Source organism: Solea senegalensis, linkage group LG12 (genome assembly GCF_019176455.1).
Source record: "Solea senegalensis isolate Sse05_10M linkage group LG12, IFAPA_SoseM_1, whole genome shotgun sequence".
NCBI lineage: Eukaryota > Metazoa > Chordata > Actinopteri > Pleuronectiformes > Soleidae > Solea > Solea senegalensis.
In genome coordinates, this window is record NC_058032.1 from 5438459 (window position 1) to 5510547 (window position 72089).

The 72089-nt window shown below is 40.3% G+C and overlaps 2 protein-coding genes across 3 annotated transcripts in view; both read right to left on the reverse strand.

The window, feature by feature from the left end:
* LOC122778548 (sodium bicarbonate transporter-like protein 11) overlaps positions 1-9767 on the reverse strand; it is a 22926-nt gene extending 13159 nt beyond the window's left edge. The window contains exon 1 of one of the 2 annotated variants that reach the window (XM_044040550.1): positions 9585-9767. In XM_044040550.1, coding sequence (XP_043896485.1) covers positions 9585-9645 — 61 coding nt within the window. In that variant the 5' untranslated portion in view covers positions 9646-9767. Of the gene's footprint in view, positions 1-5414; positions 5639-9584 lie in introns of those variants that run through there. The other variant, XM_044040551.1, reaches the window with a different exon arrangement.
* A 17530-nt stretch (positions 9768-27297) lies between these two features.
* gfra4b (GDNF family receptor alpha 4b) lies at positions 27298-59668 on the reverse strand. Its single transcript, XM_044039532.1, has 8 exons — positions 59260-59668; positions 35295-35570; positions 34966-35046; positions 32620-32965; positions 31711-31820; positions 30895-31029; positions 29198-29364; positions 27298-28459 (listed from the first exon to the last, which is right to left on the reverse strand). Exons 1-8 carry the CDS (start codon positions 59300-59302, stop codon positions 28319-28321), a joined length of 1299 nt encoding a protein of 432 aa, XP_043895467.1. The 5' UTR covers positions 59303-59668; the 3' UTR covers positions 27298-28318.
* Positions 59669-72089: the final 12421 nt, after the last annotated feature.

The following is a 72089-nucleotide window of genomic DNA, read 5'->3' on the forward strand; positions in this document are numbered from 1 at the left end:
GTACATTTTTTGTATACCTCTCACTCACTCACATCCTGGTCACATGACAGCAGTGGTGCACGTGGCCTATGCTTGGTGAAGCATTGATGTGATATCATCTTGTCGCCAGTATTTTTTTGACTCTATGTCAATGGAGACTTCAGTTGATGAACACGGATCAATCATGAACATCACACGGATGTTGGTCCTTTGTCTGCAAATATGAAAATGACTGCTTCTAACCTGATTTATAACATTTCCTGCAGAGTTGTTTTTGGTGTTAGTGGCACAGTGGTAGACCGTCTTGAATACAGCACGATGGATATTTTACAATTACGTTCCGATTTGGAGTAAAACAGTTGATAAAGCCAGGAATGCGTTAGAGTCCAATACGAATCATGTTGTGGGCTTTTTATTTCTTCCTCATGGGAGAAGAATATTTGGAGAATGATGTCTTTAAAATGGTACAAATGTGTTGTTAACAGCACTTTATTGGACTGATATCAGTATCGGTTCCATAAGTACCATCCAGTAGGTGTACCGTTGCCGGTGTAGGTGGATACGCGGTGGAAAAGCTCTCATTTTAGGCCCACTTATCCAACTCCATGTTTATTCTGTCTTCATAAAATCAGCATGGCACTCACCGTAGCACTTAACCCGAACAGCAGTTCACAAACCAACGAGTAACATCACAGTGTGTTGCCACTTCATCATCATCAGTGTCTAAACCGCGGCACGCCGACGCTATAAAATATTGAATATGACAACACAAATTAAAGCAATAACGGCCTTTTATTGCAGATTTGCTCTTAAATGTACTGCAGAATACACTTGGTTTGATTAAACCGACAAACACGCGGTGCTAAAACTGTGTGAAACTGGAGGCCGCGGAGATCAATACGTGACTTCCCCAGCAACAGAAACATCACAGCCTGCAGGACAAACGTCTACTTCACGCAGGTTTTGTCAAGAAAATGCCCGCTAATTATCTATAACATGAAGTTATTTCTCATTTACTCAAACCTCAAAGGTCTTAGCAGTTACATGAATCATTGTACTGATTGTGGGGAAAAAAAAACAAAAAAGTGAATGTCATACCGAGATAATTGCTTGTGAAGACAATAACCAGGCACACGCTGTGAGAAACTCGGTTACAATGAAAATGTGGTCCCAGCTGTGTCTGATGTTTGCTCACGTAGTCATGTGTCTGTGAGCCTCTGCTGTAACCATGCACTCACGCCTTCCCCTTGCCTCAGGCAGGGTTTGGCTCTAGGGGCTCCTGAGCGAGGCTTATATCTCAACGCAGATTAGACAGAACATTCCCAGGCCTCCTCCTCTTCAGGAGTCACAAACAACAGGGCGCCTCACAGCTAAGGCAACGAGAGCCGGAGAGAGTGATTTAAGTCTGCTTAATGAAGACCTTTTCAGCGTCGCCTCATACAGACAAAGGTCAAGTCTAATGCAAATTCCCCTGACTTTATCTAATCGGCAACACGGTGGACAACAGTCAGTGCCCCACACTTTTTTTATTTTTTTCCTTCTTATCCATTCCAGCAGTAAAACTGGTGTGAGGCTAAATGACATTTACGCCTCAGAAGGAGAGACCGACAGGAGAGTCGATAAGAACTTTCACCTTTCTGTCTCTCCTACGCTCGACTGTTCCCCCCGGTTCACTAAAATCTAACCGACGTGACGTTTTGGTCTTTCTGCAGAGCTGTGGTTTACTGTGGCTCATGCCTGTGGGTTTCCTGCTGGCAGGCCGGCTCTATTTCCTCATGCTTACGCTGCAAATGTGGAAGCAGTGACAGTCACTGAAGTGTAAGTCAAACCTTTAGGTTTTCAACAAGTTGCAACGTTGACATGGACACTGCTCCTCGAAATAGACCCTGTTGAAGAACTCTATGAACAGGTTCTGGTGAAATTTTTGATGATTTTACGTTAAAAACAAAAAAAAATTCTGATATAGATCAATTCTTTTTAATTGAATTACAATATAGCATTACAATGCTGCAATTTTCCAGGGCTTTAATTTACTAATTTCACCTTTATCATTCTTCATTTCAGCTGACTTAAAGGGAGGTTTCACGAAATCAGTGTCATCCTCCTGTCTGGGGGCAGAGGATGTCCTTGAGCAATAGGAAACAGAGGGTTTGTTGTTGGGTCTTTGGAGTTACAAAACAAAAGAATTGTGATGAACCGCGCAAGGTCAGACCGGCATGAAAGAGACATAAAAGTGTCACGTTTAAGGTTTATTTTTAATATACATGTCTGCCTTTCAATAATGTGATTTCCAGTAAACGTGGCATATAATATAACTTCCATACAGGATGCTACTAAATTCACGTCAGTCTTATCAAGATCTAAACAGCTGCGCCTTGAGCAGTGTTTACTCTGTGAGCCTCAGTCAGGAAGAAGGAAGCACAGCTCAGTCCACTTCAACACCTCAAATGCTGCCTGGTCTTTGCTCATCAATCATGCTTAATATAACCAGCTAGTTTACTTACTTTACTAGTTGTAACTTTATTTTCAGTTGAACTCTGGTGGACATACAGCACTGATGCGGTATGAGAGACAATAGCAAAGTCTTATTTCATGCGGCAGACACCCAGAAATAAGCCAGAAGACCTTAACCGACCATCACCGGGTGATCTTCACCCACACATTGATGAATATGTGATTTTGGGTTGCATGGGTCCTTGGGTACCTTCATGTTGTTTACTGACAATGTCGAAGGTAGGAGTGTTTCCCTGAGCCCATCACTGTTTTGTTGTTGTTTTTTTCAATAGGCACGTGTTCGAGGTCAGGCCGTGCCTTCACCAGACAAGGCTCACATGTCTCAGGCATAGGTCGACCAAATAACAAGTTATATAACTCCATTATATTTTTTTGGCGAGGGTATCGTTCGTTAACGATTGGCTAATTTTTCTCCGATTTTAGAGGCTTTGTATCAGGTCCCCCAATGATGCCTTTATTGTTTTATGAGATGTTGTATCTTTGGAAATACAAGAAAACTTCAACTTGCCATGTATTGTTTTACCTTAATATATTCTGATGAGAAGTATTTTTTTTCCTTGTATATTATATCGGGTTTTATACAGTAATTATCACCAACATTACAAAACAGTGGTGTAAATAGACCCGACTTTTTCACAGCTGGCAGAACATTTACTCTGTCATCATCCTCATCTTTCTCACATGTGCTTCACACACTGGTATAGTGACATTAGATCAAGATAGAGGGCAGGATAAGGTGACTGTAATTATTATTATTTAATTAATTTATGTATTTTTTTAAGTCCACTCCACTCCAATCACACACCATGATACAGTATATTCAGAGTGGAACAATTATTTTTTTACCACTGGAGGAAGCTCGCGTACCACTGGTGCTACACGTACCACAGTTTGAGAACCGTGGCTCCAGAATAAGGATATCTTTATTATCCCCGCGCGACAATGTGATGTGTAATCAGCATTGTACACCCAACGGCAATCACTTGACAACAAACAAATAAAAACACAGAAGTACAACACAGCACAATCCGGCGTCAAGCGACAAGCCCATAAAGAGATTGCACACACATATACTAGTTTAAAGGCCACTGGAAATATTGCTTTATAAGTGTAATCATTTCAATAGCTGGGGCCAAAAGATTGTTTTGTATCTGTTTCTTTTGTGTGTTGACACGCTGTCTCTATGCACAGGTGGGGGCAGGGTGATCGCCTTATTGATGTGCCACACTTTGGATTTATTTCTGAGGTTTAATGAGCCATCGCTGCAGATAAAAGAAAATGTGACGACTGATTCAATAAAAACAGGAAACATTCAGTCAAAGTGGCTGCACTGATTGACTTTCCTGGATCCAGCATCGACCCGGGGCTCAAAACCCAGTTTGCCGTCGATTACAGTGCCAGGGTGTTTGTCCTGTTGCACCTGCTCGACAGCCCGACCATTGATCACCGGCGAAGACGGGACAGTAGGGTAGTCGACTCTTATTTCTGTCTTTGGCACATTAAAGTAATAGTTGAAGTGTGGCTGTGTTAGTTGCTGACACTATTAATGCTGACTTCACCATAAGCTTGTACAATCTGGCACTTTCCTGCACCTACGTCCATAGAGAAAATCTGCTTCTGCTCGACTGCTGTCTCACAAAATACCACATTCACACTTACTCATGGAAGCAGCAGTGAATGCCGTGATGCAAAAAAATCACTCATTTTCTCTGTAGACTTCAGTGCAGAGACTGAACTGTTTACAAACCAAAACAAACTTCAGCTTCCAGTTGCCTAATGGCACACACATCTGGCACACACACACACACACACACACACACACACACACACACCCATGAGGCAAAGAAATCATTCAGTCTCCTACATTGTGACCTTCTATTCGATCAACTAACAAAACAAACCCGCGTCAATACTGTGGATTCTCCCTTGCTTTCCTGCTAAATGTCAGGATCCTCTTGTGTGCCACAGTCGTGTTGTAAAAGTGCATCATCATCATCATCATCATTGCCCCTACTAGACCTACAGTGAACACCCAATGGCTATTGGGGTGTACACTATCAACTCACACTGATCCACTTTGCTGGCAGAGCTCAACAGATTTCTAAAAGGCCCACTTCAAAGATGCTGTGGCTTTGTGTTTAGTCACAATTACGGAATTCACAGAAGAAAACCAAAATGGGAAACGCTGAAATTTGCCAGATTAGAAGATTGGACATTTTTGCTCCCAGTTAATCTTCTTAATCCTTGACCTGAGGAAAAGTAAAGCAGGACTGTTTAACCCTCTAAAGGCGCTGGATGGAAGAATACATGTATTCTTTCATTATCAATTCATCTGACACTCAAGTCAGTTGGACGTACAATAAGACAAACGGTGAATGTTCAGATTGATTGATCAGTCACTGACTATGGTTTCTGTTCATTTGCTTTTCAAAGTGGATAAAAAAAATAAATAAAAAAAAAAAGACAGTGAGAGTGGATTAAACATGGCACAGTCATTGCGTTGGCTCATCCAGAGCCTTCATCAAAGATGCTGAAACTTATTTGCACGTCTGTTGTAAAAACCTGCCCTGACAGAGAAGTGCCATTTATTGCCATATTGCAAATATTGACGCACATCCTTTGCTCTCTTGACAATAAAAGCATCTTCCTCCTTCACCCTATTTATAGAAAGACTTTAAACACGTTATCAAAACCAACCAAAGATGCAGAGCAGTTAAAGGAAGTGGTTGTAGTTTAAATAAATAATTGCATTTGTAAAGATTACGGTCTGTACCACATGCTGACACCCCCCATTTTAAACTACTTTACAAGTCCTTGGAGCACACACTCAGTCCCACTTCTGTGGAGAGGGGCCTGACACAGTTGGCTCATGTTGCACCATCAAAGACCTTCTCACCCCAGTCCTCCCCTGTAAGACTTACCAGATGGCACAAAATGGAGGACCTTTGTGGCTTCCATTTCCAGGTTCTCCAGGTTTCTTTCGAGGTGAGATGTTTTCCCAAAGGTCAACCCATCGTCATTCTGTGCGCTTCTCTAACACCCTGCATGTACTGTGATCCCTTTCTCAATATCTCTCATTCACACATACACACACACACACACACTCTCTCTCTCTCTCACACACATGTTGGAGTGGAAACACCTCCTCCAGCAGCACATGGGTTTAGGAGGGGGGAGGGGGGAGGAGGGAGGGAGGGAGGGAGGGCAGGAAGAGAGGGCATGGAGGGTGATTGTTTTCCGCTGGGTCCTTGTGCCGACACACTGCATAATATACTGTTACTAACTGTTGAATAGGGTTTCAGGACTCTATGGCGCATGCTCTCTTCGTGTTGCTTTGTACTAAGTCGACGAAATAAAAAGCCGCTGAGCTTGAAACTAAAAGTTTTATTTTGCTTTATCTTTTTGACAGTTTTATGATGTTTGGTTTGCTTGTTGCTACACACACGCAAACATGACATTAACCCTTTTAAACACAATGGCTTTAACATTGTTATTATTAAGGATACTATTTAATAAGGGGCTGCAATTAAATTGCTCTATTGTTTATTATTTATTATTAAAAATTATTTATGTTTTCATCCTTGCATTGCATTTTATATATACACATATGTATATATATATGTGCATATATATATATATATATATATATATATATATATCATCCAATAATGTTCCATCATGTTTAAAATCATATCACAGCAATACTGACCTGAAACAAATTGCAATTGCTACGTCTTCAAACAGCAATAAAGGAAGATCTGTGGAAGAGTTTGAACATTGTACTCGTCCTCATCGTTCTTTCGTTTTGTGTTTCTGGATTTCTTACTTCACATTTTACTCTTTAACGAACTGTCACTCAGTGGATCAGCATGAAAGCATAACATTGCGTCAAAAACAACAGCAAATCTCCCCTAAAACATTGCTTCATTCCACGCCACACACAAAACTCCACAGGATATCTTTAACTACAGAGACCAGTTCAGTGATATGAAAGATACAGTAGACTCTGTGGAGGGCAAAGGTTCCTCCTTCCTTCATGTCTGTGCATATAAATATCTTCGGTATAGTATTCATATTTCCCTTTGATATCATCTTTTGCACAGATCTGTCAGAAACCTCACAAGTGCTGAAGCCGCCATGCACACCGCGCGAGGAACACAACGCCGCTCTGCTCTGTCAGACATATTTAAGGTTAGAAGATAAGGAAGTAACCTGATGCAAGCCCGATGCAATAACACACAAACAGCAACAAAGAAAAAAAGCAGTGAAGAAGAGGCTTGGTGCAAGGATCACAGTGTGAAGACACACTGCCCCCAAGAGTTCCACTGTTAGACACACACACACACACACACACACACAGTCAGACCTGCTGCTCAGGACCATTTTTAAAAATGGTTTAAATGTGAGTATGAAATAGGATATTCATGTATGACCAAATGCCATGCAACGTAATTCTTATTTTACACAAAGAGAAAAGAAATTGTCAATATTGATGAGTAGTTATTGGTTATCCATCCTCCACATGAGGGTCGCGTGGAGTGCCGGTGCCAATCCCAGGTGACAGTTGGACAGGTTGCCAGTCCATCCCGGGACCACTTATGGCCCTTTTCCACTATGGTCCTGGCTCGTTTCGGCACGGCACAGTTAAGGTTGCGTTTCCACTACAAAATAGTATGATGACAAATGACCCAAGTGACTAGTGACTTTAAAGCAGTTGTTTTCAGTGTAACTGAATCATTAGAATCAGTTAGACCATAAACTCTGTCTGACACAGTACCCGGTGGAAATACACCAATAATAGAGACTATTTAAAGTGTCCAATTCCCCAATCTGCATGTTTTTGGATGGTGGGAGAAATCATTCATTAAAAGTAATTGCTCATTATGCAGGTTTTCAGCGATGACCAAATAATTATTAAACACTGCACTATAATGTTTAGCCATCCATTTCCAAGTGTCTTATCATTTTCTTTTTCTATATAGTAATTTATACAGTTACACAAAAACTACTCAGCTACTGTTTAACAGGCTGTTACTTCCTGATCTATTCTTCTCTCAGTCATTGTGCAAGTGTGTCCATCATATAGCCAAACATAAAACAGGTGCGATCATATGGTTAGTATGTTCAGATGCAGAGAATAGACACGCGAAGAACAACAGCAATGTGTGTTTGTCGCTTTGTAAACAAAGACATTAAACTTCATATGAGACACAGTGAAGAAGAGGTGACGTGGTCGCTGCAAAGCTTTCGCTTGTTAACAAAGACGTGATTGAGTTTAAACTCGAGAAGAGAAGTTGGTTCACTTTAGCCCGAGGGAACAAACTGCACTTATTTCCAGTAAAAGACGAACACTCTGGAAAATGGAGTGTAACTTCTGTCACCACCAAAATAAAACACCGCTGTACTGAGAGACTCGTGTGGAGCTGATAGGCTTAATCAGCGTGGTGTGAACTCCTTTGACAACAGTGTGAATCAATTTAATTGGTTTGAATTTAAAAGACACGCACTGCAGCATTAACACGAGCAACAACAACAAAAATCACTGCGAGGAGGAAGAGATTCTGGTGGATTTCTGCTATTCAGAATCATAATGTAAAATCCTAAGATATAAAAACTGTATACATTTAGGTGCATTGGGTTAAAAGGAAAAATTAATGACTGCATGATGAAAGGGTTAGGATTTACTTAAAATCCTGGAAATGTTCATGTTGTTGTGTGTGTGTGAGAATTGGAACACAGACAATCACGACTTGGACCAAGGGTTAAAAAAATAAAATAAATTGCAGGCATGTTTTGTCCTGTTTCAACCACGAGATGGCAGTAGAGTCAAATATTTAAAGGTTGTTGTTTTTTTAGCCCATTTAATCTTTATGATTATGTTATATGATGATATTTATCTTTATGGGTTTTACTTTATTTTTCCATTAGTCCTCACTCAGGATTTATAACACACAAGAACAGAACATGTTTTGTTTTGATTGTCTTTTGTAGTGTCACACTCTCACTGACAAACCAACACACACACGTTACCTGGCAGGCCCCAAAACAACAACAACAAGTCAACGAGTGACCACACCGTGACTAACAGACGCCAAGAGGGCGAGGAAATGTTGCATTAATAAACTAATGTTCCACGGTCAGAGGGTTTGTTGCCATGAAACATTAATCAAAACTCCAGGAGAACCTGAGGGGCATAAACTGAGGCAAACACAAACCTGAGGACACCCGAGGGGCAACATCAGAGGGAAACACAGAGCGCACAACATGTTTGCACTGCGATATAGAAACGCAAATGACCATACAGTCTCTTTACGACGGATATTTATTTAAATCTGCAGCGAGAACGATGAAGTTGTTAGATTACGTATAAAAAGCTACTGAATGAATTTGAACAATATTTGACTGAGCGGGAGCTATAAATGTGTAACAGCATGCCATACGTCCAGTCAAACATTAAGTATAGAAGGAGCTGCTCATGGTGATTAGTTCATAAAGTTTATTGGTTCTTTCACGGCCTGTTTCAGCAGGTTTAACGGCACGTTACCGTATGTATATACTCGTTTTTATTACAAACCATGACTATGGTGTTGTAAGGTGTTCAGCTTCGTGGCAAAATATTGTAATGATTAGTTTGTTTACGTGTCTTACATTTAAAGTGTTCGAACCCTTAAACCTGTGCACAAAATAATGCCCGTCCACTTCTTGATGCAACAATTAGAAAGTGGCAATTTAGTTTAATCTGCTTCCTATTAGGGTCATACGTTGACCTTTCCTTGTGAAGGTCATCCCATTTTCACACCAAATCTTTTGACTACATTTCATCGTCAACATGTACTGTATAATAAAACAGCACGCAACTGTAGAAACACTCTACACTACAGAGACATTATTTAATCACACGTTTGTCAATCTCATATCTCAAAGGCTTCAAGTGTTATTGTTTATTTTTTGGATATTGGATGTGTACTTTTTGTCAGTCACAAATCAACACACAGTGACAAAGCAATGGACAATGCAAAAACTTTTTCCTGGCATGATTGAATCCAGCCTGGCTGCTTCTAAAGTGTGAATTTAAAGATCACAATGCTTACCTTCAGCAAAGCGGTTAACGGTGACTTCAGACATCGCATCCAATTCCTTTTTGGTCTTCATTTGGATTCTTACGCGTGAGGAACACCTTGATTCAGAGCTGTGAGCGGATGGAGTTGTTCCTGCTTGCGTTGCAGCATGAATGCGGGCAGGCCCACGGGTAGATGGGATGGAGTCGCTGCCAATGAATAACACTTAAATGTCCTCTCTGCCAATCACGGTGAGGTTGACTTCAAGGTGGGATTTGGGTGAAAAGGAGACAATGAGAAGGAATACAGAGTGTGGGGGGAGGAGGAGGAGGAAAAGGAGGAAAAGGAGGAGGAGGAAAGGTGTGAGGAAAGTACTTTTAACTCACGCTGGGGCTCATTGATATTATAATGTTATTCTGCTGTGAGACATTTTACCATTTTAACTCTTTTGCTGAACCACAAAAGCAGGTGGAGAAGTGTTTGCCTGCTCACTGGAGTATTCATGCAATTCTAATGGCTCCCTACAACACAGGCGCACAAGTATTAGCTCAGTTCAAAGGCATCTACGACTGCATGTTCTCCGCCAATGAATAACAGTCGTGCTTTGTTTTACTCACCTTTGTAGGAAACCGTCTGCTCACAAACTGCTGCTGCGTTTGCAGAGAGTTTGGAAAGTAATTAACTACATTTACTCATGTTTCCATAACGGAGGTTTTTGTGTACTTTTTAAAATTTGCAATTTTACTTTTACTGACGTGTGTTTTTTTGGGGAAGTACTTTACTTTGCTACATTTTAAATCACTGCCGTTACTGAGTAAAAGTATCGGTGAATTGGCGCTAATGAATGCCCCAGAGGGAGTGACATTTGTGACCTTTGACCCATTTTGACTGATACATTATGTGTTTTAGATATTTTACTTTGTCAGCACTTTCATTTGTAAAGGTTTGCCTTTAATTAGAAACATTTCATGTGAGAGTTGTGTCCCCTTGTCCTCTTTGCACGACACAAGAAACAAGGCCGACCTTGTTAAAAAGTAACTTTTATTTAAACAAGCTACTTTTTACTTAGTACATTTTTAGACCAGTGCTTTTACTTCTACTTGTACTAGTGTCTCTGTCGCCATCCCACCACAATGTTTGAATATTCTGTCTTCATCCAACTCATCTATAACAACTTAAAACAAGAGCCCACGTCCAACCCCACACACACAACTGTTGAGAAATTGTATTCTGTGTATAGCAGAGAATGTATGCACATAACATGAGATGTCGTGTAGGTGCATATGCCCCTGAAATAACAATGGAATGATGCAATATTTACTTCAGATCAAGCATGTATTAATCAGTCCTTGCAGTTTTGAAAATATGGCTCAGAGATGAAATTATACACTCACTTTACACGTACAGTGACATCGGGATTTATGAAGTTTGTATTTACCTGAATTACTGTGTGATTATTGATGCTCGCTGTTCCAGCTTCTTTGCGGTTGGCGTTATTATACACAGGAGATGCCAGCTGGTGCTTTGTTAATAAATCCTACCACTCAGAAAAAATGCTTCTCGTGTTTCGTTTTTTATTTTTTATTTTTTTTTAGTTTATTGCTTCATTATATTCCAAATTATGATTTGTAATTTCATGCAATGCTGGACTGGAATAACAATTCATGATGTGACCAAGTGTTATAATACCTGTTTAATGTCAGTTTACATATCATCGTATGACTTACTGTGTCACAAAATGATTGAATGATTTCTACATGAATGTATCGGTTCTATACACATGTCTCATTATGAACATACAACTCATAGTTTAAATCTTTACTTTGCTGAATGTTGTCGAGGTTTTCCTAATTTAAAGTATGTACATGTATGACACACATGTTCATTTCAGCTGTCTCTGGGAACTGCCGTGACCTGACTTCATGCATAGTTGAGGGATTAAGTCATTAAAGTTCATTTGAGTTCACTAGTGCAGCACGGCCCGTTTAGTATAGAACACTAAATACACACGTTTCTAATGCAATTTGTCGAATTTGTTCTCATTATTTGGCGATATTCTCAAACGGCTTTTGTTTTTGCTTACGTGGTGAGCAGTTCAAACAGGTCCAGGAATATTTAATCTGAATCTGTTTGTTTGAGGGTAAGCATTGACTTATTGTGCAAACCGCTTCCTTCAACCCGGCATGAATAATTGGAGGCTATTTTCTCCCCTTGCTGTGTTTGAACGTTATTCACAGTACACAAAGTACTGCGAAGTAGATTGACTGCACACTAGCTTTGCATCGTCAATCGCACATTTGTCCATCTGCATCACAGCGGAATCTTTTTATGTATTTGATTTAAAAAAAAAAAATAAATAAATCCAAAGACATCGACTTGCAGGCTTTCATAAATAAGCAAACATAAAAAAGTTGAAATTAAAATAAAATCAACATAATTGTCACTGAATATCTCAGTGGATTATCAGCAAACCAAGCTTTGCATTGATAATACAATTGAAATAGTGGAGGTCAAAATGAGGCCATGAGGCCACTACCCACTTCCGGCCACAGGGGGCAGCAGTGAGAAGAACTGGATTCATGAACAGCAAGCGCCGAAGGAATTACGCGATTATTTGTTGTTTGTTTGACGGCACTTACCTGTCATACAATAATACATGTGTTTTTGTTGCCTGGCATCGACTTAAACTATCTTCAGTTGATGATGTAACGTTCACCTGTTCGTGTTTACATCATTAACAACTTAGAAAACACTAATTGTGTATTGTTAGTGGCACAGGTTGACTAGCTACACTAGCCATGTAGCTAGTCCTTGAGGAGCTAATGCTGTACTTTTTCCTGTCAATGACGGAAGACTTTTTGTTGTCATGGAAACTTTGTCGAGGTGGCTGATGAGTTTGAACACACCAGCTCCAGCGGATGCTCTCACTGAAGGTAAGACGTCTGTGTCTGTGCACCTGTTGGTTACTGTGAACTGATTTACAATGATAACACGCAGTGATGTACGCCAGGAATGATGGTCGTTGTCAGAGCTTTTCCATTAATCCAGCTGTAATTAAGGCCAATCACTGGCCTGTTTTGTAACGCAGTGCATAATTATTTATGATTCATCTGTTATAGTAACATTAGTTAGAGGAGGATTGTCACCTGGCACTTTACAAGTGCATTACACTGGTAAACAAAGCAGTGTTTCCCTTTAAATTTAGTTTCAACAGCTGTTAGGTTGTGCTGGTGTTCATGAGGAAGTCACAACTGTACTGGCCATATTCAATCAAGTCAAAAATAGCTTTGCCTTTTAGCAGATGTTTCTTTGTCTTTAGTGTCTTCATTTGTGTGAGCGATAATAGTCAGGGGCAAGTTGATATTAATGATTGTGTGAAATTATAGCACTGAATAGTCATGATTTCTTTAACTCTATAGGTTAAAAGAAAGGTGCTTATAGACCTAGGGCTGAACAATTCATTGAAATTTTATCGAAATCGCATCACAGCTTACTGCAATTTTCAAATCGCAGGAGGCGCAATATTTGTTCAAGCCAAAGTGTGTGTCAAAATATCATTTTAGATGAATTATTATTACACATCTTATTCTACCGAATAATGTTTTTTTTTTGAATGAAAATGAGAATAATGATGTAAAAATGACCATTCCCTCTGATATCGCAAATCATATCGCAATCGCATTTCCTGTCAAAATAATCGCAATTAGATATTTATTCAAAATTGGTCAGCCCTACTTAGACCTTTTATTTATTTATTTAGTTAGTTAGTTAGTTATTCATCCATCCTTTACAAGGTCTCTTCTTCTGGGGAGTCCTGGTCATGATAGCAGCAAATAAATAGTACAAATAGTTACATAGACAAGACAATTCTCAGGTACTGTATAAAACTCACACAACAGAATATAAACTTTAAAATTAGGTCATTAAAGGAGAGTAAAAAATAGCAATATAATAAAGTACAGCCATTCCAACAAGATCCTTAATCTGAACCCCTCAAAAAGGTTATGTAAAACAACATGTTTCTTTCATGATTCTTTCATGATGGTCCACAAAATGACATTCCATGTCCATGGTGCACAGAAGGTCGAGTGGTAGACCTGCTGCTGTATTTGCTGTGGGTACTGATGCGGTATGGTAAGAGGCTAGAAATATTACATGGGTAGTTTACCTAACAAGGCCTTTGTAGTGAAAAACAGCATTATGCATTTTCCTCCTCTTGTTAAGAGATAACCAACCTACACATTTATATAAAATACAGTGGCGATGCATGACATGAGCGCAGTTTCTGAAGATGAGACGAAGCTGCATGCGTGTAAATCACATCACCATAATAATAATGATCACTGTACAATTCTCTTGCTTGCCTCTAGGGGGAAAGCATGTCTTTAAACATAGAAGAAACCCAGCTTTAGTTTCATTTTTTTCAATAAGTTGTCAATATGTACATTTAAAGCCATCAAGCTATATGAGTAGGTTTTTGCTTATTATTGTTATTGTTATTGTTATTATCATTATTATTGTTATTATTATTATTATTATTATTATTATTATTTTATTATTATGCTGATGAAAGCTGATCCAAACAAGTAAAAAGGGCTGACATTTCAAGACACAAACACAGTTTGTAGAGGCAGGGAAGCAGCAGGGCCTTCATGGGTGGACGGAGAGTTTTCCTTTGAAGCTAAGAACAATATGATCTTTGGACTCTTTTAGGTCGACTTGTGCTCTTGGAATAACTTGCCATTAATTAATTTTCTGTATCGTCACTGTGTAGTTTATGGAGCAAATGTGGCAGTGGGCGCAGGATTGCCATCTACAAACTGTGACTGAATACTTTGTTGTCAAGCTCAAATTACAGTGGAAAAGTTCCCATGAACCATAATGAATCATTTAAACAAAGGATTCTCTTCCCCAGGCTTATATGTGGAAGCGAGTTAGTTTGACACTGTAGCTGTAAAGGAAGAAGAGAAAACACAAAAAGGAAGTGTTGTGAGGTAACAAACAGGCCCTAAAAGTGTTCAAATGGACTCTTAAAGTTATAGTATATGGTACTTTTTTTTTTCAAATTATGAAGTATACTCAGGTTCCAGCTATTCAAATGTCATACTATGACAGTAAAGTCACTATCTTTGGTTTTGGATCATTTATCAGACAAAGGACAATTTGAAGATGTCCTGCTGGTCTTTAGAAAACTGGAGTGTAAATGTTTGACTTCATTTTTAACCAAAGAACCAGTTGATTATACCCGGAAGTGTGTTTGCTCAAGGCAAACGTATTATATTGAACCTTTCTGAGATTGCTATTATGAATGAGTGATTGACTGAATGATTGAGTTATTGCTTTAAGCTGGAATTGAAATGGTGTGTTGTATCAGTGTATATCAGCAGTCAGAGCGCTGGAGAGCCCGGGTGCATCACTTGGTTCACGTCGGCTACGGGCATTCTGATAAGGAATGGTTTTATCAGGAGGTCACAGGTACTTTTGAAGTTAATGAGCAACAATTAGGTAATGAGTGACCCTGGATACTGTTGACCCTGCCAGAGATGGTGATGCGTTGTCTCTTGCCGTCTAGTTTGAACAGGAAAATAGACCCCAGTGAGCCAGTGAGGCACGGACCATGAGCGTCGCAAAAATTGGGACATAATGACACAAATAGATGACATATTTTCTGGTTGAGTGGGTCTGAGGCGGTGAGGCAGCACTAATTAGGAGACGGGGAAAACTTGGATCCACAAAGTTTGGGTGGGACCATTCTGTGGCACGGGAACTTTGATCTCCTTATTTTTGTGTTATCACAAATTATTCTGCTATGTTTTATTATGTAAAAGCTAGAAAAGTAATATAACCATCTAAATGACATCTTTCTTTTAGTACTAAATTAAATGTCTTATTTTGGTTGTTATTTCTGTCTCATTTCCAGAATCTAAAGTCACATAATTAAATCGGCTTATTTTGCCTCAACGTCATTAAAGACCCATTTATAAGAATGACACAAACAAAGATGATTGAATAACCACAGTCTGAGCTTGTCTTATTAATTGTGCTTAAATGAAATACTTAAAAAGTACAATTGAAGCATTGTGAACAGAAAATCTTGCTGAACCCAATATTTCTTTTAATTATTTCTGAGCCACTGCATAATTCCCAAATAGAATAAGTGAGCTTTGTCTTGTTATCTTTTTGACCTTTTAATATTTCATCATGAAAAGAAAGCAGCTTTTCTTCTTTTAGGCATGTGTTTTTTGTGTCTTGCTGTTTGCAGTCTGTATAAAAAGTTAAAGTTTGTTTTAGAAAGCTTAATGAATGACATTTTCCTGTGGCATTCCTCCTTGTTCTGTGTGAAACTGCTTAATTGTATAGAAAGTCTGATTTAGTGCAAGTTTGGCTCTTATTATTTGACCCCCAACATTTAATTGATTTCTCCAAACTCATTTAAAAAAACATTTCAATTTTAGTGACAGTACCAATGTATGGCAAGAATGATTGTAAAGTGTGATGTTATGTTTGTGTGTGATTTTTGGTGCTGTATTGATGACTAAACAAGAGGGGGCAGTATAACCTCAGCTCACAGCCTTTAAAACACCCTGTGTTTAAACACATCCTTAATAATCCTCCCATTATAATTCCTGCTGTTACCCAGAAGACTCACACACAGGCTTTAGGGTTTCTGAATATTTACAATAAAGGCTTTAAGTCATGTTATCAACTGAATAAAGTGAACATGTGCAAATGTAACGACTGTGGTCTGAAGTGGTACTGGACATTTTCATTTGCTAATCACTTAATTTAAGTGTGATTGATGATGTCAGGTCCTCTACTGATTATCATGTTTCAAATTGTGATTGCTAATTGGCCCCCTTTTTATAAACGCTTACATTTTTACTTACCTCCACCTCACTGTTCTTTTGTATAGTCGCTCTGAATTCTAATTTTATTTGTTATAAAGAGACATGAACATTAACAAAGTGAGCAGTGGTTCCGTGAATATTAAAATGAACACTTGGGCTAGAACTCACTAAAATAATCTAAAACTATTTGTGGTTTCTTTGGCAGTAAAATCTGCTTTCATGGCTGCTGCTTGGCATTTTCAATCACAACCCCCCACCTGTTGCAGATATCTTCACATCGCTGTTCTCCTTCCTCCTTGCCTCCGTCAGTCTTGATGCTAAATGAATCCCTTCCTTATGCTCAGTGCGGGAATCTCGCCAGGCAACACAAGATAGAAAAACACTGCTATACTAAGAAATGGGGAGGGTCGCGTGGTGCTGATTTGGCTTATCGTATCATTGAGGGAACTTGTTTGGCAGTGGCTTGAATGAGGTGGACATTCATTTATATTCAAAAGTTTCACACCAGAGCTGTAAGACAAATTGATATCGATATCCCTCTGTGTGTTTGAATAAGTGATAATTCAAGGCGAGTGCTTCAGAATGAAAGAATCACTGTTTGCCTTTGCAGCAGGAAGAAGCGTGTTTGCGACCCGGTTGGAACAAGCATGGAGTTTGCATGTTCTCCCTGTGTGTGCGCGTGGGTTTTCTCTGAGTATTCCAGTTTCTTCCCACAGTCCACAAACATGCCGATTTGGGGATTAAGTAAATTGGGCACTCAGAATTGACTGTAGTTGTGAGAGTGGATGGTTGTTTGTCTTTGTGTGGCCCTGTGATGGACTGGTACACCAGCTTGGATTGGCAGCAGCGCCCCCCCCCGCGCCCCTCATGTCGAAGATAAAGAGGTAGAAGATGGATGGATGTTCTCCATAAGGTTGTTTTTGGCAAAGAGGAAGAAGGTGGTAAAGTCAAGGCTGAGTGGATTAGGCGATGTGCTAATAGAGACGTTAACTTAAACTTAAATGTGGAACTAAAGCTGAAGGAAAGTTAGTGGGTGTGTGTGTGTGGGACAGGCAGAGACAGAGAGACAACATGCCAACCTTTACCAGCCCATATCTTTGTCTGTGCAGAGACTTTGCTCTTGGGCAAATTGCTCCTCGGTCTTGTCTGAAGCGTCTTTTCTCCAGTGATAGTGACTGAGCGAGGGCACAGCTGGTATCGGAGGTAGATGTGAACTGACAGCTCCATACACCCGGCTCGCCAGCCCGTTGCCTTCAGAATGTCTCGTTTAGCAGTAGAGCATAAATACAGAGGGAAATGCTCTTAAAGATTACTGTCAGCAAATTGGTCCAAAGTCAAGATTATGGAATAAGTGCTTTAGGGAAATTTGACTGCTTGTGTGTGGGCTTTTGGTGCATAATCAAGTTGCAGCGTGGCTCTTAAGGGTTGTTTCAAAAAGTGTACCTTGTTTGGTTGATTAATCACACTCCAAAACTTTGTATAATTAATAATAAAGTGTCTTAATATCCGTCAGCCTGAGAATCTAAACTTTTTTTCCACAGCAGAGTGATTTTACTGATGTAAAATTTTATATAAACTCCACCAAATGATATATGTGTCTTTTGCTTTTCAAACTTAGTACCTGCCAATTAAAATCCCATGAGTGAAAAATCCGACTCCGTGACTTAAAACTTGGATTGGCTTTTTTAATTATAGGCCCCTTGTGTTTTCAATTTCATTGAGAGCAAATTGAAATACATGTGCATTATGCGCAACTTCGATTCAGCTCGATTTGTATGGTGCCACATCAAGGCATACATTAGCTCAATGACCTGTTGTTTTCCTTTACTTCTCGTCCAAGGTTGGCACCGAACGTGTGGAACAATTACTGCTGAAAAGGGACTTTGTATTCATTCAAACATGGGAGCACATGTTTGAATGCAGTCCCTTTTGAGCTGGAACATTTGATTATTCTGACCTTGTCCTCAGGGGAATATTATATCTGAGGTCAGTTATTAAAAAGAAAAAGTTTATTTTGAAGTGCTGTATTAGTTCTGTATAGTGTAACCCAACAGAGGGTGTAGATTTCTGTATTTGATAAACATCTGCACATGCTGACTCACTGTAAGCTCTTTTATACTGCTTTTTCTGTATGCTTTTTTATGGTTAAAATATATAATATTTGTATATATGTTTTTTCCTCTTTTGTTTAAAATTCAGCTCTTCGAAAATAATTAACTAACTCGCTCACTCACTCATGTTCTACCGCTTTATCCTCCACATGAGGGCCGGGGGGTGGGGGACGCTGGTGCCAATCCCAGCTGACAGGAAGGCAATTGAGAGTGTCCAATTTGCCTAATCCCCCAAAACACAATACCTATATTAAAAACAGCTGTCCTGTAGTCCTGTAGAAATTAAAGGGCAGCGGTGTCTTGGCGGTGGAACACGAGTCAAGCCAAAGGGTTGAATGTGGATGGCATTTTTCTAAATGTCAAAAACGGTGAGAAGTGCAGAGCTGCCAGCCAGCTTATCTGTATCTCACATCTTTAGTCTTTGCGGTAGTATCACGCGATCAGTAGCTATAGATTTCATTTCATCTACTGGTGTGGCAGAAAAGATGAGTTGAAGTCCCAGTGTCCTCCTGATCCTATGCAACACCTTTTTGTGTGTTATTGACAACCTGCCATATTTACACTGAAGTGAACGCTGAGAGCTCAACATGCTCATGCGATGTGTTGTGTATTGCAAGAGCTGCAGTTTTTTTTGATAAAGGTTAGATGTGACATTCAGTGTGAAAACCCTGACTTACCATACTTATTCTCCAGATGTACAGCAAGGGAACATCGTCTTACAATCATTACATATCTGATATCTGTAAGATAAAATAATATAATACAATAATGTAATTCAACCGTAGTGTCAAGTTATTATCAAGATGTAACTATTTGTACATTTTCAGACTTAATTCCCCACATTTTACTTGGAGGTCTCCAGCTGAGCTCTACAGATTGATATTAATTCAAAATAAGTCACTTATTGTACACATTACCTGTTTAGAAGATACATTGTGCTTTGTATAACTGTTTTAACAATTATTTTAATAATGTGAGTCTTTTATTTGTCATACTGGAGAGTAAACTTTGGGTTTATGCAATATATATATATATATACACATATACATGTACATATATATATATATATATATATATACAGTATATAAAACAAGCTATTTTCATGGAGGTAATAACAGCCCTAATTCTAATGTAACTGTTTTTGCTGACACATTAACCGGCCGCTTTGTAAGGTGATGATACTGTGCCATCCTCACCCTTGAACCGGTGATCCTCCAGTTACAAGCCCAGTTCCCTTTCCACTTGGCCATGGGCTGTACGTTCCTCCTTATACCTTAAGGGCACACTAATTACTAAAATATTGCCACATTTCTTTACTTTGAGGGAGTCCGCGACCTCCGCATTTTACTGTGATTGTGAGTAATGGCACTGTATACAAAGTGCCAACCAAGTCACCGTTAAATACTGCAGCAATAATTGTGAAAGTGCCTTTGGAGGAAGGCCATTTGCTCCGAAAATGGCCACCACGGGGAGAATTTTCAATTTTTGAGCAATCTAGCGAGTTCCCACGAGGCTCTCGTTGGGGCCCACGGGGGTAAAGAAGGCCAGTGAAGGATTTGTTAATCGTGGGTAGTCACTTCTGTTCAGCTGCTCCCCCTCTTACTCTGTCCTTCATGTTCAGGGATTTTGAAGACAACTTCTGCAGTGCAGCTGCTGGCGACTGTATAACAAGGATTTATCCACAGCGCGGGTTAAAGCTACATGCTCACATGCACCTGTAAACACAAAGTTCACGCAAATTACTGTAGGTACACTGAGTCTCCGTCCTGTGAGGAGGCAGTCGGATGAGAAAAGAATTCACCTTTTTGTGAGACGGATTTCTGCATGCACGTTCATGCACAAACACGGCGATATGCCTCGATACACACACCAGATCACAGACGCAGGAGCAGATGTCTGCAGACGTACGCCTACATGCCTACAAACGCTGATGTGCGCAGACAAATGTGAATGTCTGTACATCTGGAGGAGTACGGCTGCAAAAAAAGCATGTTGTAAACACGCAGGGACACTTGTTGAAGAGCGAAAGGTACAGATATTTGCTGCTGTATGCGAGGAAATGGGACATTCCTTTCAATGAGATAGGGGAATAAATGAATAAAAGGATATGTCAAACCAGAAAAATAATCTCCTGAGACGTCTACAAACCATGCCGAGCCCGATGATGTTTGAAAAGAGAGGTTTACATAAATGACCGAGCAACCGCAGCAGCTCTTATTTCTATAGTAATCACCAAGAGAGAAAATTGTGTGGGTCATAAGAGAGGATGAATTTCATCTTTACGATATGGTAATTATTCACCTTAAGGTATTACACTGATTGTAACCTATTGTAATTCTCACAAGCATATTAATTTATTAGCAATAACATGGCATTACTGTTATATTATCTCCTTATTATTACAATTTACAGTGTCATGACAAAGGTGGATGTCAATAAATGTCGTTATAAATGTTGGTACTGTTCTTAAAGAAGTTCTTTATCAGTCTAGAGTTGTTTGTTTTATAACTTTTTTTTTTTTATTATTTTCAAAAACGTGCATTGTGCAATATTTTATGTTTGTGGAAGAGAGAGGTCTTGTTGTTGCTGTTAACCTGGTCCTAAATGTTCTATATTTATTTCTAACTAACATTTATTTGTGTTAATTTATTTACTTTCTTAAATCTTCTTAATAAAACCTGAAACTGAGAAGTGTAAACTTTGTTTTACAACTCTAAGTACCGAAATAGGGTACCGTTTGGGACCGGTACCGAATTCCAGACACAGTTACCGGAAACGTATCCAACCCTAACGGATAAATTTTTTATGAACGTATGAAGCCATTACAACACATTTGTCATTTCAAAGACAAAATTCTCTAACTGTGGAAAAAATTTTGTTCATCCCAAAAAGACGAAATGAACAGCCCAAACATGACTCAGCTGAAAATGCTTTTGCTGATTTGGTTATGGGTCTCAAACTAATATTTCAAATAGTCAATAAAGGGCTGCACATCCTGATTAAATAATTACTGGGTGCTGCACTGTGCATAGAAAAGCCAATAACTGACACTAGTTGAAACTTTTTAATTACCTCTGAAGGTAATCGGACCTTCCTCAAACCATTTTTCACTTGCCTTTTATTGTCATTTTAACTGCAATGTCATGATCCTACCAATAAAAAGCTATAGATATTGACATTTTACTAATATAACTCTCTGCAACCTCAACCCCGTCATCTGATATTTAATCATCATCGTAACTCATTTCCACATTTTTGATTTACACCTCATACTGTTCTCTAGCGATAAGCCCCAAGTAGTTTTTTTTTGTTTTATTGCTGTGAGTTTTAACCACGTTTCTATCCAAAGTAAAATCATGTTGTTGCTACAGACACAGTCTTTATGAAAAACAGGGAGAATAATAATATGTTGACATGCGAGTTCTACGTGGCTGTACTTTGTTACAATGGTCTCAGCAATTAGTCGGAGGAATCAATTTCAATTCTCCCTCGCAATCACAAGATGGGGGGGAAAATAAAGGAAACGGGAATGAGTCTGAAAACACAAGCATCGTTAAAATGTGTAGATATGTTGCAGGTAAAAGGATCTGGCGATAAATGGCGAGAGCTTTTAAACCCCAGAGCAACATTTGATTGTTACTATTGATCTGCGCTGAATTCTGAGCCTCTGTTGAGAGGAAAGCGCGGTAAACGAAGGGGGTAAAGGTGAGTGATGGTCAGTAAAACACACACACAGGGATTTTTAAAGAAATACAAAGCACATTAAAACACAATGAAGCAGAGAGAGAAAGAAGCAATGCATCACGGTATATTTCTTCATTTTGTTTTGTGTTGTAGAATAACCTCCTCAGTCACTTCCCCGCTTTGTGACTGGTTTTAATATTGTCATGAAGTCATAAATATTTATTGAAAGTTCTTAAATAAGCTTTAAATGACATTGCAGACATCTTTTTGAATGGGGCACGGACACACACTGATCAGCCACAACATAAAAACCGTAAATAAGCAGCGTGTTTGTATGGGAAGCCCATCAAAGCCACACAGTACAGACAATTGGTATAAATGTTAGAAAATCCTGGCTGGTGTTCACACCAGTTTAAGAGGAACCAAAGTGGGAGGACGTTACTCCAACGTTACTCAGGGCGGAAGTAAACGCAACACCTGCACTTTTTTTTTTCCCATATTTCCTCTTAGTTTCTGCTCGACTTCACAACCCAAAACACGACACGCCCACCAACGATGTCACAGTTCGTGAGGAAGAGTCATATTTTTTTTTTGGTTCCAGCTGAGAAGCAACTTTTCAGCTTCTGAACCAAATTCAGCCATTTTCAAAGTTATGTTTGAGAACCAGAACCAGCACGGAGCCCTGCCAGTGCATTAAATAATGAGGCTTTAGTTCATTGACACTTTGGTGAATATGACAGCTGAAGATATGGTTCTAAATAAGCTTCCCCACAGTGATCGTTAAAGTCATGTTCAGGGGAAACTTTAGAGGCATTAATGCATGCCGTCTTTGACTGTTTTTTTGTTTTTTTTTTGTAACTTGAAACCTCTGGTTAGTGAAAGTGACAGTTAATTTTTCTTGCTCATAATGAAACCCTATTATAGCGCTTGTCATTATAGCAAGTTACAGCATCTCCTGCTGTTTTTACTTAAAAAATCACAAGTAATGTTCGTCACTGAAGAGATTTTTCTTGAAAACTGAAATCTTCATGCTCCTACTCGGTGGTCTCTCCCTCCTGCCCAGCACCTCCGTCTTCAGCATCCTTTATATTCAAACCATTCCCATACACAGTCCCTTAAATACAAATCCATAAAGTTTATAAAGGTTTGTAGACTTTCACTATGTAGGCCTAAATTTATAAAAGAAATGGCAATTGTGCACATTCTAGAGGTGATATCAAGTACAAAACATTTGTAGTAGATAGTTTTAACCAGTGTTTTGCATTATTTGTTCTTTGTCACACTCTTTCAACATTAATTTCCCTTTTTTGTGTACATAAATAGTATAAATAGGTTTCCCTTTTTCAATTAGCTGATAATTTTGCACATTTACACTTGCATTGCACACCTTTCTTTTTTAACAACTTGCTCCGTCTTTAAAAAAAAAAACCTTCTGTCAATTCTCTGCATGTTCCAGTGACAAGCAGCTCTACAGTAAGAGAGAGACGTGACCTTTCTTTGTGCAAAAACATTCAATGAAAGCACATTGCTGCTCATGTGCACTCACTGAAGTTATTGTATTTATAATATTGTGACAATCCTGTTATTTCCTCACTATATACCAGGCGCTGCGTATATGTCAGCCGACTTAATTCAAAGTCTCAGATTTGAGAAGTGTAGACGAGCAGAGGCATTGATCAGCCACACGCTGTCGTGAGGAGAGCTACATCTACTGTACACACAACAATGTGACACGATGTTTCCACCCACAGCTGTCTGACTGCACCATCGGCTGTCACTGATTCCAAGAATTTGTAGGTCCCGTCAAACTCGGAATATTCTTAAAGGTGACATAGAATGCTTGTATCGCACATATATGTTAGTTATGGAGGTCTACTTACATATATGAACTTGTTTTCATGATTAAAAACCTCCTAATCGCTGCAAACGAGCCGATCAAAATATCTGCTCACTGACGCTCTCGTCAGCCGCGCTGTTTCAGACCAAAACCACACCCCCAGAATGTGGACTGTGTTGTGATTGGCCAGCCAACGAGAGCTTTCCCACTGTCCTGTGATTGGCCAGGTACCTGGAAGTGACGTAATAGATAAGCCAGCTCTCAGATACACAGCTCCCCCTCTGGCATGGTGGATGCTCTGCATCTCAGCAACTACAACAAGAGTAGTTCTTCTTCTGCGGTTGAATGTACTCAACCGGATGTGCCCGGACTAGTGCCCGCACCAGGAGGCTTTAAATTAGCCTGCCATGCATTAATCAGGAACATCGGGAAAACCTGCCGTACCTTTGTGCAGTTTCTGTGTAAAAGCATCCACACCAGACACTACTTTGTCCACTCTCAACTTAAGCCCCTTTTCCACCTGAGGTCCCAGCTCGCTTTGGCACGGCAGGTATGGATTGGTTTTCCACCACGATGTAATACCTCCTCAACGTGGGCGGAGTCATCGCTGCACGGCTGCGTGAAACTGCCGTGACTTCGTTTTACACACAAACGCGTGACGAGTGACTTATAAAGCAGTTGTTTTCAGTGTAACTGAATCGTTAGAATCAGTTCATTAAAACTATGTGTTCAGTACTTCCTCCATTACCAGAGCACAGACTCCGTCTGAGGCAGGGTTTGTGCTGTCGCTAAATACACCAGACTCCTCTGTTAAACACTGAGATTTTAGACATTTCCATGGTAATTGTAGGAGATCAACCCACGTTTTTAGGGTTGTTAAGTCTTTTTAACTGATCTACAGTTCACCATTGTTTAGCTTGATTCTTGTGTTGGACGTCCTGCTCATGCCTTTTCCTGTGACGGCAATCGGACCAATCAGTGGCTGGCAGTCTGGCGGCGTCATCGCCTCAGCTGGCTTGGAACCTCGCCAGAACTGAGATGGTAAAAAAGTACCAGGTACTATGCTAGAGGACACACGCCAATAGTGACTGATGCCCAGTCACCGTAACATTATTTCCTACCTTCCTCATGTTACAGGTGATTTCCCTCAGAATCCTGTATATATACTGTATAGTAATCCATTTCAACATCAACACAAACTGCAAACTCCTCAATCCAAAAAGGTTTATTTCTAAATCGGAGAGTGTGACGACAGTAACGTGGAGACGGTGGTGATGCGGTATGGAGGGCAAAAGCTGCTGCTGTTGTTTTTGAGTTTATTAAAAACCCAGAAAGTGTATCCTCTCATGGTTCTGCTATTGTTGAAATGTAGCGAGCCTTGTTTCCGTCAGAAGACACAAACAATTACAGATGAAATGAAATGATAATTTTGGTCACATTCAGCTTTAAATCCGTGTTTCTCGTGTCTGATATTGATCTGCCTCATTTATGAACTTTGACCTTTTGTGTTTCATGGCACATCAAACCATTAGTATTCTCAGTGAGAGTTACTACATAGAGGAGCGTCATTTAAAATACATGATGTGAAAAACACTGAGATAATGGAATTGGTGTCATGCACCAGTACTGAATTTGACCTTCGTCTGACACGTTCAAATCTATTTCCTTATGGGTTACATATTTCATGAGCTACATGAGGTTTTCGTCTTTCTTTCTTTTTTTTTCAAATCTTATGGTGATAATTGGAGTGACAGAATTTAATGGGAGTGAACCTTCGGCTTGATAAATCGCATCATGGGTCATCAGCGATGAGGGCTGACTCTAAACCCTGTTTGTTTTTTCCACAACGCTGCACAGTGAAAATGAAAATGCATTAATCAATGAGTGATGCGTCTGGTGTGAGTTCAGCAGATCATATTCCGTGCGTTCGGATTCTTCACAGTAACCTGTGTCTCCGGCTCAGTTCCTTCCTGTGGCGTTAGTGTTTGTGAGTGTTCCTGCTCTGGCTGATTTTATTGGGCTTGTTACGCTATAACCTCACGTCTCACAGCCTTCCACTGCCACTTCCATTTTTGCATCGTGCTTAGTCACATGATGAGATCATACTGTGGTCAGAGCAGGTACTGTTTACTTCTCTTGTGTTTGGATTCTATTTTTCTTCTGTGGAGGAGATGGAACATTCAGTGGACCACGTTATTCCCTACCGATGATTACACGTTAAAAATAATTATTGCAACATGAGCTTATTTCTTTACCTTTTATTATGTTTGGCAACAATATGAGAACAGGTTTTTGTCCACTGATTTAAAAGGACATAAGTATTTTGTACACCTGTAAAAAACAAAAATGTGGCAGTGGTCTGTCAGACACCTGTGATCCCTGACCGGTGAGCCTAACTTTTCATATTACATCAATGCCTTAGACTTTTATCTTCCCTGATGTTTCAATGTACTATAAGACAATGTATATGGGAAATGACAAAAAAAGGCAACCCTTGAAATTGTGGCAAAAACTTGAAAAATGTGTTGTCTTTTTAAATTGAATATAAATCAAACAATTAAAGACTCAGAACAAACTGACTCTAACCTTTTCAGAGGCTCAATATACGATCTTATATTTGATGTCACACGAGCACCAGCATCTTGAACCAAAACCTGTGCTTTTTTTTGGCCACGGCTCGGGCTTCTCGTTGGCCACAACTCTCCACTTTTTTTTTGACGCCTCTTATTTCGACCCCAGTTGTATGACCTTGTGTTCTTTGAGTGATTGGTTGTATGTGTTGGTGTGTGGGTACTGGACGGCTTCCTCAAGCAAGTGTGTCCGTGGTTGCTGTCGTCTTCATTGTTTCTCTTCTTTTTTTTTTGTACCGAAATATGTGCACGCAACCAACTGGACTAGAAACGGAAGCCAAGTAGAAGGCGACTGGGCTCGTAACTGGAGCGTTGCCATTTCAAGTCTTGGTACAGGTCAAGGTACCCAACGCCCATCATCTGCTCACCGCTCCTGCGTCTGGTTTGTGTGTAGTTAGGATGACACACTACACTGTCCAATGACAGCTTTAAGCAACTTTATTTGTCGCCAAGGAAAGTTAGACAGTGGCATTTACAGCTGGTGAGATTATATATACAACCAAAATTGTGAGGTCAGATGTGGACGGCTGCTGCTACTGCTGCTGCCGCCACAAGGGCACGTGTTCCGATGCTAAACACTACACTAGAGAGCATGTGTTGATTAAAAGAAAAGATCAAACGATGCTGACGCATTACTGTAATGGTCTGAGAACTTTTATTTGCAGCACCTCTAGTCCTGCTCAGAATTCAGTGGCATGTTCCCCCGAACAGAAAATGCTGAATCATTCATAACTGTCTGATCTCAAACAGGCTCTGCACCAGTGGAGGCAACACAACTGTTCACTTACCTCCCTGGCACAAAAACGCAAAAGCCTCCTATAGCAAGGTTCACATGAGAAATAAAAGGGTATTACGTTCACAAACACATATTAAAGCGGTGCGGCTTTTTTAAGTACAAGAACTTGTCTCTGCATGGAGTGGACTTTTCGATGAACGGCCACTGTAGCATCAGCAATAACAAATAATGACAAAGGGCAACAGGATGATTATTTTTTTCCAAATCCCCTCTGGATAATGCTGCTGGGCTTTTCACTTTTGAGATGTCGTAGCCAAATGTTGCTCTATAGTCTCTCCATCACCTCACTATTCCAGTATTGATCAGAAATAATGTTCCTCTCTCAGATGCTTGAGGTGAGTGATGTTAAAGCAGCATACACGCCAGCAGCTCTCCAGCCATTTTCGGAGCTCAGGGTAGACTCGGCGTTCGCCGTTATACACCGTTTCCAACCGTTTTCTGTGTCATTATTTCAAATAAGAGAAAAAGCATCTCCCCACGTACGGCACATACAGTACGTCATGTATTTATCACACACGTCTGCTTCATGTTTTCAATCTAACTCGTTTGAGAAATGGTTTGCAGTTTGATCGCTGAGAGCTGGGTTAGTCCACGATGATGGTAGTCTTGACTTCATTTTGGCTTCACTCGATCGCAATAACAATGTACAAATGTACAAACACCACGGGCCTCAACCTCACTCACCTTGAGTGAGAAGCCCCATGGCGGGAGGAACGGCACCACTGAGACACAAAAATAGAAAAAAACAAGAACTGCTGTACATATTTAGAGGGAGGATTAACAGCAACGTGGTCCATTTTCCTCCGAGATGCACTAGTCCTTCCGTTGGCTTGGTCCGCGTACTGCTTTTGCCCGCGGTCTTCAGGGTCCAGTATTCAGCAGATGAAGCAACAGCAGAAGGTTAAAAGCAGCTTGAAGTATTAGGCAGGGAGAAGACGCACAGTTGGGAAGGCTGTTGGATGGCAGCGTGGATTGGCCCACCAGCAGTTCATTTCCCAAGACCTGCCAGGAGAGAGAGAGAGATCAGTGTACAACTTCTTTCTTAGATCATTTAGTGCTAAGACTCTGCTAATGTCTATATCGCAATTTTGTATTACTTTACTTTCAGACATGTTATCTTTATGTTTGGGCATCATCTCAGTTTCCTTCCTCGTGTTTATACTATGCACAAAAAACATAATTTCTTTCTGTAGAATTTGAAAATGAGTGGTTGTACATAGAGCTGCAACTAACGATTATTTCCATAATCGATTCATCTGTCGATTATAGATTGATCGGTGTTCGTCAAACCTGGAAATGATGACGTTCTCAAATGTCTTGTTTTGTCTACAAATCAAAATGATTAACCTTTAATGATTTCTTTGTTATCCAGAGTAAAGAAATGAAGAAAAATTCACATTTAAGAAGCTTCAACAATCAGAAATCATATTTTAATCATGAAAATAGCTTCAAACCAATTAATCAATTATTAAAATAGTGGTCCATTCATTTAGAAATCGATTAATAATCAGCTCTAGTTGTACACCAGTCTTTCCCCTGTTAATCCATCCAGCAAAACTAATAATAATTGATTGAAACACAGATTCTAAAACATTCGCTACATAGTGAGTGTAATATGTTAAAATGGCTGCACTTTGAACAAACTTTTCTCCTGGAAAGTTTTTACTGCTGAATGTGTGAGCTGTGTGCAGCTGGTAAAAGTAAAAATGTGACCCCCGACCAGCACAGAAAATTGCACACCTGTGTTGGTATGATTTCGTCCAGAAAGCTCCTCTCGGTTTCTATGGTTTGTGGTGGAGAAGTGGCACTCCTGTTCTCTCTGCTGCTGTGGCCGGCGCTGGGTACACTGGGTACACTGAGAGTCGGCTGCTGGTCTGATTCACTTCCAAACGTCGTGAGTGCATTCCCTGAAACACGAGACAATGTGTTAGACCTCAGCAATACGGCCTTGTGTGTCTGTCTGTCTGTCTGTCTGTGTGTGTGTTGTTGTTGTTGTTTTTTTGAGTTCCACTCGCGTTTTTGACGATCACGGCCAATGCCTGAAGTTCTGAATTTGGAATTCCGCCTGAGAGCATATGCAAGGCCTAGTTGGGTACGAGCAGCGGCGGGATAAAATAGAAAAGAATCAGTATTCTATTCAAGTATCCAAACTGCACCTGCCTCTCCACATCGACCTCATTAACTCATAGACCATTTGCTCTGGCCAAACAACTCTGAGACCTCTCTCTGTGTATCTTTTCTAGGCAGGAGGCCCGAGGAAAGACTGGCCAAAGAATCACCTCGCCCCATGGGCCGAGTAAAGACACTCGTGGTGTGGACAGGTTCAGTCATACGTACAGTCTGTCAGCGGAAGATGTAAGCAGAACATTCATTCATTCATTCATTCTACAATCCATGTTGTTTCTTTTATGTAGACACTGTAGTTTATTGTACACACCATGATATCACTATTGTCTTAAATCTCACCGTTGCACACCCGTTGTATTCATTCCTCCACTACTTGAAGTTTTTTCAAGACTGTGTGGCTCCACAGCGGATGAAATACAGTGACACAAATCTAGTGCATGGTTTATTAAATTTTGTTGTTGTTATTTTTGGCAGATTTTAGTGTAAAAGCAATGGTTTATATGAGACAGTGAGGCAGGATATCTATACACATTTTGAGCCTCACCTTATTTTATTGTAGAATTAACATTTTCACAACAGTTGTCACATGCTACAGCATTTTATTATGATCAAATGAGTGTTTTAAAGTTGAATTGGAAATCTAAACTAATAATGTGGGTATAAATAGAAGAGTATTGTTTTGCCTCTGCAGTGACGGGGCACTGCTTATATACTCACACTGACGCTGGAAGTGTATGTTTGCTACAGCTGCCCCTGAATGTTTGATGGTCGTGCATGTATTAAGATGTTTATGAATATTATTTTAGCTACAGATTGAGCACTCATTACTTTCAGTTTATAACTGTAAAAAACTCTAAAAATATCTAAAGTTGCATTTTAACATCTTCAGGTAGCCTTACCTGAATGTAGTTATAAAAACACATTTTATTTTCCAATTAGCCAAATTGTAGATTTCGTAGTTTCCAGTTTTAAGGCGTGTACAGTGAAAAGATAAACTGCTCATTGTCGCAGTCTGTCTCACAGTTGGTCTTTCATTTCAGATAATGAGACTTCTTTAGGTTTTTAAACAACTGTGTTGTGACCAGAAACTGAGCTAAATTTAGCTTTGGAAAGACGAGGGCAGGAAATCTGCTCTTTGCCATAAACGACTTGACCTTGATTAAACTGGACACGTAAACAGCAGACACATTGTTTACCCGTCTGTCATATTAAATACCTGCCTGTAAAAACCCAACCCCTTTGCCAAGAAAAAAAAAAAGTCCTGATTGACAACATTTCGAGGACAGTGCACACAGCACAGTGACACTCACGGAGACAGACGTTGTTGGTGAAGGTTCCCAGGAAATGATCGCAGTCCTGCCTCTGGCTGCCACTGGCTGAGCAGGAGCACCACGGAGCCACGCTGGACGTGGAGTTGTCCACATAGTTGGGCGTTATCGTACTTCCTGCAGAGCGAGAGAGAGAGAGAGAACGCAGCAGCCTTCAATCACCATTAAATATTCATTCTTCCCCCGAGTTATAACACTGTAGTCATGCTTTATTTTCTGAGGCATTAATGGACACTGCACTTCCTGCTCACTGACGTGAAGATGTGAAGATATGTAAAGGGATTCAAGTGTCATTGCGTAGGTATTGCATATATTATTTTATGATGGAATTGAGAAATATGACAATATTCTCTATTTTAATTCACGTCAAGTCTTTTTTCTTTTTCTTTTTTTCTCTCAATGCAGTGACGGTGGTTGTGCTTGGCACATGTTTGTGCTGAGGGCTACCATTTGAGGTTGTGGCAGTGCAGTGCATTAGCAGCTGTCACTCCAGTGAGTGGGAAAGAAGACTGTTGTAAAGAAATAATACACCCACACCTTGCATTTTATTGTCTTAGTTTTTTTGGCTTTCGTACTGAAAAAAATGTTTTTACTTGGAAAAATATTTTTAATTTCATCCCAATCTTTATGAATGTTCCCACTATATCTACTATACATATATATATATATTTCTCCTTCTCTGACTTATACCTTCATCCACATACCATCTCTGTCCTTGGCGAGCTCTTTATTTCCTTTAAGTTTTTGTGAAGTTTCTCATTCCAAGTCTATATTTGTGTGTTTAACTTGGGCACCTACCTATGAGCCCCGTGTAGGCGAGAAGACAGGCTGCATAATTTCCTTGTTTGCAGCCACTGGCGGACGTTTCTGAGGCTTCGCAGTCGTACTGAAACTGTGCCAGACGAGATCTGCGGAAAAAACGGACATACATTAGCAAGAATCCTGGTAGATCCCCTTAATTCTTTTTTTTTATTAAAAGTTTGATGGATCTTTTTTTTGTTATTATTTCATACATTCAGTACACTTTAATAATTTGATCATTTAATTAAGAGTTTGCCCCTCTGACATGAAGACGTATCGTTGGCTGTGGTGGAGACTGAAGGCATTGGACTGTAATGTGAAAGTGATAGAAAGAGTAATATATTTCATTCTCCAGACCTGGGATCATTAGTAAAGCCCTCTGAGTGTAATGGGGCTGTGAAAAATAATGGGCATGACCAGAGATAGCAATGAGCGATAACTCTGATCCATCTGGCTCTTTATCTGTGCTAAATATTTAATGTGTTATTCCAACAGGCTCTCTGGGGTGTTCTAACCAATGGGGGTAGAAAGCTTTAGGGTAAAACAGCAGGCCATTTTGTTGATTGAATGGTTGTTTATTTGGTTTCAAATGGCCATAATACTGAGCCGTGCTGGCCCAAATACTGTACGTATGGTGCATAAATCCAAACTCTATGTCCAAGGAATACTTGAATTAAAGTGGGTATAATGAAGCATTGGCTTTGCTGATTTGGGATATGTGAGTCAAGAGCTGGAACATTAAGCACAGCAAACCTGGGGATTATGAATATATTACAGCAATATGTCAGTGTATGCATAGGAGGCCGTGGCTAAGTGTGAGAAATGGTTTTAATAACAATCACAGACGTCGAGAAAGACTGACGTGAAAATGAATGGTAACCAATTAACAGCTCCTATTTCTCTGACCTGCACACGTAGTCAGCTTTGCAGATTCTCATCTGCGTGATGCAGTTGGGTTTATCCAGGCTTTCGTAAGAGCAGCTGGGTACGATGGTCTGCCTCCGACGCTCTGCACACGCCGTGTCCGTACAGGGGCAGAAGAGCAGCTCGTGTGTGTAATCCGCGGGCACTCGGTCGAAGAACCTGCGCAGAGCCTTGTTGCATTTCGGCCGGTTGCACAGGCCCGACTTGGCAGTGGGTTTGATGCACGCCGAGACATATTCTGTGCGGAGCTTCTGGCACAAGTCGTCCACGTTGCAAGCCTTGGCTGCGTCTAAGCAGCGATTCACAGTTGTCATGCCAATATCTAAGTCTGTGGATGGAAGTGAGGACAAAGGCGATTTTAAATACAAGTGTAAAAACGTAATGGAACAAAAGAAAGAAAAAAAAAGTTCATGTGACCCTGTAGAATGTGCTACCTTTTACATATTCACTGTGCCGAGATGTAATCTCATCTCGTCAAAGTTTTTAAAGTTCAGATTGGCGCTTTGGAATGAAAGTTCAACTCAAAGGTGAACGTGTCTGTAAATAAACAACAGAGGCTCATTTCCTTAGAACCAGAAAATCAATGCAGTCTGGTCTCTGTTCCGGCATTGTGGAAACAGCACCAATACAAGTTACTCCACAAATGTTCCTGCTTTAAACATTTTTTTAAAAAGTCTCTAATTAAAATCATGGATTGCCTATTACAGGATATCTACTGTACACTTCACTGTTGCATCCCTCCATTTGTCCATCTGTCTATGCTACTGTAAGCAGTCAATCAAATGCAAGTATCCATTTGCTTTTGTAAAATAAGATTATGATTTAAGGAGGGTTTAATGTGGCCGTGGTCTAAATGTGCGTTGCTCTGCCTTTTATTACCTCTCATTGATCCTTTGGACCATTGGAGATGGCAAATCATGCCACAGCTGAGTCTTTTTTTGGGGGCTATTGATAGAATTGTCCACTTACATTACTGACAAGTTGTGCTATTAAGTGAGCGATGCAGAGTGGAACAGTTTTGACGTAGATGGAGGGAGAGTAGGTGATTTAAATAGGGTCCAGGAAATTGATCAAATATTTAATATCAAATCATCAGAAGAGTCGGATGATGTGAAGACGTGTGTAACAAGAGCTCGTGGCAGTCTCGCTGTATGCAACCAAAACAATACGAACTGCACAAACCACTCCCCTTTCTTGTCTGCACCAATGAATGGAGCTCAATACAATTTATGAATGGCCACCTGTGCTGTGTAAGTGACGCCGGGCACTTTGTGTGAATGTGTTGAATGTTACCTGCGAAATGTGCACGCCATTGAGCTTTTTATTTCAGGGATGAGTCATCCACTTTTTCCCCCCACATGGTTTTCATAAGTTTGTGGGTTGGGTTACATTCATATACTCTAGCGCACATGTGGCCTTAACCCTGAGAGAGGCTCTAAAAAAATGTATAGGCCAGTAAAGTTTATGTCTTGCAAAAGATTTGTTGAAAACCATCATTATTATTATTACAAAACAAGGTTGATATATATATTTTTTTTAATGATTGTAAATTGTTAGACTGGCAGGCAAAACAAGGGGAATAGATGATATGAAATGTCATTGATTAGTGGTTCTTTATTGGTGAATTGAGGAATTTAATTTGTAACAATCACCATTTCATAATGGATTAATCTGTCAATTATTTTCTCAATTTATTTAGTATTTGATTGGTCGATAAAATGTCAGAAAATGTTGATTGGTGTATTCAAACCTCAAAATCTTTCGGTTTTAATGATTCCATTGTCAAATGGAGCAATGAAGCCAGAACATATTCTTTTAATCATTTCAAAACTTTTAAAACCAAATAATCAATTATCAGAATAGTTGATGATTCATTTAGTAATTGATTCATAATTCATTAATTGTTGCAGCCCTAGCTTGTTTTAATAAATGCATTGAGGCTGCTTAATAACAGGAGCCTCAGGCTGTGAGAAACAAAGCCAAATATGAGATATTCTATCATTTTTAGGCAAAAGTATAAAAGAAAAATGACACCATTAGTATTCACTGGCATTCACAGATTATGTTACTTCAGCTGAATCTGGGATATAAAGTTTGCTATCCAACAACTGAAAGACAAAGATGCCATTTTGGAGTTGGGGATTGTGTTTAGATGAATACAGAATACGTGTTTAAATGTGTCTCAGAAACAACAAAGACTTAGATTTGCCTCGGGGGGGAAATACTGATCCCAGGGAAGATTCAGTTGAATCATGTATTCTAGCTTCGGGGTTCAGTGGTATAAAAAAAAAAAAAGGTGAAAGATAATGAATGTTATTTGGAACTTGCCAGCTGTAATAGAGGCCAAGCGGACATAGTCATAATCCCTCTGCACGGTCTCGTAGGGATAAGGCTCCACCAGGTTTAGTCCTGAAAGAATCACACACAGACATATAGAAACAGTGACTTGAACATCTTAATTAATCTTAATTTTAATTAAACTGAAGAAAAACACAAATGCTGAAGCTGAACCACGTTGTATGTCTAGAAGATTGCCAATCATTCATTTTTTAGTGATAATTCAATTCTTTTTAATCACGAACAGCTCATATTTTAACACATTTATCGCAATCACGTATTGTAGCTGTTCAGAAAGCTGCTATGAAGTAACCACTGACCGTGTATGAAAGCCTGATGCAGACTCCAGTAGATGCTGAGGCAGTTTTTCTCCTTCTTCATGCCTCGTTTACACTGGCAGCCATGTAAAGGGCTCGACATAAGGGCAGACACTGCGTTGGCACACTGGCTCTTGGCACTGGGACCCAACTTCATGTTGCCATTTCCTGCCACACACTGACGCAGCGTCCGCAGGCGTGGGCTGCACGTCTCGTCACTCGAGCACAAATCTCCAGCCATCATGCAGTCTCTGCTGGCCAGCATCACCTCCAACAGCGCTGTGAGAGGAGACATCAGAGCACAACATGGGGGCAGAAAGAAATGAGAGGGTGCGGTCGGAAGTGGAAGGATATTAAATTACACGGAGGCTCCACAGAAATCGCACCATGACTAACAGGGGATTGATCATCTGGAAAATGAAAATAAGTAGCTCAATGAAGCTCTGCTCAAGTTGAGGGATAATCATCAGAGGACTGACCATCTGAAAAATAAAACTAAGGGGCTACATTGGCAGAAAGTGTGTGCTGACCCAAACCTGACCAAAAAATTCAGAAGTAGGAATCACGGGCCGACTATTACAGGATTGAACATTTGAAATCATCGGCTGAAATTCTAGGATAACCAACGGAGAATGAATATCAGCAAATTGACATGCATTTGCTCATTAAAGGTGGCAATCAAAGGCTGATCCAGTGAAGACTGACTGTGACAAATGAAACGCGGGCGCTTCATTAAACTCGGAGGAAATCACTGCGCTGACAAACACTTGAATGACTATCTGCGATCAAAACCTCAACACTCGCCGCATGTGTACGTCTGCCGATGTTAGAGAATCTGACTTCAGACAGTAACAGATCCCAATTAGTGATGCGCATCTCAAGCAAAAATGACAGCATTCATGTTTTTTTAGCTGAAGCGAAGGCCTCCATGGTGATGTTGGAACATTTGTTCTCAGACAGCAGATTATGGATAGGATTTGTAATATTCACAACACTTTTAAGGCGTTCAATTACCTAAATTGTTGGCGAATGAATATACATACCAACATGCCAATATCTGAAATGTGTGCAATTAAATACATGTACTGTAATAGCCTACCACTGGCTCACTCATTGTCTTCCTTATAGTTTCACTTTGTGCGTCTTTCAATAAATCAGCCAGTACAAAACAACAAGTATTATAATGCACATGGAGTGGGGAGTGTTTCTGTTTTCAGCCACCTCTGGTCCGAGTCTTTACCAGAGCAAAGCATACCGATGCATGAGCTCCACAACAATGTCAGCACAGATCAAAGTGTTTTGGACTGAAATAAAACTAAATGTAGAAGTGACTTGGTTTGTGTTTGCCGTTCTATTGGACAATGACATATAATCATGAAGTGCTGCGGTTGCAGTAGGTGCTGCATTATTCATAAGTATATTAATTCAGATGATGCGTCACAAGTAATAAGTTTCATGTGTTTCATGAATATGAGAGTGTGAACAAAGTACTGGAAAACGTTATTGCATTCAGTAATTAGAAAGTGTCTCTTCCTTTCAGTTAATTTGAACTTTATCAAACTTCTAATTCCGCACTTTTTAGACCCACACGTAAGGGGAGAGGACCTGATTCCCAGAATGTAAACAGTGTCCGCCATCTTTGCTAGCAGTTATGCTAACGGAACCAAGTGTCACTGGTGGGCACGTAACAAAGAAAATAATGAAGATATTTCTCAACTCAGGGGAAACTGAGGTTGGGAAGCGCAATTTTTCAAATACAAATACTTCAATACAGAACCATACAAAACATAAAAATAAAAATAAAAAGGCTTTCAGACTTTGCTCCATAATTACAACACGTATAATGTGCAAAGAGGGGAATTACATGCACTTTAATACAGCAGAATTATACAGATGCCAATCCGCGCTCTGCTCTCACAGGCAAACCTTGACTTCAATTTGATGCTTTGTGTTAAACCACGTGACTCGAGCCTATTCAGCGAGTCAAGGAACCTGAATAATACGTGCGCGACACGTATTGAATACCGTGAGAACATTATCAAGTCAAATTACCTTATTTATTAATCTGTTGCTGTGATGGTTATTCAACGCTGTGTCCATGGAATGGGATTCACTTAACAGCTGAGATTGCATTTGTATCGCTGGGTTTGGATGGCAGAGAATTAACTTTAAACATGAGGAATCCAGTAGAAAAAAGGTAGTTACTGTATATTAAAGCAGCACTATGAGGGTCAATTAAAAATATTTAGGATGTCATGTTAGTGATGGGACAATATGCAAAAAAAAAATAATGCAATACTTGGTGTCTCATAATCTCATAAATCCACACAAAATATTGCGACATTTCACTGTATCGATTTTTCCCTCACCCCTGCTAAAAAATATGTAAGTGCTGACAGAAGGCTGCAAAATTATATTAAAACAAAAAACATTCAGTCGTCGCAATAATATCATTAATTGCAATTATTTTGGTCAGGATAATTGTGATATAAACTTTTAAAATTGTCCTTTGGATTTTGTGATTATGGCTCTGACACATAAAGGCTGAAAAACATCAGATCTAGAGCTGAAACAATTACCCTAATTGATTATTAATTGATTATCAGCTATTTTGATTAATGATTAATCGGTTTGACGCTCTTTTCATTATTAAAACAAAATTTCTGATTGTTTTTGCGTCTTTAAATTTTCTTGATTTCTTTGCTCCATATAACAAAGAAGTCATTAAAATTGAATCATTTTGGTTTGTGGACAAAACAAGACATTCGAGAACCTCATTATTTCCAGGTTTGACGAACACCGATGAACATTTTTTTAATGTTTTCTGACATTTGGACCAAACGATTACTCGATTCACCGAGAAAATAATCGTTAGTGGCAGCTCTAATTGGATATCTTGAGTCGAATGTTATTTATTGTCTTGTGCTGTAGGTTTAACCTGCTCTCTCTCACCCACTTCAACTTAGTCAGTAAATGAAGATCTGAGATCCGTTGATTTCCACGTTTACAATCACAAAATTGAACAAATTGGCAGAGAAGCATTGATGAATGAGAAATTATTTTAACTAGGTAGTGAGCTGATTTTTTTTTTAGTATATGCAGAAGTAGGAGCTTCTATAATTTAAGTGAAAAAATGCCATCATTTTTATAAGCTGCATAAAATACAGAACCCTGCTGGGGTTAACTGCAGTCATTTTGTCTTGTGTGCACTCGTCTGTGTTTTTAAGTAATCCAGACTCAAATGAATGGAAAACAATGAACTCCACCTTTCATTGTTTAGTTTTACATAACCAGCATTTATTGTTTCGTTTTCACGCCTTATGTAATTGCGCAGGTCATAGAACATAGTGCTTTTGTTGCAAATTCATGCAATGTTGTTTTCGTAAAGTCTCTTACCCAAATGTACTTGAGAACTCCCAGCCATTGTTTCGCTCTCCAAAGCACACACTCAAAGAAAGAATTTAAGTGTTAAAACAACATAGTTTCTACTCTGTCAACACTCGCTTTTGACATCTGCAGTCAAAGCTGAACTCAAATCCCCGTAGGTGAGTTTCCCATCCTCACATCCTCACTCACTCAGGAACTGTCAGATAAATGCATCCCAGACAGACATGGCTCTGGCCAATATCAATGTTCTGGAAGGCCAGATGGTCAGTTTAGAATTTAAGGCAGCGATCCCAGGCCCTTCCCTCTATGGCTGTGTGTGTGTGTGTCAGGTTGTGCTGCCTGGGCAGACGCTAGAGCAGACATCATACATCACGAATGCAAATGAGCTGCTTGATTTGACATTTCCAATAAGCCTGTCGCAATGTACCAGTGGGTTTAGCCAATTAAGCATGTCAGTAATCAATGCTAAGTTAAGTCCTCAGTTTTCCCTGTCACATAAATCACGGGCAGATTAGCTGATCAGTTACCCTTACGCGCCGACTTAATGGTCCACTTCAGTGGAGATAAAATGGAAAATGAAACTTAATGAAGTCAGCTGGAATGCTAGCCTCACTCATATATGAACAGAAAGCAATGAGACTGCAGGTGGGGGAAGTTAGGTAATGTATTAATGCATTTAATGAGTATCACCTTTGTTTTCTAGCTCTTAAGTTTGGTAATTCATCCCGGGTGAAGCAGCTTTTCTTCAAAGCCAACAGCCTCCAAACCAGTAATGGCAGTCTTAAGCCCTATTCAGGGAGGATTAGCTTTACATGGGAAGGTAGAGTAATGTAATTTTACCACAGGACGTTGTAATATTAATGGCCAGTTTGCACGGGATAAGAAATCTCAGTAAAACGACTACAATTGGGAGGGGATAATCGAGGTCAATCGCTCCGTCTGTCCCACGAGCCCTTTACTGGGCCCAGTTGCGGAGCCGCCGCTATGACCAGCTTCATGCACTCCCATGGCGGGTGACGTAACCCCCTCAGACGAGGCACATGTTCTGTCATCCCACCCAGTAACCCGGGGCACCGACAAGGGCTCCCAACGAGGGAGGTGATCCCTGACCCGACACCGAGTGGCGCGCGATGTATGCGCGGCCGTCACCGCCTGTCGCCATGTGCGTACTACGCTGCTTCTTGTTATCACAATCCATCTCCACGATCCATGGAAATCTCTTTGTAAACACGAGGTGGCGGCATATTCTACGCACATACCAACTGCTTGTCTATTCACACGGGATTCGTATTACCTGGGGTCATTTTTATGGACTTTTCTACCCCCAGATGAAAGTCGCCGTAATCTTTACTGACATCGTCCAGTAATGACTACTGACGTGGCACATTCAGATGGGACTAAAATCACGGAGAAACTCTGGTAATAATTACTCTACCCCACGTCCTCATGTCAAGATAATCCTGTCCATAGACCTTAACAGAGTTTTAGGAAACATGAGACAAGCCGTTTTAGCATAATGGCCAAATCGGCACACCTTGTCTGTTTTTGGCTGCTACTTCTGAATAACTTATTCAGATGCCCAGATGTTGAGTTCATTTATTATATCTCAATAACCTTCATCTTTCATGTGTACAAAATGTATCCAAGAAATGTCGTTTTTATTTTTTATTTTCAAGATTAGATACGCACTCTGACGTGTTGAACTTATTTTCTTTTTCTTAAACTTTATGGGTTTTTTTTCTATAGTTATCACATGTATAGCATGTTGTGCATATTATATTATAATGTATTCATTGATAATCTATCTATCTTTTTTAAAATAAAGATAATATCATGGTATATTTGCATACATTCATCAAAAGTCATTATGCAATGGCCCACTTTAATTTGCATCGAGTCCAAGCAATTGACCTATGAGAGAACAGTAAAGAACATGTTGTGAATGCAGCATGTCCATGAAGAGTTTTTGCAATAACAAGAGCAAACCGTGTGACAGGCATAAGTAGATGCAAGCTGTTTTATCAGTGCATGAATGAATCATCTTCGTAAAGATGCAGCCCGTATGTTTTGTCCATCCAACGTAGTTTGCTTTTATGGCACAACATTTGCAATTTTAGACATCAAAGCAGAGTGTATCAAGTGTGGCAAAGTGAGACGGCAAAGGATGCATACAACAAATAGTGCATGAAAAGCAAAGCAATTTAGCTTCACAATTTTGACAAGAGAAGCTTTGATACTTTCAACAGTACATACCCTATATGTGGTAGACACAACATTCTCTACGCTTCTCTCATTCAGTTCAGATGAACCGTTCCAAAAAGTGGCTCAAAGTGTTTACCAGATCTTCTGACAGAAAGAGCAGAAAACAACATCTCAGAACAAAACTTTAGCAAACTCCTGGCACATTAAAAGATTTTGATGGCAACAAATGAATAGGCAGCAGACAAAAACAGTATTGATTAAACGTTCCATGAACACACTGTGTGTGTTACAAAGGTATGGGATAAATACTACAGAGGGGAATCAAAAAGCTAGATGTTGTGGTTACATAGAAACGTCCATTATCAGCCGTTGCTTGAAGGATCTGACGTGACAATGTGAAGATTTCTCCCTTCTGTGCAGTTCAATCACACGAACACAATACCCCACAATCCTATATATAACCTTTTTGGTAACGTATGCTGGACTTGATTTGCCAGTTTTATATTCCATCATGACATGAGCTATAGGCTTCATCATATTGAATAATAATGGGTTTCACACAGCACAGTTGAACACAATCATAATGGAGTTCATTTCAAATCAGATTTTGAGACAAAAATAGGAAAATGGTAAAGAAAAGAAAAAAGTAAAGTGTAAAGAGTATATATATATAACAAACTGCACAATTAATATTAGTAAGTTTATATGCCTGACAGGCGAAAACAACAAAAAGAAAAGTATAAACGTTACAATCGACACTAACAAAGACAGAAATACCCAAGCCTTCAAAATCTACACTGCATGCGCACAAATGTGATACATCTAATACAACAAGACACTATATAAACATATCTTACTGAGCGCACAAAGTGATATAGCACTAAAATCCTTGTGTTCCTCGAAGTGACGTCCCGCGTCCCGTAAAAACAGCTATTTCGCCTGACTAGAAACCATTTCATTCTCTGATAACGATCACCAGCCATTACCACCGCTATCGTCTTTATCGATGCTTCCCTCAGAGGAGCGTTGGCCAGAAAGGAGACGGTCCCGCGCCGCCTGTGGGAAAGCCAAGTCTAGCAACTCCTTTTCCTATATCTCCAAATGTAGACACAATCAATTTATAAAGCCATTTAAGGGCATTAGATGTGTTGCCAGGCACTCAGCCCCTCAATGCAAGCATTAATGTTTGTTTTTCTCTGAATGCACTGTAATGAATTGGTAATAAACCAAGTGTCGCAGCCTTCTCTCCTTCAGCCACTACTTCTTAATTATGCTGCATAGTGAATGTCTCACCCCCAAGTTAGTAACCCCAGGTACTTACTTCAACAAATATTTGTATTATTAATTACTATCTGGAGGCAGTGGCATAATCTTGAAAAACATTTCCACATACCCATTTATGTTGCACCCAAAGTTTTGAATTTTATTTTACTAAAAAAAAAAAAGATTGATCCCGTATAACAGCAGTGAGTTGTCAAAGAGTGCGTCAAAGAGAATGGTTGTTATTTGTTACTCAAATCCCCATTTCAGGTGAGCGATGTTTGGACTGACTGACACTGTGTGATTGTTACTTTGGAGTAAACCCTGTCTGTCTGAGTATCTGTACAGTATGTGTGTGTTTCGCTGTCTTTTTAAAAGCCAGTTGGCGCACAAGTCCAGAATTAGACCATGAAGTGGGAGGTTAAAGAGTTGGGGATTTAAAAGAACATTTATTATTTGAATCGACCTCTGCCGGCAATTGATTTGACAGGAAAGTGCATTCAGTAAAAGTCACATAAGGTCATATCGGTGCCACAGGGCGCAAAAGAAGATAGTGAAGATAATTTCTCTTAACAAAATCTCTCTGTGCGACAGCCCTCGCTGTGCAATAAACCAGATCAGAGCCTTTAAAGGCTTCCCAATTATGGCTGGATAGGAGCAAAACTGAAGATTTTGAGGTTCAACAGGAAACGTGCTGATATTTAGTAGCTAAAATATTCACGTGTGTCAGCATGCTAATATTTGCTCTGTGAGTTTTGGCTGGCTTATGGGAATGTGAATGTCTTTGGCTGGTATTCAGTTTCAAAAATAAGTGATTAAATTCAAATACTGAACAAATGGTTTTATGTGGGATTCCGGTTCATCCTCGGGGTTGGATACATCACATGGAAACTGTGAATGTTTGTGCCAAACCAGCTTCATGGTCAGCATTTTTATATCCTTTATTCTCATTGATGCGAAAATGTTACGAAAAAAAAAAATGTTGAAGAGAGAGATCAAAAAGAGCTGATCATCAAATTCTCACATCTGAAAAACTGGAACAGAATAGTTTGTGCTTGGAAAAAAAAAAAATTAATTAGGTGTTTATGAAGCATAAACAAATTTGAATTCTCTAGTTCTTAATCCAAACATGTAGTCTCTGCAATATTTCAGCCTGGATCAAATCTACAGATAGATTAGATAGATAGATAGATAGATAGATAGATAGATAGATAGATAGATAGATAGATAGATAGATAGATAGATAGATAGCTAAAATGATAGCTTACCTGAGATTACACTGAGTCACACATATTTAAATTAGGTATGTAAAGTCTTTCTGAAGTACCTGTGGCCAATAGTGAAGCACTGGCAGGCTGAAACATGTACTGCAAGAACAACCACTCACCTGCTGACATCAACACAACCACAAGCCCACAGCCTGTTGTTTTCCCACTGAGCCATACAGTAAGAAAGACCAAAGGACAAAGACCGATCTATAATTAATGGCATACAATTTGCTACCTGGAACAGCGATCAGATACTGGCAAAGTCATTTTGTGGGGGCTAACGGGTATCAGATCTCAACGTTGGCAGGAAACAGTCACCCCAAACCCCCCCACTGAAGAAAATACACAAGGACGCGAAGAGACAGTCGAAAAACACAGACACAGATGGCAAGCATCAACAATTAAGACAATCTCTGGATAGCTACGTTACGAGTGGATTACAAACTTCACACCTAAGGCTACATATATGTACATAAGCCAGCCAAATTAAAAAAGACATGTCCATATTTGTCTATATTGTACTTTTATTTTCAAGGGAAACTAGATCAGACATTCTACTGAATGAAATAATCTCACATTTTATCATGATAATTGTTGATTTCAATGTTTTTATGTTTGTACGGGCAGCCCTGTTCATAGGGATAAAAAGTAGTGGCTAAGATATTTTTTTACATATTTAGTAAGTGTAGACCTGAGGATGCCTACAGGATGATTTACAGTATTTATTGGAGAAACTAAAAAAAATGCTTCAAGCTCAGTTTACATAGATATATGGGTAGAGTGTTTTCTTTGTGTTTGTTTTTTTTTTTAAATCAAAAGTTTGTTTTTCCAGATGTGAGTAAAATAAAGTCTGTGCAAGGCTTTTGAAATGAAGTTATGCATTTATAGCATGCGTGCCAATTTGTACAGCTGTGTGAAGGCACGTCAAGTTTCAGTTTCAGTGTCACACCACAAAAGCTGCTGTATCTTCAGCGCGTTGACTTTTGGTATGTAATGCCTGCAATTAACTTGATGCACTTTGTTTGCAGAGGGACAAGCAAAGGATGTGAAAGAGTGAAAGTGTGGCCTGTCAGCAACACTAAACAGTACTGCTGCCAGCCACCACGGTATACAAATGATAGGTCTTCTTCTCAAACATAGGGTGTGGAACGCCGATCCCCATTCATTAAAAATGGTGTGTGTGTGACAGAACCACTGCTTGCTGAATGATTGCCAATTATCTCTTATAATGTAAGACCAGGATTCCGTATAAACAGACAGTATGTTTGTTTACATGGCCATCAATAATCTCAATTTCTATTCTGAGAAGACTCTTGAGTGCTCCCTTTTATGAGAGCTTGTTAGCAACGGTGACCCTTCCACCATTGTTACAGAAGAGTAGATACGGTTTGCTACAAGAACATCACACATTTACCATTCAAAAGTCTTATTACTTTATTAAACAATGACTCCTAGAAATAAACTATCACTCAAGTTTTAACTTGAATGTGCCCCCTTGAAGTTGAAATCATATATGCTGGTTGTTTACAAATAAATGGTAAAAGGCAAATTAATAAATACAGATTTTTACAACCTGACCATTGTACAACCTGACCATTGTTTGGGTGTTGGGGGGACAGATCAATAGTCAGTGTTAAAAAGCCTGATGGCCTTTCAATCCTACAGTGCATCTTCTCGGTCCTGTCAATATGTTGTGTTTGTTATTGTCCATTAATAAATTAAGCTGTTGTGTTATATGAGTGTTATGGTTGGAAAAAAATGCCATTTTTTGGATTGAAGACAGGGAAATCTTCATCATGATTGCACAAACAAACGTGGAGAAGAATGAACGTCACACAGAATGGGGTGATTGTTAAAAATAGCAGGATGAGTCAACACAAAATGAGGACCTTGCAACTAAAACGGTGGCCTTTTCTGTTGCGTAGACGTGCTTCGCAATGAATACTTTGCAAGATCGGTTCACATAAACATCACAAACCCCCTTTTGCCACCTGCAAAATGAAGAGTGGATAGAGGAGAGACAAACGCTCATCATCAATGAGAGACTCAAAACAAACACCACACTCAGATATTGCAAGTACTTTTTGCACATAGTAAATAACCCATAGACTGAAGTAAATTTACAGTGGGTATTTGTTCTGGGAACTTGACTTTGGTGACTTTTGTTTGGCCTAAAGAAATTTGCTATCAAATCCTTAGTTATGAAACTGATATACGGTTAAACATTTACTTTTAAAGTGTATATATACACATACGTACATATACTGTATATACATATATTCAGAAAAGTAGCAGTTAAAGTAATGAAGTGTAAACCTTCTGTTGGCCAGCTGTAGCCATCACTAAACAGTCGTTACCGGATGGAAAGGTGACATGGATACATTCCACTGCAGTGATTGATGGGCACTTTTACTGATGAGGCTCTTCAACAGCAGAGTCCTCTGTGTCGTTCACACTCTCAGCATGTCTTTTGGTCCCCAGACCTTTTCAGCTTTTCCGCTGATTGCCCCCACTTGCCCCCGTTGTGATAAAGACTTGCAACATTCAACATAGTCATTTCCAAAGTGCATTGTGTTTTAAGGTAAAACATATGGAGTGATTTTTACACTAGCCTAGTTAGTTTTTACTGTACACATTGTATGCCCCCCACTTGCCTCCATTAACAATAATTTTTACATGTACATACACATGTTATCCTTGTGGTAAAACAGGAAAATAATCATTCACCCAGAGCCAACGTTCGATGACGATAAGTGAAACTTGGGTCAGCATGACCAGATGTTAGCCCATTAGAGGAGACTCCAGAGCAGAGGACTCTGTCAATCATTCAGGACCCCTGGGACTACAGCGGTGATATACAGGAGCTCAGTTACACGGTGTCTTTGTGCTCCTTCTTGATTCACTGTTTTTCGGACACAAATGTGAGGTCACAACAGGATCAGAGACACATGACCTCAAGATCAAAAGAACCTGAAATCCTCAGTCAACATTCGCGAATATAAGTCACTCCAAACCTCTTGACAGTGTGCGACTTCTAAGTATGATGACAAAGGTTGTTTGAATGTCATTTCCCCCGAAGCTCTAAATCTTGGGGCTCCTATTTTTGATCTTCAGAGCTGCCAGTCATGCTTAGAACACTGTTGGTTACGAGTTCAATTTTACACACACGGTATGCACACAGGCTTCAGTGTCAATGGTTTTCTGCTTCTCATTAGCATTTAACAGGAGTGACTCATGACATATCATGCAGCCACTGAGTGTATAGAAGCTTCAAGTCAGGGCTGGACTTGCCATCTGGCAACCCAACTGTTTATTTGACTTTGCCTGACCATAAAACAGGACTGGTTGTTTGGGTAAATTGACACTTGTCTGGTCCAATCACATCTTTAAAACCCATCTTCTTTTGGGCTCATCCCTGCACCTGGCCAAGGATAGTGGTGGTGGGCACAGTGAGGATGAGTGGAGGGGCAATTTAACTTAAGCAGAAGCTATCTGCTAACAACATTTTGATTTTTAATCAATGCTTGTGAAACACAAACTAGTTTGTGTTTCACAAGCATTGATTAAAAATCAAAATGTGACAGCCTATAAATTAGCTGTTCTCTTTATAAGTAGCATGGTTGGGTTTTTTGTGCATTTATTAGCACTATATGTTTTTGAGGCAATTCTTCTCTTTGCTGTATGTTCCTCCCCTCTTCTGTCTTGCATAGTTCAAGTATTAAATGATGTATTTTAACAGTTTATGTCTTTTCAAATCGCCTGGTGAATGTTGCTCTTTCAGTCCCGTTCCTTTTTTCGTGTCAACAAAAAACGCTGGTTATCCATTATTCAGACGTTTCTGTCAGAGTTTGAAGAACAAAAGTAATGCCGTTCATGACATTATTAAATAATTTTTCGCCTCTCTTCAACATAACCTCCACTGGCAATAAAGCATAGCAATTCCTAATTAATGTCGGCTCTGAGTGAATAATCATTCAGTCAAACGGACAGAATGGACGGACTACAGCTTGCAGGGTCAAACGCGACCAAAGCATAATTAAATAAGAGGGTCCATTATATGTACTTTATATATATACTTTAAAGAGAAGCTGTGTATTTCAGTTGCATTCTGTACAAACACAAAATACAATGTGAGGTTTGGTAACATGGCCAAATATATTATCACAATAACTTTTTATTTAACTTCTAAATAACAGTATTGAAAGAAAGGGAGCTACATCAGTGCTGCAGAGAACAATGTTAAGAATCAAAGAGTAAGAATAAGTGGTCAGGAACAAAGTTAAATTAAACTGTCAGTTTCCCCTCTTAATTATACTGCCTTTCTGCTGCTAATGCACTCGAAGTAAAGCCCGTGGAACTGTTCGCCAACAGTAGGTGACATGGTTCAGTTAGATTGTGTCACAGTGCCATTTGTATGATAATCACATAGATCGCTTTCCCTGAATACCAAGGCTGCCAAGGCCAATTCATAATGAATGCAACGTGTGGCCCTTCTTAACAGCCTGTTCAAAGATTCCCGGTGTGTTAATCTCTTTAAAATGACTGTATATGGGAACATTAATGTGATTAACCAGCTTGTGTGTGTGTGTGTGTGTTGTGGGGGTCTTTTTCCACCACTGTTGCCTTTCTCTGTGGTTCTAATAGAAGAGGAGGCTGATGGTGGCGTTTCAGAGGAAAGAATGAGTGGGAGGACATTTCTATGGTGAGGCCATCCATGTTTGAACCAATTCATGATGCCGGGGGGAGCTGACTGCGCTCAAGAGGGGGGAGGGGGACTAAAGAAATGCAGGCTCATCCCCGTGACGGAGTTGATGCATCTGAATGGTAAATCGGACTGGGGAAGCTCCGCGCTAGATTGGATGGTAACCAGCGCGCTCCTGTGAGAACAAGATGAGTCGCCGTCATCGTCTTGTGTAAATATGCTGGAGCTACTAAGCACTGCCGACATCGGTTTCATGACGGCTGAAAAATGTCATGCTGACACTGATGTTCTGAAAAGGTTGCTCTGTTACAATTTTGTGGCACAAAAAGGACCAATTTAAAAAAATAAAATAAAGTAAAGTACATACAGCTGTCAAGAGCTTTGCACTTCACTTGTTCAGTGGCTGTTGTGATAATTGTGTCTGCTTCCCTGTCTGAACAGCATTGAAGAAAAAGCTATGGCACAATATTAATTCTTTTAAAGAAATGTGGCCCTGAAGAAGGTTAATTCAGCTTTCACATGACCTTTCTGTTTTGTGTAGTGTGTGGCATCTGTAGCCATGAGCATTTGTTACCCCCAGAGTGGGGTTGATATCAGGCAGTATAGCTTCCTTGTCTGTCTCCCTTTCCTCTTCTCCATCTTTTGCTTTCAACCTGGACTCAAATGCACCCTTCCTTCTCTGTAGGCTGAACGAGCGATGCTGTAGGAGATATCAAGCTGGCTCTCATTATGATGCAGACCATGAGGACTGCGGGGCAATAGATCAACATCTCAAAAGTAATAACAATGCTGCCGAAAACTTAGAGCAGAGAATTCTTGGCTTCCATGCTTTCTACTGGATTTTTCTTTTCTTTTTTTTAAATGAAAAGGTCATTTGTCCAAATATACTTGATTGCATGAAATCACCGCAGCACAGACCCTTCATATTTTCAAATCTAACTGTACTCATGACTCATAGGTCATCAGACAGAACGTATGGACCTTCTATTATATGACTCTTGGCTCATTAATCACAGAACATCATGAAACCGCGTCCGTCTTACGTACATTTTGTAATTTAGCCCATTTTCCCTACATAGACCCTACATGCACGTCCCCAGTCTGACGCCGAATGTGCCGACCACGCGGCGGTAACCATGGAATCCTGCTTAATTATATGGGCGGAAGACCGCCCATGCCCCCACATGTTCAACTCAACTGTTCAAAGAATACAAGGACACACAAACGAGTCAGCTCTCCTGCTGAGAAATAGCCACCACTTGAATGGAGTGCTGGACTGGCAACAACCCAAATTTAAGTTTGAACGGAACTACGTGCTGAAATACAATTCATTGGGAGAGACCAGGAGGGACAGGATTAGGATTGGGCATAATCGAGGGGACAGCTGAGGTTGAACGGTTTGGAGATAAAAGTAAACAGTCAAGAGTCAAGGGTTGAGATGGTTTGGGTGATGTGCAATGGAGGGATAGTGATTATTGTGGAGCTGCCGGGCAGGAGGATGAGAGGAAGACCATGAAGAGAAGGGTTATGGATGTTGTGAAGGAGGAGGACATGAGGACAGTTGGTGCAATGTCTTAATGCTCAATACAAGTTTACAGCTGTAGAGAACAACAATAATAATAATAATAATACAATTATTACCACTCACTTAATAGTGTTCTGATACAGCTGTAAAGAGTGGATCATAACTGTAACTGTTACTATGAAAGAAACTGTGAATACTATCGAAGCGTGACTTTATTCCGTATACATACATCTTTTTACAGCAGCAGTGTTGAATCCCCAAGGAAGCGTGTGGCAGAGAGTCAGTGGACGTAATACACAGAGTGATTCTTTTCCACGGGCGCATCCATGGATGTGAATGTGGCTCCGGTGTCACAGTTATCACTCACACTGACGCTCAGTGGCATTCACTTGATCCAATTAACTAGGGGGCGTAACAAGGCATGGGGAGGGGAGGGCACGCGGGTCTACCGGGTGGTAACGGAGTCAAATGCCGATACACAAAACGAGACCAACATCCAATTATACACTGTCCGTTAATGAGAGGTGACTGTGGAAAAGTTGTGGACGTACAGTTCAACATTCTAACGGGGGTTTGAGCCACCTCTTAAAGGTCTTTTGTGTGACATCTCGTGGTGAGACTGCAAACACTCACCCCATCATTTCCTGAGGGAACCTGACAAAGGAAGGATTTCTTTCTTCTTCATTTGTGCAGTAAGTTTCTGCTTCAATTGTCTTGGACTCTCCCTAAAACATGGCGCTTGTCTTAAGTAAATGTAAAATGCTTAATTCAAGGCTATGAAAGCCAAGTTGAATATTTTGCCAATAAACCCTCCTACACACTGGACCTTTAGCATATTGCCAAAGCTGCTTTATTAGCTCATCTCCTTCCTGGGGTAGTATCATTGACTTGGCTGTGAGGTGAGGATCTTCTGCATGCATAGTTTGTTGGCTGCATCGCACTCTGTGCCTGAAATAATTAATCAAGTGTTGGTGAGCGGAGGTGGCATCCTCTCCTCTATGGAGCAGATGTTGTAAATCCACTGCAGCGCACACACAGACAGGTGCCCTCCAGCCGGTTCCTGTCTGCTGCTCTGGTAATGGTGTGTTTCCTTTCACTGGAACACTGGGAGAACTGAGCCGGACTCTGTCCAGCCTCTATAACCACCACATCACGAGATAATACAGCAGATCACAAGTTGACTGGTCACAACAGGATTGTGATATTTGGGGAGGAAAAAGTGTAGAATTTGTATATCTTTTTGAATTTTAGTCCAAGGCTCTGTAGAGACAGGTATTTCAGTCAATTGCCAGTTCAAGTAGACTTTTATTATGTTCTTCTATTTAATAAGAAAATTGCCTTGAAAGTGCAGAAGAAAGCCAAGTGAATAATTGCTGCTAAGTCGTGGTGGTGTAATGTTGTCACAGACTGCTGTTCATGTCATTCTACCGACCTTCAGGTTTTTCATCCGTCTAGTTATGGATGGTGGTTACACAATCACATTTGTTACTGCATTTGCATTAGAAACTTTTTTTGTCCATCCATCACACATTTAGTTTTAGGCTGTGTCGTGCACGGGGTGAAAAGCAAACACTCACACAGTACTTTTACTGAGAACTGGGGGATATGTCGCGTATTTTCCATTCTAGTTCCAGTGCCCGAACACTCACACAGTGGTGCGAGGACCTATTGTAATTGTGGGATATTGTATTATTTTTCTCTGCATTGAATCTCTAATTTGACCCCCTAAACGTGCGTGAAAACTGACAAACATTGCCACACAAATCGGTACTGGAGAGAAATTTTATAAAATAACAGAAATGTGAAAAACCAATGCAAAATGGCTCAGTAGCGCCCCCTTCAGGTCAAACGCCTATGGAGCGGGTCGAAATTTAGTTGCGCCAAATTCAACGAAATTTGGTGGGACTGTGGTTTGGTCATGCATTGCTGCCGTTCTGCCATCTCTTGTGTTTCTTATTTCCTCCTTCTTCCAGTCCCGACATTAATTCACTTTCCACAAACAAGCATTTGCACACATTCCTTTTTATGGCCGCTTCGAGGAGGCCCGCAAACTGATTTCAGCAATTTGATTAACTGAGGAGCTCCTCCTTGGCATAAAAGAAGCCAAATTAATTTAAATGAAAAACTGTTTGGTGCCATAGCTCAACTGGTATATGGTCAGTCTGGGAATGCTGATAAGAAACTATTCCATTTGCTGGCGGAACTGCAGTGTAATTCACTCAGTACATGTAAACAAACAATGAAACAGTAATTAAATACTATAAAGTTTGAGGCTGCACCTATTTTAATTAAATAACATCTGCTATAAAACCATATAGTGCATATGCACAGCAGCAGATATCAAAAACATTCCGTTATGGGGCTCATTTATTCTGCCTGTCATAAAACCTGTTCTGGAGCCACAATGATACAAGGCATCTACATTCATCATTTACAAGCAACGTTGTCTCCGCTCCCTTTCTGGGTTTGAAACTTTTATTTCACGTTGCTACGGCGCTCGGCTCACATCGCAGCAGGCTTTAAAATATCCGAAAGGTTACGAGGTAACATATCAGGCCTATTTTCATGGAGCGAATAAAGTGGGAGGAATGATGAGGCACCGAGAGAGGCCTGCAATTCGTCTATTCAACCGCTAATTATTGCTGTTGCTGTTGAATGTACTGTTTTCACTGAGGCCCAGCGTTGACCGTCGTATGATACGGCAGCTGTTTTAGAAATGGGGAAGAAATTATTACCAACCGCTGCCATCTGTACTGTATGTGGAGAAGAAAATAGATGAGCGCTTTATCAAAAAGTCACTAGAGCTGCACGCTCACAAGTTATATGTGGAATGCAGAAAGCAGGGACTGTAATAAAAAAACAACACAATGGATCGAATGTTTATTGGAATAAAAAGAGCAGTTATTAACACAAAAATGCATCTGGCAGTCGTATTGTTTTTTTAAGAAGCTTAGACGCTCACTAGAAAACAGCAGTATTTGCATGTTGTTGTTGAAATAACACCACTGAATATCTTATGGCTTCTCACTGACCTTATTGTTCCCATGAACGCACTAATTTCACAGTCAGATAACTTGGGTCGGAGGGCAACCACGAAATATATTCTTGGACCTTTTGTTGCGAATGTTCTTCCAAGATTTGCTTCCATCGATCTTCCGGGAAACTTTGCTCACCCCAAATAGATTTAGCAGTGTCCCAGAAATCCAACAAGAAAGCAGAAAGTGGAGTCTAACTGTGTCACAATGGAGCCGTGCCCGCTTGACTGGAACAGTCTTTTTTTTTTTTTTTCCTGGAAAACCACTGAGAGAGTGAGTTAATGAGCCTCTGTTTGGCCACCGTACAGTATATGGCTATAACCTCTAATCCAATTACATAACAGGAATAAAGGAGAGAGGAATTCCACATTTAATCAGATCAGGAGCTCTGCTTATGCAAATGTGTACTCATTTCCACCTCCATATGTCTGGTTTTTGGACATTGTCGAGAGTTTGCTGAGGAACTCGGCAGAAGGTTGCCTGAGCTGGACACGTTCACAAACGCAGGAACTTGGTTGCACTGAAGACCTACTTTGATGACATGAGGAACCAGCGTGAGCTCATGGGAAGTGTTCTGCCGTTGAAGCCTTCACACCTTCAGCAGCAAGAACGTGCAGCAAACGGCAATGAGTGAACGTTGTGCAAAATACAATATATTGGCATTGAGATTTCTATGGATTTAAATAGAGTTGGTGAGATGTTTTCGTTGATGTAACATAACCATGGTCTCCAGAAACTGGAAAATGTCCATTTTCTGGAGAATAAAAACGGTTCTGCTGAAAATGTCCAGACCTTTCAACGTGTTAAGCAGATCATTGTCATCCTGTGAAATATAGGCGTCATTCGAGTCGGATGAAGACCATGGATAATCAAAGCTGAGATCACAGACCGTGACCTGAAAGGTGATAACTGAGGGAAATGTCGTATCAGCCAAAGCAGAGGGGGGCTGGGTGAAAGCAGATACCGCAGGATATTGATATTGTTTTTAGTTTGTCCATGCCTCGTATTTCCCGGAGTTAATCCTGAGGCATCTCCACAGAACAGGGCGGCGTTTTCTTTGACCGAACCCACAACTTTGCATCCAACAACAACGAAGTAAGAGAACTCCGCAGTTCTCTTGGGCAGATCGATTTACGAGCAAAGAGTCAAGCGGTTTTCCAGAAGCAAAACATTTCAACGTGATTGTGTCTTCAATTTTAAACACGACGGGGTGTTTTGTCAGCAGTTACTGTTACATGACTCGACACAAAGGCGAAAAGAGAAGAAAAGAACATGTTAATCAGGCTGTGATCAGAATTCAAACTATGAAAACAATTCTGCTCCATGTGAATCTCTGACTGAACTGTGGGTGGTTGTGTTGCATTGTGGGTAACGCATGGCAGATTTTGACAAAGGAAGAAAATGTGTGCTACAGTTGAAGCGACGTGTATCAGTTTTAAAGTTGCATTTTTTGCTTGATTGGCAGTTTAAGATAGACTATGATTCATTTTTCAGCTTCTCCCTCTCCAGGGGTCGCCAGAGATGTTCATGCCGGACCTGGCACCGGCACAAGGTGTACAATTTAGAGTGTCCAATTAACAGTGAATAAAGGGGGATCGGGTTCCTCGCGATAGCTCATGACAATGACGATAACACATCATGTATGATCATTTTACAAAATTCTGAACTGTCACAGTTCCTTCACAGCGAATGCAACGTGTGGCGTGACTTGCACAAAATCAATGCAACGATTAGAAGTGAAATTTCTCGGTGCCTGTGCAAATCAGTAAGGTGTGAAAAACATGTTATTTGCTCTACTAGTGCGCGTTGAAATATTTGACCCTGAGTGAAAGATTGATGATTGAAAAAAGAAAAAAAAGCCAGTTTGGGACAGAAATGGAGGGAATAATGGAGCCACAGTGTGTTTTCTGTGGCCAAACTTGGCACAAGTAAAACAGAAATGTCAGTCCAACATAACCGTTTCACTCCATCCGTCTCTCTTTCAATCTTTCCTGTGCCATCTTTGAAAATAACTGTGGTCAGAGGTCGTTCTTGCATACATGCAATCTGGAATAAAATCCCCTACGATATCGGAGCAATATATATCCTCTGCCTCACACTTCAAACACTCACATAAGAGCTACCTGATGGGAAATGATGTCTGCAATCATCAGTGTGAAATACCTATAATATCTTGTTTATTTTGACCCGAGTCGTCTTTGCTGTGGTACCCTCATGTGTACTTTGTTTGTCTTTTTTGTTGATGTGTGATCTTTAGCTGATACACGTTGCAGAACATGCTGGAAATCTGTTTTTAAATGAGGCAGGACAGTGTAACTTTTAATCTTTTCCTGTATGATAACAAATAAATAGATCATTTAAAAAAAAACAACTTTAAACCTGTTTTTTTGGAGCTACTTGTGTTCAGTGGAAACATTAATTTAGTCAATGTGTCAGCAAACTCTCTCCTCGACTCAGCCAAATGTATTTGTCTCTTGATAGAGATTATTTATTTGTTTAAAAAAATAAATAAATAAAAAAAAAAAATCCTGTAAGTGTTGAGCATCAGTGGATTTGTCACTACTATTAAAACGTGTCAGATGCTGTCAGTAATGCGGTCTACTGTAAAAAGAATATGTTTGTGGCGGCTTTAAATACCACTGAGAATAATAATTTGTTGCATTTGTTCAAATGTTTGTCAGATCAATACAAGGACGGCGTTTGCGCTTGTTGCTGCTAATTGTTCCCAACGTGAATGCCGTCAATCACGTAAATCTGAATATGTAAATGACGTGTGACCAGCGCCACATCAGGAGACACTTGATAGATTCTTTTGGTTTTCACCTACATACAGTACATCACACCTAATCAATGGCAGTGTCTCTGGTATTAACACTCGCCCGACAGCGTCACTGCTTCTGTGAGCAGCACTTAGACTTCCAACTGTGTGTAGTTTAAAAAGAGTTTCACAGGCAGATGATCATTTTAGAAAGTCAACAGTGTCACCATCAGAGTTCAGAGGCGACTAAATACAAAGGTGTTTTAAAGGTTTTCCTGTCATTGGCTGGGAATCAAAGGCTGCACACAAGAGAAAGTGTAACAGTCATTCCGTCTCTAAAGCTTTTAAAAGCCGGCTCTATCAGAGAGTGTTCGGGTTTAGATGGAAAACTCTCATCCCTTTTATTGAGTTTTACTTCCTGTAGGCCATGATAAGATGCAGCACCGACTCCTGAGATTTAATAATCAGTTTCCTCTCCTGTTTTAGTGCACCGTGTTAATGGAGTAAGGTAAAGATTCTCTATTGAATCCCATTTTAGTCTGAACGATTGACACAGTTATGAGAGCTCGGCTGCAGTGGACTGTGCCAGCGGACTGCCCGTATACAGTAAAGTCAGTCTTCTGGAATGTTTTCATTCTGCGTTTCAGTCGTGAAATTGTCTCTTGGGAAAATGACCAGTGTCCCATCTTGCTCCGTCTTTACAGCAGTGACCAAACAGGAAGAAGAAGAATGTTGCCTGTTAGATATGATGAAGAATAAATGTAAAACAAAATAAGAAATAAGATAAATAATGGCACTGTTGCACCACCAGTGCATGGATAATGTGTGTACTATAATTTGAATAGTGATTTTACTTTTTTTAAGATGCAAGCTTTCATTAAATGTCAAGTCAAATGAGGCAACAAGGATGTTCATTTTTATACAGATTTGTATCTTCACGTGTATAAATTAGTAAATGTACAACAACTTCTTTGAGAGTTGACTCGTCGATCTGCCTGATTGTCACAAAAAAAACACCTCCTGTATTTTCTTTGTTTAACTGATCTGCCAACAACTAAGATTATGCAGAATCAAACCGGAAAGAGTGAAGAGACCATGAACTGTACACTTGATTTTTCCATATTCAGGGTTCTCGCCATGATTTTTTCACAGCATAGGGGAGGACTTAGTGCTGCGTATTGTAGGGGAGTCCGGAAGCATCCCACCCACCCAGGAACATTTTTTAATTTATAACCCTCTGAAACACTATTTCCTGCATTTTGTGGGCCAAATTTTGTGAACTATTACTACGACGCTACCGATTAAAAAAGGGGAGGGAAAAAAACGCACAGGGGATCAAAAAGAACCCTGATTGTGTTATATCTTGTGCTAAATTGTGTTACAGTATTTTTTCAAATTGTGGCGGAGTTGTTTGAGCAGGGCTCCATTTTTCTTTCTACAATGAATTCCAACTTGCATGCTCTTTTTGAGGAGACTGCTCAAGAGATAAAGAACGTTAAAGAGCTAATCTCCTGGAATTAATCTGGAAACCTTTAAAGAGCCTTTAAAATGAAACCTTGAAACAACCAGACACAAAAGATACATAAAATGGCTAGTTTTTTGTTTTTTTCCGAGAACTTGACAAAAGATTTAATGGCGTGACGTCGTTGTCAGACTGCCGGATCACAACACCATCTCCTCTCACTGTTTCACTGTCTGTGCCACGTGAGGAAAATGAGCATGTGATGAGTTTGTCTGTTCACCTTGGATACTACCTGCGCTTCAAATGAGATTCATGACAAATCCACTACAAGAGGCCAGCCAATATGCTCGGTAATAGCATGCCTGGCAATACTTATCTATCTCCATTAAAGACACAGGTCATATCCCACAATGTCAAAACCATTAAATCAAAAAATATAGCCTGATCACCAGCCGAAGCCGGCCACTGTTGCAATTCCCAAAAACAGCTCTGTTGCAAGAGGGTGATTAAAATACAGGAGAGAGGGGGGAAAAAAATGAAGACAAACCAAAAAGCTTTGACGGGCCGTAATCAGAAAAATGTAAATTATTAGAAGCATTATAATGCATTTGCATATCCTTGTCAGCTGCTTGTGGATTTTCACTGCAACCATTTCCACTCGGAGTCCCACTTGAGCTCACGCCTTACGCTTTCATTTTTTACCCATTAATATTGAATGCAATCACCTCGTCCTACAACTGGGACTTGCACCTGGATATGAAACAGCTGTGATGTGACTGAGGTCCACTGTTAGTTATTTAACACCAACAAAAAAGCACCTACAGGCTGCACAATAGTGTTGCATTTGATCGGATTTGAAGCCTCCATGTGTGGATCTTTCAACTTGAGCTCTGCTGCACATTCATCATGCAGATAAGATCAGATGCTGGACCTTCGAGTGCTTGCTTAGGATTCATTTTTAATTTTAAAACAGTGGAGGCTTCAGTTTGGACTTTTGCAACTCCTGTGAATGCGCAAACTGTGAGATTAATATCATCTGTACTAGCACCTGCAAACCTGGACCCAACATGGTCACAGCACAAGGTCCATGTCTTGACTCAGACCAGCTTGCCACACAACCAGCCAGAGCCAAGCATCTCATGATCTCTGTTCGTCAAACTTAAAGTCCAATATCAAAATGCAAAAATAAAATATGAAGCACTGCAATTTTTTAGCATATTCATATAATTAAATTATGTACTGTATGTTGATTTCACGTCTAAGCCTCAAACTGCTTCACCATGTGATGCTTACAAAAAATAAATCCAATCCAAAATCACTCCAAAAAATGCTTTCATTTAATAGCCTCCTCTTTGCCCATCTGAGAAAACATCGTCCCAGGTGTTTGCTCAGAGATCTTATTCTTTGAAAAACCCCTGCAGGTATCTGGAGGGCTGGATAATGTGCGAGCCGAGCTTTATGTCCATTAAAGTCATGGATGTCAGACACTTTCACAGAATGCTACATAAACAGGGGGTTGAGTCATTCGAGGCAGTCCATACAGTCTCGACCTTTCGCAGTTGGCTCTTGGCTAATTGATGTGAGCAGATCGCAAAACGAAAACACATGAGAATCCACAAAACTGAACACCGTACAGCTGATTTGACTGTGTTTCTGCAAATTTAATATCAGTCACCATGTAAAACCATGACAGAGAGGGGAAAGAATGATATTAATAATACACAGAGAGGTGATATTTAATGCATATTCTGGTCTTTGTTAGTGGTGGCAGGAGTGAGCCTGGAGAATGGCACATTTGTTTATAGTGGCAAAATAGAGACTTGGAGAGCCACACACACACACACACACACACACTGCTCTCCACTCAAGACTGTGGATGGCTGCCACACACACACACACACACACAAAAAAAAATTGACGCTTCCTTCAATTACATGGAGCCCAGTGACACTCGCTGTGTGACAGATGTACTGCTGCGCGTGGTTCATTTACAAGGCCAGTTTAGAATAAACAGTAAGAGCTGCTCAAACTTTGACTGCATGCCCGCGCTAAAGCTGAGAGAACTGTAAGTGGTAAAAAAAACAAAAAAAAAAAAAAACATCACTATGTCATAAATATTTCATGATATAAACATTTTAATAGGCTATATAATTTATATTATAAGCAAAAAATGTGTGTGTATGTGCAGTATTTATACTATAATTAACCAATGATATGATGTGTACCAAAAATGGATTGAGATGTGGCGACTGTCAGTATACACGTCCAATTATAAGGGACGATGTTTAAAAGGAAAGGCAACTCCTCATTGATTCATTAGCTTCGTTTACAGGAGTTGTCGCTGATAATGAAATGAGACACGCACTTACCCAAAGTTATGAGATGAGACAGATAAACTCCCCAAAGATCCATCTCTGTGTGAAATGTGCAGTCGGGGTAACGCGGCGGATCTTTAACTACAGCTGTATAATTACACGGCAAGAAGACGGTATCCTGTTATACATGTGGAGCTCATTATTTGGCACAGCGTGAGGGGGGGGGGAATAAAACCACAAGCTTGCCGCTGCAACCCTTTATGTCTCTTTGAATCCCATCCGTTTCTTCCCAGTCGCTGTTTCGGTCGCGCTCTTGCGCAAAGTCACAGCCATGCGTAATGATGCGAGTCCAAGTTGTTCCTGCGCGCGGTGCGAGGAGGAAGAGGGAGCCGCGTCTGTTGCGCGTCGTCGGTGTGGTCGCACTAAAGCTCCGTGAGTCTGGAGAGATGCTGCTGAGTGCTGCCGGGAAGAGCCGCATCCAGGAGGGAGGGAGGGAGGGAGAGAGAGAGAGTACCGTGTTTGTGCAGGAGAGGAGGAGAGGACAATAAACAGCGCGGTTACATGGTCAGGGATTCTGTGCTGGTAATAAAGTCTGACACGAGGTTAATTCTGCAGCAGAAACATGACTGCGTTGTTCCTGCGGGGACTCATAGTCTGTGTGAGATACTTTGAAATGCTTGTTTGTAATTCACTGATGTTGTTCTACACTAATACGACTCGAATTATACCAAGTCATTCCCATTGCTCTGATAAAGACATGCCATTTATCTGTCTCCAGCACCGCAATCTAACACTTGTCATTTGGTTTCCTTGAATAATAGGAATGTGTTATTTCAGTAGCTGCAGTGCTAATTGAAAAAAAAAAGGCAGAAAGAGCAACATGAGCTGCTTTAGATTTGTGAATGTGTCTCAGATTCAGCTCTGGTCTTATTAAATGCAGCCGCTGTTATTTGACGTCACTGAACCAGATTTCTGCTTCGTAACATTGCTGAAATTAAACAAACATTGTCCAAATTGGTTTAACAGTTAACCTCTAATTGGTCATACAATAAATTACAGGGCAGACTCTTGATGATGGAAGTCACTTGGAGAGTGTGTGTGAGAGCAGTCCCAGCACAGTTAGGATAAAAACTATTGTATATTTTTGCTAAGCTTTTTTTGTCCTTCAACATAAAACCCAATACACATTTTTCCCAGTTCCTGGTCACCGCCGACCACCAGAGCTGGCAAAGCTTCATTTTCTGAGCTGCTCACTGTTTTGAAACAAGCAAGTTATTGATTCTTTACTGCTAAGAATTCCACTTCCACGCCATCTGTTCATTTTATGGTTCAGCAGAGAACATCAGTGGGCCAGGATGCCAGCCAGGGATGTGCATTTGGAGTTTGTTGACTCACCCTTTTAGAATGTCTCCAAAATGGCAAAAAAACAAAACAAATGGAGTTTCCAGATGATCCATGCAAACAAAGCTGGTGAGGGACAGATAACAAAGGGTCACCATGTTGGATCAGTCACACTCAGTATGTGTGCTTTACTGTACATGTGTGTGTGTGTCTGTAAAGCGACCCGCGGGTCCAAGAGGATGATCCAGCTGTGTGCTGAAGACAGAATGAAGACCTCTGAAGAGCCAGTTCAGCCTGCTGCTCTTATCTTTGCTGCCATTCACGGCTGCTTTACTGCAGCTCTTCACGAGTCTGACACAAGCTAACAATACTAATGCAAGCAGTTGTCGAGTATTATATATATTTTTATACATATATATATATTTTAGCTGAGGCCTCAAATTGGAAAACGCTGCAACTGTAAAATGTTTTTTACGCCTGAACGATTGTAATTTTAACTCCCTAACAAGCCGGCGATGAGAATATTTGAAACAATACATTACCATCTCCACTGGGAGTTGGAGTACTTAAATGTCGGGAGATGGGTTTCGAAAATGCTTTATGAATCTTTAAAGAGCGACTCCGGTGCCACGGGGACCTTTTGGTTATGTACATATTTGCAGTGTGCTTCTGCGTTTGTAATTCAAATCAACATTAAATTCTGTAACAATGGGGAGACACTCACTCTGATCAGTTCAGGGAGCATAAGAGGAGAAATTTGTATTCTCCTCCCAAGTCCCTGACTCCATCCTAATGGACTGTGGGTGCAGACGGAGAGTTGAGTCTTTATCGTAAAACCCACGCGTTGACGAGCGCTAACCCGCCGCGATCCAAATCACCTCAGTTCTGATTACTTCGGGATCAGCCTTTGAAGGCCACGCCGCCTATCGTCAGACATTATTGCATGTCGTGGAAATGTGGGTTATTGCAACTATAGTTTCAGCATCTCCTGTAATTCTCCAACAGACTTTCAATATATAAGACTTGTGTGCTGTTTAAACATGGAAGATTAACAACCCGCGGTTTCTGCTTCAGGCACAAACACATTGATTACCTACCTTTTGTGAGCTGGAGCGGTGCAGAAGAGCTCAGCGTTAATGAGTGATTAGTTATTGTGTCAAAGTGGCAGAACTGGGTGATAAAGCGGAGGTTTGTAAATATTTGCTGGGACAGCTCTAAATTTTTACAGCTATGCTCGCTCCCAAACACAGACTTCTAACTTCTGCATGACGAACCAAAGTGGAGTGACCCCATTTCCCTTTGTTCAAAGTACAGTGTCCCATTTGATGCCTTTTTTTGTGTTGTTGTTTCTTTTGTTTCTTGTCTTGTTTTTGGAAGATTTCAAAGCCCCTGCACATCGTTTGCCACAGCCTCACAAATGCTTTCATTTATTTTTGCCTCATTAGAACTCATTCAGGTTGACGTTGGGGTTTATGTGAGGACACCAAACGCCTTGTGCAATTAAACCCTTTTTTAACTGACAAGACATTTTTCGGTTTGCTGTAAGAAAAAGATGCAAGAACAACATGTAATGATGGATCTATATCATATTAAAATGCCTCAGTGAGCCATGACTGCAAGCAAGCGTTCGCAGCTTTGAACTCATGACGATCAACGGAATTTAGTCATCATTATTGTTACTGGTATGCACAGTTCACCGTATTTCCCCGACACACTTGAGGAAAGGGAAGAGTTGAGCAGATGAGTCGTCCATTTGTTATAATCTGCATAATACTCACACGCTTCACCTTTCTCAAAGTTTTTTTAATGTGGACTCTTTCTTGTGATTAAAAAAAATAAGCACAAAAAAGTCAACACTGGTCTTGTTTTATACAATATACGCACATTACAATGTCTATAACGACAGAAATGATGAACCAAGCCGGGCCAAAGAAAGTGAAATTAAAAAACGACAATCAAAGTTATCATAAAGCAAAAAGACCAAACAACAGTGTTGACAACTTTGTCGCTATATTTGGCTAACGACAAATATAGCGAGTCGCAACTTTCTGTCATAATCCCTAACTACTTTTGCGAGTTCTGCCGCACGAGCGAGCTTCCTCTAGCTGTATTTAACTGCGGGCGGAGAGTCGCTCTGAGTGTAGACACAAACATCGGGAGAAACACTGCGACCACACACACAGAACGTGAGCTGTGGATGTGCAGTGCAGCTGACCGTGTGTAAAAATAGTGTCTGAGGTTTTTTTGTTCCCCTCCCCTTATTTCACGATTTCTTCAACACTTATCGTACAGACAGCGAATGCCAACGCAAGACAGAGGTGGGACTATGACATACATTTACGTCTACACGAAAATGCAAGGAGCGTTTTGAGATGTGTGGATGAAATAAATGCCAGCACCTACTCGCGTTTCCGTGTGGACGGGCCCTGAATTCACTGTGCATCTTTGAGATTGTTATGTAACGTAATGTAATATATGTAAAACGTGTATTAAAACTTAAATTATACACAAACTGTTTTACTTTTAAAAAGAAGCAGCAGGAGTTCAGTCAACAGCAAGATTACTTTTCAAAGTATAAACCTACAGTTCCCTCCCAGAGCTCTCTCAAAGCAATGCATGTACCACTCAGAGCTTCACCCCTCGCGTTCTTCGCCTGCCGGGATTCTCTCTTTCTCTTGCAAGGTTGAGTTGTTTTTGTTAATTTGGCTCTCAGCCATCTCCATCACAGGGGGAAGATAGATTCTCTTCATTGTTTTGGTTACAGATGGAGCTGCTTTGTGCTGTATATTGAATCAACATTTCACCATGAGAACTGAGCCCCGTTGGCCGAGAGAATAAGGTTTACAGCGAACGGTGTGATTTTTCAATCGTTTCAACATGGCAATGACAAGTTTAGGCCGAAAAGCTAAACGTAAAAAGCGTAAAAAAAATTTAACGTAACTGATTAAAGCCTTGGGAGCTTACAGTAGTTCACCACGTCCGTCCTGAGAATATCACTGGATTACCAGGCTTCTGTTACCAGGGCTAATGATGGTAAAGTTGCCCTGACATTTGCACAAAACAACATAGTGAAGGAGACGTCAGTCAAGCTGTGTGTGTGTATGAAACCCACACAAACGTCAGTGCCATTCAGATCAGTTAAAATGCTTTAATTATGTATCGCTGCTCTTGCCTCTTGTTATTACCATAATTGGATATCACTGCTTTTTTATCAGAAGCCACGAGCTGTCATCCATTCCTGTCCACTATGGTAAACAAGCTTCACAGACCTCAACAATAATAATAGTGATTATCACACACAGTTGTAATTTAATGGCGTTAGCTAAACTGCACAAGATGACTTATGTATCCAGCTGTGCATCATGTAACGCTCAACCAATCTTACAGTGACAGAAAAATACAGCGATGTTAGGTTTGTTTTTTCTTTAGAAACTCTCAGAAACACATATCTTGTGATAAATTGTATTCTTGGACCACGGTCGCTGCATTCAGACGTCTTTGTCAGCCAAGATGGATAACCACGAGGAAATACCTCTCCTTATTATAAAGACAGGTGGGTTAGGGATGGAGAAATGAGTTCATTGTGCAGTGAGCCATAACGAGTCCGGTGAAATGTGTGCCAGGATTCCATTCCACAACTCCAAACATTCACAGAGTCGGAGGGTGGTGGCGGTGGTGACATCACGTCTATACTTGATTGTGAAGAGAGTGGTAGTTGTTCTGCATGAACCCCGGGGACATTTCCCCTTTCTCTTTCTTCCTCCCCCCGTCTAACAACTCACTGGGTCAGTGTGGGACAGACTTGAAACAACTTACAAGGACTTCCTTTCCTCCCGAGATGTATCAGTCGGTTTGTTTCCGAGCACTGTGTCGTTCAATCAGACGACTGTCCTTGTCACTAGTGGGAAATTGATTTATTGAATTAAGAGCGTCCGCCTCCGCTACGCCCCCTTCCAGCTAGGTAGTATTAGCTGGTTTTCCTTAAAATAAAAATGTTAAATTCTTTCAGATGACAAAGCATAAAATCAGTCTTTGTCAGTCTTTGCTATGTTTCTGTTGCTGCTGTTCTGGCGTCTTCTCTTCTATTATGCAGGTTTAATCCAGGGATGGGAACTGGCACATGCTCAGGTCACCCAGGCCAACTCTGGTCTGAGTGAAGGTACACAAGCATTGCATTATCTGGGTGTGTTAGTAAGACTTACAGTATTTATTTATTTATTCATACACAATCATTTGGTGTGTTTTTGGGTTTTTTTATCATGTATCATGTAGTGTAAACACACTGAATGTCTCGTTCTTTAATATTTCAAAGAAGCTCAGTGTGATTTAATTGCGCTTTTATTCCCCGCGGGACTGCCAATGTGGACATGCTGCTCTCTTGCAAATGTCAGCGTAAGAAAATCTACCCCGACACCCTTAGAGTGTGACAAATGGGGACTCCAGTGTTATCAGCCATGCTGGGAAGTTTGGTTTCACAGCCGGCGTCATGCTGAATGCAGCAATGCTCAAATGGTGCAAGACTGCGTGGCGGCCGCTCGCTCGCACAGACGGTGACTCCGTTACCTCTCACTAACAACAGATGGTATGTCTCTTGCATACTGTGTGTGGGGTTATGTTACTGCTTTGCGGCTGCTTGCCGTGTCTCAAACCTAATTTTGACCGCAGAGTCGCAGGCGTGAACAGACGCACACACAGCTATGCATGCCAAGACACATACGTGGGGAGGAAGTGGGGCACTGCTAAATTATGTGAGCATTAACAGTCGGAAATATGACCACAAAGAATTTCTTATAGTGCGCACAGAAGAGATTGGCCACACAAAGCGGTCCAAAGGGTGTCGGGTGTTTTTTCCCACTCTTTCCTTTATCTAGCAGACTCATTATCTGTTCATCTCTGGCCGTGTTCACAAAGGATTTCTCCTTTTTCACCTCATGTTTCAGCAATTCTTACTTTTGTAATTTAACATTAGTAAAACTTTTTTTTAAAAAGCAAAAGATAAGGTTACACTAGTTTTGACAGATGTGAAATTCATGAATTCTTTCTTCTTTTTTTCCCCCCTCCTCCAGAAGTGGCTATCTCTCTCTGTGGTAGGTTTAGAGGGGTGATGAGGTTATCCATGAACATCTATCACTGATTTCCTGACACTCCTGGTGGCCAAAAATAATCAGATGGCACCTGGATCAACAGCTCTGTGCTTTAACATCCATAACTCATCTCCTGGGGTTTTGTGAATGTGAGCGCACACACCAAAAAAAATATGTGTGGGCAGATCTCGGTGTTTTTTAAATGGCAATTTGGTCTTTGCTGCTGACATTTTGATGAGAATTTATGCTGTTTCACCACTCGTCGTTTTAAGATCGACGCACTAAAAACAGATGTTCACTGGATGTGATGTTGCCATAGAAAACAGCTGAAATAATCACTGTGTTCACTGCTTATGAACTGATCGTGCTGGGAAATGTTTAAATGTACACAGTCTGGGCAACAATGTGAAGTTATGTATAACAAAATGATGTGACGATTATGCTCCACTGAAACCAGCCTGCTGACCGTATTGATCTGACACATTTTCTGCTGTTTTGGAGTTCAGCTACTCTCAGATGACCAGGCTGAAGGGACTTATGTCCAGAGGTGGAAAGCACTGTTTTTGGAGGTACTGTGCATAATGAAAACATTATGATACATTATGTCTTTACATATTTTATTTTGTCAGCACTTTAATTTGTCATTTACCTTTAATTAAAAACAATATTGAGATTTGTGTCCCCTTGTCCTTTTTTTGTACTTTAACTTGAGTACATTTTTAGACCAGTACTTTTACTTGTACTTTTTTATACCTTTGCTATTCCTGCTAACACTGCTTAAACGTATGTGCGTATGAGCGGTGTTGTCTTCGACCTGCACTGGCAGCATGGATGGTTTATGTCATTGGCCTGTGCCGTGACAGTGCGGCATAATTTAAACTACAATGGAGGAGTGTCATTCTCTGTAGTGCTAAATCTCACCCGCACATTTGCTGCAATAGCTCCCGTTCCTGAATTACCCCTATGTCAGATTGATTGATTCTGAGAGGTCACAAATGTGACGTTTGTGCTTGTTGTTGATGGCACTAAAAAAAAAAAAAGGTTATTTGTTAAGTGCCATTAAGTTAAGTGCCAGTTACAGAGGCCAGTTACCTTCGGGTGAAAATGAACCTTCTAATTCAATCTGTAATGAATCCGATATCATATTGTTACCATATTGCTAACTGCAATTTGTTAACTTCTAATTATGTGTGGTCAAGCTTGTAGCCTTAGCTAAGGGTGGAGCCAGTATGAAAACATGTTTTCTAACCGCATAGATGCTGGAAATGATTTATGTTAAGTAGAGGTTTTCATTGGTCCAAACTTTTAGCCCTCAACTGAAATAGACCTGAAAATATTTACACCTAATCTAAACAGGCCCACAGATGATTAGGCTTAAAGCTGCAGTGCATCATTTTTGGGTGATTTTATTGTTGATGACAGGGCCTCTGTTATATAATTATGTAGCATTATGTGAACACTGCGTCCTTCTTCTTAAAATGGACTGAGGGCATGTTTGTGGGCCGAGGCGAGCGTTTATTACATCAAACTGCTAAACGTCCAGGTTTAATGAGCATTAATATTTACCTCTGAAACCTTTTATGGGCACTTCTTTGTATTTTCAGCCATACTCCCAACTGCAGCATCTTGCATCCCATGCGAGTGTCCCAGGGTTCCTGCACTTTTAAACCACTGTTTTCTTTGAATGTATTGTATTGATCTGTTTCTTGTGTTCGTGATATTTATTAGACTGTGTGCTACTGACCAGGTCACCCTTGTGAATGAGATCTCGATCTCAATGGGACTTTTACCTGACAAAATAAAGGTTAAATAAAGGCCTGCGTCTATGTTCATAGAACTGGGCTTTCCATGTGTAACCAAGGCTTTTTAGTACGGTTAATGAAGATGCTAGTAATTAGTGTGTATGGTTAGGGTTAACGCAAGCCTGAAAATCAAACCCCAGAGACACCCTGTTATCTCCTGCATGTAGCCAGACCAAAGTGGTTAGAGCTGAGTGACTGGGCAACCAACCTTGCTGTATTAAATAACATCTACACCGACTGTTCTGCCGAAGAAACATATCAGCAACTCTCCATCTGTCTCGTGAAAATGTAGCCATAAAGCATAAAAGGGCATTTTAGGTTGCGGCAAAGTAAAGGAAACCAGTGAAGTGTTGTAATTGTGTTGGTTAGAATGAAAGGGCTCCTGTTCTGGGAGATAGACAGCCTGAAAACTGGACCAATGTGTGGACACTCCCTCCCTTTAGACCTGTGTGTTTTCATGTAAAAAGCTCATCTCACAAAAAAGGAATTGAAAGTCAACAAACGGCTTCAATCATGTATTGCTGGTACGGCGGTGAGAGATGGGGTTCAATTCTCTGTCTTTGGTATGGTTTAACTCTGACCTGACCTGGGCAGCTCTCCATTGACGTTGTCCAATGCCAGACCATGTATGTAATCCCCCTGGGAAAAACCCAATTAGCCAAATTAGAAGACAAAATCTGGTGAGGCCAAAGGTCAAAAGGGGATCTGCTGCTGTTTTCTATGCGGGCTGTAAAGCAAACAGCTCAGCAGCAGTGTTATTCCTACTGGTTTAAAGTGAAAACCTATTACTTTGACTGTTAACTCGAGATGCCTCTAGTATGAACAGGGTGTATTACTTGATACGTGAACGCATTGACAAACACCAGAATGCTCAAGTGCACAAATTGCACGCAATTTATTATTTTACATAATTTCCATGGTGTATTCTATCTCAGACTCTTTGAAGACATCATCGCTTTCATTTCTCTTTTTAAAAAAAAAAAAAGCTGAAGTAGCAATTCACGTTGTGATTTCTTTTAATAGGCTGCAGAGCAAATGGTTGAAGTCTGGGTTGTCTGTCTTCAGCAGGAAAATTAATTTGCATTTTGTAATGAGCTCTGCTTCCATTTATTTACGAAATTAGCTGTTTGGCAAGCGCGGCTCGATGCGACTGTATAAATTCACACCTTCCAAGCTGTCTTGGTTCTTCGTAATGCTTTTGTTATTTGTTGATTTGTGTTAACGGGGAATTTAGCGTGTTGTGTGTTTTTTGAGCAGGAGCTGTGAGGGGATTTGTGGCAAATTAAAATATTGGGACGCTGATTATTTCATTGTTCTAACATATGTTATAATTGTTTTTTTTCTTACATACAGTATGTGTGATGTATGCATGCATAATAGTATGCGTCAGGTGATGGTAGCCCACTCTATTTTGGCCCCTTAGGCAAAAACGATTTGATCCTTCAGCTCATGCACTATTCATCTTGTTTTTTTCCCACAGTGCCTTGCATTGCCTGTGTACACATTTTACTGCACACTGAAGTTTCCATGAATTTTGCACTGGACTGTACTCTATGTGAAGTCCATGTCGTTATGCAGTGTATCCCATTACTCTGTGAATTATAGATGAAGGTTATGGAGTTCAGATTAGGAATTCACTGATCATATTTCTCAACAGTACCAATTCTGTAAACCCGGGGTATTTCCAGATGCCAATCACCAATTAGATATCAGTGCTCTTTTCTAATTTTAAACCTCACCATGTTCAAGTGCTGCTGGATGTAGATATCATAGGGATGTAGTTCTACACAGAGATGTATAGTAATGAAGTAGAACTACTTCACTACTAAAATGCTGTATCTGTACTTTACTGGAGTATTATTTTTCCCTCCTACTTCCACTTGTACTTCACACATATTTTCGATGAGTTTCGATACTAACTTGCCGTTAGTTTGTTTTTGAGATGGAAGAAGAACCAGAAACACCACCTTCAACACCTTCAACCTCTGGCAACTTCTTCGAGTGATCGTGGTGTTGCGGAAGGAGACCACCCCTGACCCTGCCGAGAGTCTATGTTTTCATTTGTGGGCGTGAAAAAGTCCATTCATATAGAATGAAATGCCTACTCTGCCTCCAGGAAGATTGTGAAATAATGGCCTTCAAAAATTCACCTTCGAATTTGAAGAAACATATCAAGGTAAGTTACAAATATAATACACAAATCGCACACCAGCTTGAGCTATCAGTAAATGTTAGCTAAGTAGCTAGCTACCCGCCGTTCCTGACATGCTGCGCCATTCACTTAGCAGCTAAGCTAACGTAAACTAGCTGGACGGTGTTTTTGACGCATCACTAATGTCAACTATCTTTTATTTCATGACATATAGTACATAACAATACTTCAACTTTTACATTCAGTACTTGAGCAGTCAATTTTAAAATACAAGTAGATGTACAATAAATGTTGAATACTTTATTACTTCCATTTAAGTGTGGTGCTTAAAGGACACTTCAACTTCTACTGTAGTCACTTCTTGATCGAGTACTTGTACTTTTACTCAAGTTTTGGTCTCTAGTACTTCTCTGGTTCTGCATCACTTATTAAATATTAGGTCTGGGGAAAATCGCATGAATTTACAGTTACTGATCCTTCACTAGGATGATGCTGTGGTAAGGTGGTTTGTTTTGGTGCAAGAACAAGAAGAATCCAGAGTCAGTGAGGTCTGATTCTGTTTGATTGTTCTCTCTCAAACTCGTGCCACTGAATATCAAATGATACTTCGTTTTTTTCATTTAACCGGCCCCTATACTGACCAGGCCTCAGGTCATTTGAGTTTGAGACACCTGCTCTAACTTGAGCGTAGTACGTATGAATTTGAGTGATTGTTTGTCTCTTGAGGTGGTTTGAGGACCTTTTTTCCTAATGGTTAAAATTGTATTTCATGTTAAGACAGACGCACACGTACACATGAACACGTTGTCTTCAGACACATCTCTACAATAACCATTTTATTCTTGTGATCAGACATGACATCAGTGAGGAAAGAAGACTCTCTTCCTCACACTCAAAGGATAAGCTGTATAGATAATGGATGGTTGACCCTTCACTAAGTTGTATACACTTGCTGTTTATAGTGGGAGCAGTGACAGATTCACTCCACTCTTCATGGTCATTCTTTTACACTGGAGTCAGTTATAGGCTGTTGGAGCTAAAAATACACAGCAGTATCTGAGTATGACGTTCGATCTGGATCTGCAGCTCTCTTCTTTTTCAGTACTACGTATAAAAATTCTGAGCAGCCTTTTCTGTGAATATTATTAATTCATGTTTTGGCCCTCATCACTTTCAAATAATGTGCGTAAACATTTCATGCCTCTACATATAACAAAAGTCTACTATACAGTGTGTAAAATAACTACACCCTAAAAACACACAGCTAATACAGCCTCTAACAAATGACCTGTCAGTGTGTCATCCTCACAGTGCTTCCCTCATAAGCCGTCACTTGAGAACCGTTCACATAACGTGTAGCAACTATTATAAATAATAAGGCAATCTGCAGTAGGTGTCAACTGTTCCTGCTTTAAAAAATAACTGCTCCAACTTCAGCTGCGTGGATCTCACAGTTCCCTCACTTCATAGTTAAGCTGGAAATCACTGCAGTATAACAGGCTTTACTCTGTCTGTTCACTGTGACAAAAAAATGAACTATTTCTCCGTTGTGTTCCAGTCTCCCTGCGGACTCAGACTCACTCATCTCTGGTGGCTTGTTACCTCAGCATAAATGGCTGTTACAGACTTTTTTTTCCCCCGTATGATTTATGCATATGAAGTAGGTGTATTCTGTTGACAGAGCAGAAAGATTGAGTGTGGGGTTTTTATTTGATGGCAACAGTTGGTCATTGGTTTTACTTTGGAAACGTGTTTTAACATTCTTGCCATTGCAGCAAGAAGAGCCAGGTTTGTGACCTGATCAGAACACGGGCCCTTCTGCATGTTCTCCCCGTGTGTGCGTGGGTTCTCTCCGGGTTCTCCGGTTTCCTCCCACAGTCCAAAAACATGCAGATTTGGGCAAACTGGACACTAAATTGACTGTCAGTGTGAGCGTGAGAGTGAATGGTTGTTTGTCTTTATGTGGCACCGTGATGGACTGACGTCTTGTCCAGTATGTACCCCGCCTTTCGCCCTAAGTCAGCTGGGATTGGCACCAGTGACCCGCCCACCATTCCTCACCCAACAATCATAATCAGATTCATTCAGTTATGAGTATTTAGTAATTTTGCTACGGTGAATGTGATTGAAAGTAATTTATTTTTAAATAATCACTTCCACAAACTCACAAGCTGCCTGTTCTGATAACTGCATTGTTCGTGTGTGTTTTCAAGCTGCTGAAGAGTACTGATGAATGTAATTTATGCCTGTGTCTGAGTGCTCAGGTTCAATCACGGTGTGGGTTTGGCATTTTAGAAGAATTCTACATGAAAATGAGCCACAGACCTGTAGCAAGATGTCAAACTAGGAGGCTGTAGTTGTAAGTCAACCATGTTTGCATTTAACTTTCTTTGAAATATCTGACTCTTTGGGTGTTGACCACTGAAAAAGTGTCAGCCAGTGAAACAGTGAACCAATTTCATTTATTTAAATTTTTCTATAATATTTTACTATAAATGGGACAAA

Excerpts from the sequence above, each read along its gene's own strand:
- gfra4b (XM_044039532.1), bottom strand. The coding sequence starts at position 59,302 with ATGGATCTTTGGGGAGTTTATCTGTCTCATCTCATAACTTTGG. Across the intron at positions 32,966-34,965 it reads CTTGGCCTCTATTACAGCTG|ACTTAGATATTGGCATGACA; the intron begins GCAAGTTCCAAA and ends TTCCATCCACAG. Across the intron at positions 28,460-29,197 it reads ACGAAATCATACCAACACAG|GTCTTGGGAAATGAACTGCT; the intron begins GTGTGCAATTTT and ends CTCTCCTGGCAG.